The following is a 72,089-nucleotide window of genomic DNA, read 5'->3' on the forward strand; positions in this document are numbered from 1 at the left end:
AAAAATGGAAGTAAACAAAACTGCCATCCTATACTCAAGCAGGTATAACAACATGCACCAGTTTAATTCAAATGCATGTTCCATTTGACATTTGCTGTTCATTATTGGTTAAAAGAACATTATCCAATTTGTAAGCACAAAAAAAGAAGTAGGCTAATTTTTACAATATGCTTAAAAATTGTAATTGTATTGCAAAAACAAAAAGGACAAATTACTGACAGACATAAGCTAAAGACAATCCCAGCAGAAACATTACAAACAATAACAAGTGAAATAATTTTTAACAGTATGAGGATGCATATGCAAGCACAGAGGCAGAAATGTTCAGTGAAGACTGACATTACAAAGAGGTTATTTGAACATATTTCTATCTCTTCCGTCACTCTGTTCTCAGCATCCCTCCCTAATGAGGACCAGCAAAGAGGACAGTTTCTCTCTGGCTCAAAAATAGCCACTTATAGATAGCTCCTCTTTGAAAAGCTGTCAGACGGATCCACTGTAAATATAGCTTTCTCTTATCAAGCCCTCTTAAGTTATAAAAACACTCTTAACCTCCCAAAAGCTTCAGAATCCATTACAGCTAAGCTGATGTGTGATGTGATGGGCTGTGCTAACGGCGAGTGTTTACTTGTGGAAGCAATTAGCAGAGTTAGCCGTTCAAAGGCAACAAGACAGAGTTTATTTCACTCTGTCAAGGAAGTAAACAGTGTATTAGCGCAAATCCTCTCTCTTGCTCCAGATAGAAGTTTGTTAATTAAGAAGCTGGATGAAATATTTTATAAAATCAGGCTAGCATGAAGATGCAGATAAATTCACACAGTCGCAAAATTAAATGACTATAAACGACACCATATTGTGCAGTCATACAGCATATCTCTTAATTAACCAATACTAGACTGTATGAGGTATGTGACCATGGGCCCTCAATAATTTAGCTTAACCTTTTTTAATTGTTGAAAGTGTCCTTTTTAATGCCCAGATAAAGGGGCACTACACATTGATGGTGTAAGTGACTGGGACAAATTTTGCACAAGCTTAAAGGAATATTCTGGGATCAAAACAAGTTAAGCTATTGACAGCATTTGTCGCATAATATTGATTACCACAAAAATAATTTTGACTCGTCTGTCCTTTTCTTTGTTATTTTATTTCTATATGTATTAAAATTGGACATATACATATAAAATTGGATAAAGGTTAGTAAGTCGATTGTATCACACTAAAATCATGTTATCATGCATATTGTTTATGTCTTGTGGCTATACTTTTCAAATAGACAATATTTTAAAGTTTACATTTTGCCCCCATTCACTTCCATTGTAAGTGCCTCACTGTAACCCAGATTATTGCTATTTTTAAATAAAAGGAGGGGCAAGTGAAAATTAATTTGTGTGGTAGGCTAATCAATATTTTACAACAAATTATGTCGATTAAGGTTAATTTGTATTGAAACCTTTCTGGCTTTTAAAAAAAGTAATCCCAGGATTCACATTATTATGCAGTTTTATGACTTTTTAAAGATATTTTAAGTTATAGTACATGATAGTTATTAAGATATGCTGTATTCTCTACTATATTGTGTACAGTTATTACACAATATCTTCCAATACATTTCAGTTAAAATGCTCCATCTGCATATGAAAAGTGACTGAACATGTTTTGTTAGGCAACCTAAAAATATGCTTCAACTAAATTAAATGGTTTTAATCAAAATAACAAATTTGTTAAATATGACATAATCGAGCTGGCCACAGGTTACATCAATAGAAGTGATTTTTCTATTGGTATGGTAGAAATAGTTTAACTGAACTACACATTTTCACTTTTTAACAGGAGAGCAACTGCATGTAAAAACCTGCGTCCGAGTTTAAAGGCATAAATTACAATGTCACTTCCCTTATTTGATTATGTTTGCTAATTTTGTGACTGTGCCGACAATTACCTTGCAATATTACCTTTTTACTGAGTTACCTGGTTCACTGAGTAAGTAATGGTAATTTAACTTGGTCAAATTTTCTCGAGTAACTTATAATAAATTGATTCAATATGTGCGGCTGTAGAAAAAAAATGGAAGAAACTACAAACATATAGAAAATCAATTAAAAAAACAACTTTATACACTACATAACCCTGCCTTCGCTGTTAATGGGTCACAGAAAATTTTTAATATTGCAATAAGCTTTTTATTCAGTCTATATTCAGTTGCATCAATTACTTTCTCTTAATCTTTTATTTAATTATTAAATTTTTTGAAGAATTACTAACAGTCATCATTACTGCCAAATAGGTTACCTGTGAGAGTGGCCATAAATCTTATTAACATAAACTAAAAATGTCTCACTGCTTTTTTCTCTCTTTTTCTTTCAGAAGCAACCTGTCTCGAGTGTAGGCCATCTGTACATAGTTATCACTGTGCTCACACAGATGGCCGCCAAACGCTTTCAAAATTGCTCCGTCCGCACATCTAACCTTACAAAGCAAACTCATTAGCAGTAAATGCATTGCGATGAAGAAGCTGTTTGAATGTGTTTTTTTTTTCTTCTCTCGACTGAGGTCTAATGAGGAAAGAGAATGGGTGCCAGAGGTTGTTCCTGGAGCTCAAGGTTTACAGTCTTCTTTAAGACTCAAATAAAAAGTAGAGGCTACCTTCAGCCATGGCATCTGTCCCTGACCATAAGCTTTTTATGAGAAGCTTTGTAGGGCACAAGGTAGAGTGGGTAAGATCCTAAAGTGTGAGTGTTAAGGGTGTGTAAGAAGGCAGGGGGAGGTTAAAGGCCTGAATTCTGTTTTAGTAAATGCAAGGTCAATAAGAAGCCCAAAATATTGGCAAAGTGTGAAGCGGTTTGGCTATTCAGTCCACAGAATTGCATGGCAGGAAGAGCAAAATTTCTGTGATGAGTACAATGTTTTCAGTAGCCTTTCGGAGATTTTTTTATGTTTGTACTGTATTACATGAGTGGTTGTGAGTAAAGTTTTTGTCTATTTTTGGAAACGCTCTTTCACAGAGGAACTCAATTTACAGAAAGGAGGACAACTCCTTAGAAAGCTAATTAGCTAGCACGGTACATGGGCAAAAAGAAAACGTGAAGCAAGCCTACTGCCAAAAGTAATATTATTTTCATTATTTCTTTCATTATTTATTTATGGATGTGTTCATATAGAATAAAGACATTGGCAGCTCCGGCGGGTTCGGCCGGACTGTTATTTAACATGCACGCATGAACAGTTCCCCGACACAAAATAAAATTACAATGTTTGTTTTCCTGTCCAATTCAATTCAGCTTCTTCTTTATAGTTTCAGGGGTAAACAATCCAGTCTACAATTATTGAGGTTCTCATAAGTATGCTCAACAACACCATGCAGAAAAGAACAAAAAAATCTCTTAAACACACCTGGTTTACCAGTTTAGGCTTGTCTCCTTGTTTGGCCATGCTGGTTTTCAGCTGGTTAAGTTAGTGGGCCAGCAGATGTCCCAGTCTGACCATCTGAAAACCAGCAAACAGGCCAGCTAAGACTAGCCAACCAGTTTAGGAATTGTTTGTTGTTTTTGTTTTGGTTTTTTTGGCAGGGATTTACATTGGCATCAGGGCTGGACTGGGAAGAGAAATCGGCCTGGTATTTTACATGTCAACATGTCCTTTTCTGCATATCGCGGCACCGTTTTGTGGTCCGTTCTGCATAAAGCGGTGGCACTTTTTTGCTTATCGCAGCCCATTCGGCACGTTTCGCTCATTGCCCACTCGGTTCTCCCAATGGCTAGTCCGCCCCTGATCGGCCCTAAAGTGTGTCGGCCCACGGTGAAAATGCCCGGTATGCAAGATTACCATTCCAGCCCTGATTGGCATGATGCATGCCAAACAAAATACAGTACTACTAAGGTTCAATTTATGAACCAGTATTAGCATTACTGTTATGCAGAATCACAATGACCCTTTGTATAAGTTACAAACTGTGTTACACATTTTGTCTCACTGTAGTCAAGATTCTCACATGTTTTGGTCCAGAGAGCAGTCTAACCCAAAATGTGGCCATTTTAGTGGCTAACAAAATAAAAAAAGATCACCCCTGGCTTTCAATAGAGGCTTATTTCAAAAACATATTTCTTTTCCAGTTTTCAGCCAGATATTTCTGATAAAAGTATCTCAGAGGCTACAGGGAGTGCTGGTTATTCTCTTGACATATTCTTTTTCAGTTATTATATGAATTTTCCTCCTCTCACCACATTGAGAAAATTGAGAACGTATGGTGTGGAACTTTGTTCCCTCTTCTTTGAGAATCCATTTTGGGAGAGGGGGTGAAGGGTTGGGTGCTGTAGCAGGATAGATAAACACACAAAAATGGTCTCCGCATGTCAATTTGGTGTTTTTACATTGACCATAAGTGAGGCGTTCCTTCCTGCTCACGTCTCATGGAACAAGCCCCGCAGCCATGTGTAGGCAATCATGACGGATATGTTCTCTCGCCGCATTCCCCTTGTCGCGCTGCGCGAGGCTACGGCAAGGGGCAGGGTAAATGCTAACACGTTGCGGAGTTGGAAATCCTCATGAGCTTGTCTCATTAGCAGCTAATTGGAACGACTTTCCTCTGTCTTTTGTTCAATGTCGCATTTGTCTTTCTTCTCTTTTTTCCTCCACTGAACAGGGGGCAGATGGGGGTGGAGGATACATATTTCTGAGCCTTCAAGATTCAGCAGGGGATTGGGGCCAATATTACTGCAACATAAACACTGCTGTCCTGCGATTAACCTTAGTAAGTAACTGAGTGCAAAATTAAGCACTCAAACTGCACAACCAAATTATCTCTAGAGATGGAAGAGAGGACCTCTCCACTCTGCCATTGACTTTTCCCAACTGGGTAATGCTTAAGAAAACAATAACATAACCCAATGGTGAACCACTATTAAAGTTTCCATCTGAGCTTGACTGCAGGCTGAAATGGTCCATTGAATCTGTTGCATATATTGGCTTGGTTACCACTCAAAACAATCTTTAGAGACATTTAAAAAAATTGTGTAACCCTTGTATATAGTTATGTATGGGATCAGATTCAGAATTAAGAATCAAGTTGAAGGACAGTTCATATGTTAGTCTGGTTTGTGTTCATCTCATTATCGTAAATATGTACCCCAGTTGCTTTAAAACTAATGCAGTTACCCAGGATTTTACATGGTTACCTCATATAAGATGACTAATTGATTTTTCATACATTCAATTTCACAGTGCCAAAATCTTCTCGAACATAGATTGTTTTACCCCATAGTGTTCTATTTTTACTGACACAAAGTTACACATATCTTTCATATCATTTTGAAGACAAACGCATATTGGTCTTTAATTAAAAGGGAGATTTGTGGTCATATAAGTAATATAATGCAGAATCAATTTTTTTCTTTTAAAATAAAGAAGTTCAATGTAGTATGAAATCAATCAGTAACTTTCAGACCTTAAAACTTTCTCCCCAGTGCAATAAGACCATTTTTCAGAGTTTAGCTATTTAGAAAATGCTGACAGTTTACCACTCACATTTACATGTCAACGATGGCTGTTCCAGTGAAGTAATACAAAGGAAGCAGGTTAGGTACTATTATTCCTAAACACTAGAATAAATAACGATGAGTAAGATGTGGGAAAGTATACCAAACCTTGTGTTGTCCCAGGCAGTGTGTAACACCTTCTACTCTGCATATCCTTTTAAAAGATCCCAGTGTTAGGAAAGAGTGGCCAATTTTGTTTAGATTTAAATTAGTTTAGTTGTTTTCACAAGGTCCATGATCTTTTCAGTCTTGCAGTGAAGATTGTTTTGTGACCTGTCACAATGTATTACAGGCTTAGCAAAGAAGCTACTGAAAGATGTGGAGCAGTGAAATCTATTTTAGACTGACAGCAACCCACAACCCATGCGTAAGCATTGTTACTCATGCAAAGAGGGTGTTTATTTAGGTACTTAAGGTACAGCAGCAAAACAGGTGCAGAGAGTCAGAGAGAAAATAATAATAGGAGTCATTAAAAGAGGGCCTTGTGGAGGAAAAACTGAATAATATTTTAAAAAGAATTATGAAATTACCCCTTTAAATATGATCATTTTAGTGGATACCATCAACTCAATTTATCAATTAATTTCACTTAACAGTTGACCAGAATCATGTTCAGCAAGGGTGTTACACAAATGAGTTTCATTGACATCATCAGGACAATTGTTTTTGAGGTGATGCCCCAAATAGAGGAACCATGGCTATTATCTGTATGCCATGAGGTCAGTAACTAAATGTATTAGTTTTTAATAAATGTTAGCTTTCTAACAACAAAAAGAAAAGAGAGAGAACGTAAAGGAATAGTCCGGGTTCAATACAAGTTAAGCTCAATGTCAGCATTTGTGGCATAATGTTTGATTAGCACAAAAATTATTTAGACTCATCCCTCATTCTTTATAAAAATGCAAAGGTTACAGTGAAGCACTTACAATAGAAGTTAAAGGGGCCAAATTTTGGAGAATTTAAAGGCAGAAATGTGAAGCTTTTAATCTTATAAAAACATGTACATTAATTATTCTGTTAAAACACATGTATTATTTAAGTTGTAAGGTTGTTTAAATCGTCATATTAGGGTTTAAGGGTGAACACCATTAGTCGTCATAGCAACAAAGTTGTAAAATTGGATATAACTTTACACAAAAAAGGATAGTAAGTGATTTTATCACACTAAAATCATGTTAACATGCATATTGTTTACGTATTGTGGCTATCATATGGTGCAGTTGTGTTTATGTTTTCTATCTATCTATCTATCTATCTATCTATCTATCTATCTATCTATCTATCTATCTATCTATCTATCTATACTTTTGAAACAGTGAGTATTTTATCATTTACGGAATGGCCCCATTCACTTCCATTGTCAGTGACTCACTGAAACTCTAACTGCCTTCTTTTAATTTTTATTATTAATTAGGGAGGGACAAATCAAAATACATTTTTGTGGTGATCAACATTATGCCACAAATGCTGTCAATTGAGCTTAGCTTGTATTGAACCCAGAGTACTGTATGCCTCAGGTTGATGGAAAATATATAAAAAACCAAAGAGAAAACCAATGCAAAAAGAGAAAGAAATGAAACTAAAGGACAAGAAATGCACCTATGCCAAAGCCTTGCTGCCTTTTTCTATTAAAAAGGACAAGTTTGCAATCTAGGACCATATTTATGATAATTCCGAAGCCTTCTTAAGCTTCGGAGAGGGAAAGGTGGACCGGATGTACTCTAGGGGATGATGGGAATGTGGAGGTTGCACATGTCTGGCTTTTGCTTGCTACATCATAGGCTTTTGCTAAATTGGTACAGACAATGACCTCTCTAAGACCCGGCCATCGAAAAGGCCCTAACAAGGTATTAGCATGGTAATGCTTCTCTCAAAAGTGGTGCAGCTGCAAAAGGCATTTCCCGAACTAAGCCGCTATGACTTTTAGACCTTATGAGATCAGTCCATAGCTACTAGGGCCAGGAACCTTTCTCAACTTGATTGCACATGAAGTGTTTCCTAAAGATCCACTTTCAAAGCATTCCTTATTGTGCAATGCCTATAGTCTATGTGGGCCATATGGAAGCATAGATGTTCATAATGTGAAGTATATTAATAATGCTTGCCTGAGGCCAAAGACATGCATTAACATATGTGTCTTTACTACATTACCACAATCCTATTACAAATCATAAAATACCTACAGGCAACAAAAGCATTCTTCAAACAGTCAATGGAGTTCATCTGTGGCTACATCAATGAAAAACAGTATACATCATCACAGTTTTGCACTGATAGTATTATCCAGAAATGTAATTTGTTAATGCAGATATTACATTGCTTAGACTGATACTATTGAGGATTACGGTGATACCAATAAATATGGCAACACTGTCAACACATCATGATTAGTAGCAGGAATATGGAATGGACTTGTTTGTTCATGCATTGGTCATAAAATTTGATATGATCTTCAACAAAGCTACAACAATGTACAGTACAAAAACAGTCTACATAAACAAATAGGACACAAGCATTGATATGTTATCATGTTTTTATTGTGAATGTTTATATGGTGCCTTCCATACAGGGTGGAAAAAGCATGTGAATCCCTAAGCTAAGGACTTCTCCAGTGTTAAAGGTTTTTGCAAAACCAAAGGAGGGTCAACCAATTATTAAATCCAAGGGTTCACATTGTTTGTGTATGTTTTCTTTTCTAAGCAGATTGTGTTTGACTATTATTTTAACACATTTTATGACCACATTATGCAAACATCCAGGAAAATTAACTTTTTACTGCAATAGTATAACCTCCTTTAGTAACATTTTGTCTGCATAAAGTAACAGCAATGTGTTGACAGCTGCATCGTAGACAACTTTGTTGATATAACAGGATCGTTCTTTTTTTGTTGTGTTGCTTGCTTGCATTGAAGACAGTGAAAGAGTTTAGTAGTGTATGGTAATTCAGGACATTTTGAGTGTGTGTGTGTGTGTGTGTGTGTGTGTGTGTGTGTGTGTGTGTGTGTGTGTGTGTGTGTGTGTGTGTGTGTGTGTGTGTGTGTGTGTGTGTTGGAATATGTGGGCGGGAGTGTTTGTGCTGATTGTGTTGAGTGTGCATGGTGCCCATGAGGAGGCTCATCTGTTACAGTGCGTTTGCATGGCTTGTGCCACTGAGAGCGGATGACAGGGTGTCACAGCAGCAGACAATGATGGATGCGCCACATTCAGTAGGCAACTTGGGCAATTGGGCACATTAACAAGAGGCACCTGCTTTTCTCTCCGTACAAATCTATTAAAAGATAACAGCAATGGCAGATTCTGCTCAACTAGTAAATGATAACTCTGTTTGCACTGTGAGGAGAGGGATTCCTCTAGTCCAGTAGACTAAGGCCTAAATGGAAGCATTGCTGGTCAAACAGTGCCATCTAGTGTTTAAAGTGATAACTGCACCTCTCATAAAAGACTAACACAGAATTGTATTGTAGAGTATGTAATTCGACTTAAAAAATATGAAATAAGTAATAGACTGATATATCTGTTAAATCAGAAGATATTTTGTATGACTTTCTTTCTTCTGCTGAACATAAACAAAAATGTTTAGAAGGAAATCTCAGATTTGTAGGTCCATACAATGCAAGTGAATGCTTTCTAGAACACCAAAGTCCAAAAACACATAAAGGCAGCATAAAAGTCATTCATAAGACTCCAGTGATTTAATCCATGTCTTCAGAAGCGATATGATAGGTGTGGGCGAGAAACAGATCAATATTTAAGCCCTTTTTACTATAAATCTCCACTTTCACTTCCACATTCTTCTTCTTTTGTTTTTGGCAATTCACATTCTTTGTGCATATTGCCACCTACTGGGCAGGGTGAATTTTTGTATAGTAAAAAAGGACTAAAATATTGATCTGTTTCTCACCCAAACCTATCATATTGCTTCTGCAGGCATTGATTTAACCACTGGAGTTGTATGGATTAATGTTATTCTGCCTTTATTTGCTTTTTATACATTCAAAGTTCTGGCCACCACTTAATTTCTTTGAATGGACCTACAGAGCGGAGATATTCTTCTAAAAATCTTTGTGTTCAGCAGAAGAAAGAAAGTCATACACATCTTAGACGGCATGAGGGTGAGTAAATGATTAGAGAATTAAAAATGTTGAGTAAACAATCCCTTTAACATATGTCAGTTCCAAAATCTATCAACAGCCCTGTCAATGTATGATATAAAATTGGTTTACAAATATAATTGGTGAATTTAGAGCAAATACTGTTTTTAATGTCTTGTTTGACATACAATTCAATTGTATTAGCTTATATCCGATATGTATCTGCATTATTAGACATCAGAAGCTATATGAAATATCTAGAAAGATTGGTCTAACAGACAGACATAGATCATTTTACCATATGCTGTATAGAGTGCTTATTTAATCAGTCATATAAATGCATATATACACAATTTCATTGTGTTGTCTTCTCTACTTGCTTTGTGGTAGCGTGATTGTGGTCAGTTTGACGTTTTAATAATATAGTAATGTGTCACTTAAAAATGCTGATCATACAGATTCAGGAACATACAAGTGCATACTATTGTGTGTGATGCCTATGAAAGCATTTTTCTGGGTAAACAATACATGTCAAGCAAGATTCAACCTGCCTCAAGAGACAAGTGTGAGACTGATGTGACAATAGCCTTCAGGCAAATTTTAATGATAGATTGAGAATCATTATTCATCTGATGGTGATGTGAGTGGCCTTTCTTGTGGACATGTGTGGTCTGCGGTTGATGATTAGGTTGATTTTTTTCATTTTTTTTTTCACTATGAATCTGAAAAACTAGGCTAATGGGTTTCTGTAAGTGTACTCAATCCTCTGTGCCCCTTCTGTTAATATAGTGATTTGCTTGCTAGACAATCAGATTAAATAAAATGAATGAAACAAAAATAAAGAATAATCACAAAAGATGTGCTAAAATAAATGTTGTGTGATGGTTTTATCTGTAAATTAACAATTAGGCCTACTACTAGTAAAACTAGTAATGACAGGAGTCAATTAATTAGAAAATTGCAGAAGCTGAAGAAACATATTAAGAAAGGTAAAAATGTCATGCACACTGCCATAGCTTGAAAAGAAATCACATCAGGCCTGATGAAGTTACCTTTGACCTGTTGCCATTAAAAATTAAAGTTTTTGCTTTTTTATAATAAAAATAATACATTGTTACACTATTTAATTATTATTAATATTGTGTTAAATTGGCTAGCTAAATATTACAGTTATATGCATACATAGGCTTACATATTAAGTTTAATCACATTAACAATAATCACCACTCTCAAATCAGTATCATTACATCCAGAGAAAAAACAGATTTGTATGTGTTACAAATGTAAAGGAAACATTCTCAACATGCTATGTATGCTGTCTAATCAGAAGTTAAACTATATATTTCTGACATTAAACACGATTCATTCTCATTAAATCTAGTATTTCAGGGGTTTTTGGTGCTCTTTGCAGTCTTGATAAAGAGGATCACAGGTTTATCATCCACTGCTGCTTGTCTCTTAATTTTGGTCATCCTAAACAGAGTATAAAGATAATGTATTTCATATTAACACATTAAAGCAAAGCTACTGTATATTTTAACTGTGCAGAGCATAAACATTTAAGAGACTTTGTCAGGCATGAGGGCCAAAGCTAACTAGCATGGCACATACCTTTATGACTAGCAATTTGTCAAGGTGCTTAAGTGTCCCCTTAACAGAATTTACAGTCATTTGAAAAGTGACAATACACAAAAAATTACTACTTTTCACTTTCTGCTTCTTCGCAGCCCACTAAAACCCCATCATAAATCTAGCCTCATATCCAGGCAGATGGCTTGTGTTGTCAGCTATCACACACCAACAACGCTTTTTACTATCATTGTTTTGACAGAAATATGATGCAGAAACTGCAGTGTCACATCACTTACCACGGTTTAGCCCAATTCGCTTGACACCATTTTAATCAATCAAATTTGTCACTTTTTTATTGTAATGATCTTATGGTAGTGGCCCAGCATTAAGAGGATGTAGAGCGACTTATATATAGCTTGATTTATGGTAGTCTGCACAGATTTTGTACTGGGGCTCAGTCTTCAATCGGAACAGCATTTCTATCAAATGGACCGGTAAGTTACAGTATGTAATAATTCCTCTAGGCTAAATGGGAATGCCACTTCTCCCTCCAATACAGACTTACTTCTGTAATGAAAAATTAAAAGCCCGTAACACGTTCACACACAGATATCCAAGTGGCACAATTGTTTGTGACAAAAGCCTGCTGAAAGGCATATAACTAGATACTGGTGATGATAACCAAAAGTTATGAGCTAAGCTGTTTTGGATGAATTCCTCCTGATAAATGTCACAATATGTGCATTTCTTTATTAAATCTCATCACAATACTATCTTGCCTTCTATATCAAGAACATGGGAGTCAAAATGTCAGTTAGGTTACCCAACATCTCAGTTGGGTTTAAAAGAGAAAATTTTATGAAGATCACATTCATGGAAAAGCCAATACAGAACAAACATTCCCACACAGCTTTTAATTAACTTTGCTTCTGATGTCAAGTTCATTATTATTTTTAAGACCCATGTTTATTTCTAATTTGACCTTTATACTAATTAGAGTTTGACCCTGGGAACCCAACTCACTTTTTCCTTCATGCTCTCAGTCACAGCTAGACAAATTTATTATGCCTTTATTCCCAGGGAGAGGAACATTGGAATTTTCTAAAAGAGCAAACCAATAGGTAACCTATTACAAAACTTTACTCAATCAATAGCTAATTTCTCTGCATTGATTACTGCTCGGATGTTTAACGTGCACCCTCTGGCTAGTCTCAGCATGTGTGTGTGTGAGCAAGAGCGTAAGTGTGCGTGCGTCTGCTCCCGATTGGTTGTGTGAGTATTAAATTCATTGATTACATGAAGCGGACTAAAAATGCCAAACTGTTCATTAATCTAAATAAAGACTTCTCAAGACCTGAGCTGTCTCTTTTTGCTCTTGGCAAGGATATATATATATTTATACTTTTATAGAGAATGCACCCACTAAGAGTAATTTCCAGCCAAGGAAATATTTTAGAACTGAGCTTAACTAGAAGAATGTATATTCACTAAAGACATTTCCATAACTTTTATATGATGTTTTGAAATTTAACTCATTGCCATGACCTTTCCAGGTTTGGAAATCCCCCTTTTTTTCCCAAAAACTTTTATATTTCTAGGTTTTCCATAAAAATGGCTGCCCTGAAACATGCAAAAATAGCACATTTTGTGCAACTTAGATTCAATACATCTCAAGGTTTTACACTAATCCAAACATACTGTTTGCATATTTCATAATTAAGATTAATTATGATTGTCATTGTGCAGAGTACAGGTACAGAGCCAATGAAATGCAGTTTTTGGCATATCCCAACTTAGCTGGGGTCAGAGCACAGGGTCAGCCATGAAACAGCCCCCCTGGAGCAGATACGGTCAAGGGCCTTGCTCAAGGGCCCAACAGTGGTATCTTGACCATGCTGGGGCTTGAACCCCCAACCTTTCGGTCAGTAACCCAGAGCCTTAACCGCTGAGCTGCGTACATCAGTAAATATGATTTAGATTATCAACATCATACACTACTACTTTCATTGAATTAAAGAAATGAATTGTTTCAGAAACAATTTTGCCGACATCCTTGGACATGTTCTGATAGTTATATGTTATAACATAGTTATTACATAGTAAAATGCTATTACATCATTGAAGAGAAGGCAAAAACAGAAAGAAAACTCTACTGTTGTGTATTAGCCGCTGTATATACTTGGGTGTGTCCCATGTCATTAGGGGGAAAGTTTTTGTGCCTGAAACTGAACTTTACACTCAAAAACAATCTCCATTTAGAAAGAGCCTACTGGGTTTTACATCGTTGTGAGGTTGAGCAGTACAACTGACCTCTAAGCTATAGAACAGGGCTTGCAAAGTGTGGACCCAAATGCAGAGACACTAGACACAGTGGTTGAGATATAATTATTATTATTTAAAAAAAAAAAATCTATTATTATTATATAAGTCTTCTAAAGCAGTTTGCAAATGAGATTCAAGACTGAGCAGCAAGCAAACAAAAAAGGGGAACATACATGCCAACTTAAACATACCAACAAACAAGGACAAACTAAAAACTTGTGCAAACAGATGTTTCTTTTTTCTATTAAATTCTATTTATTCTATTAAACTTAACAGAACAACAATTAATGACCAAAAAAGTAAGACACAAGCTGACTGGCACCATCTAGTGGACAATATTCTGAACTGATCAAATGATTCGTCTTGCTGCCAGAAAGTATGCCAACTGCAGTAAATGATTGTGTTGGTGGCATCCAGTTATTTGAAAGAATGCAATAATGTGTTGGTTAAGTTAAATGTATAGCACAAACTGTAGGTGTGGGACACAGGGAAACACAAACATAATGTCCTGTCAGCCAGTCATTACTAAACACTGATAACCTGAAAAGGAACAGGCCAAAGACTTGAAAGGCTTAAAAATTAATGAGCTTACAAACTCATGTCATCCACCCCCATCTTTCAAGAGATTGGTTGTCAGTGGTGATCAGAAGATAATATGAGAGGATCTGTTTCCATATGTCTAGCTCTCTAAACATAGATTTGGATCAACTTTTGGACTATTTGAAAAATAATAATAATGATAATAATCGAGTACCGTAGGCACATATACTGTACACTATATGGATAAGACGTGTACAAAAGTGTGTATCGTCTGAAATGAATGTTTAAACATCTGAAAAAAATCTTTGAGTGGATTCTGACAACATCCCTCAGAGATCTGACCATTTTACATGGTTTATTGCAGATCATCAAACACAAATGCAGCTTCCAGATGAATAGATGTATTTTTCCAATAAATCAATAGGCACTTACGCTGTCACTTTAAATTTATCTAGTCTTCAGCTATATAGGAATATTCTGTTCCAAATTAGCCTTATTTTGCTTTGCAATATTTAAAACATATTCTTATAAAAAGACAGACCCCAATCGAGAAAATGTAATTTTGGAAGTAACCCCTGAGGAATTAACGATATCTGGAGCTCAGTCTGGTGACTCAATTTCTTAAAATGGAAATCAGCCTCTCTATCACCTCACATGCAATGGTTGGATCTTTGAAGCATCTTAAATTCCACTCTCAGAACTATTCACAAATGATCTCACCCCAACGCACATACATATTTTTTGCCAGAGGTCATGTCCATCATCAGGTTGATGCACATTTGGATAAACACAGCATTAGTCATTAGTAAGTGATTGGTAAGTGACCCTCTAATCCAGGTACCTCTCACCTAGACAACATATAGTTACATACAGTATGTTTAGTTTTTATGTATTTATTTATTTTTGAATGACAGAATCATTTTTATTAAAAGGTATACAAAAGGTTAATTTAATAATATGCACTTCTGTCACATAGTGCAACACCATTTGCATAGGCATATCTACTCTGCCAGTTTTTATGTTGTATAAAAATATAGAATGAATACAAAACAAAAAAATCATTTTATATGTTATAACTATGACATTGTGCATTAGTTGTTATGATTTACAAGCTCTTATACATTTTATTTAGTTGGTAGTAGCCTGTAAAAATTAATGTGTAAGGTTGAATGCAGTTGGTCAAAAGCATACCTCTGGTCTTTAGTGATCCAGGACTTCATTCCACCCCCTGTACCTTATCCATTTTTGGGAGTTCTGCCCACACATCTTTAGTATTCTTTAATCTCTCTCACTTATTAATAGTCTATTCAGCTAGACAGATAGACAGACAGACAGACAGACAGACAGACAGACAGACAGACAGCTAGATAGATAGATAGATAGATAGATAGATAGATAGATAGATAGATAGATAGATAGATAGATAGATAGATAGATAGATAGATAGATAGATAGATAGATAGATAGATAGATAGATAGATAGATACTACATAGAAGTAAATGATAGAAAGTGTAACACATGAACAGTATGATGTGACTATTGTCTGACATCGTGTACTTCTAAATTATTTCAGTTGTGCATCTATTTAGATTAAGGTGACCAGACGTCCCCATTTTCCGGGGACAGTCCCGGTTTTTGGTGGCCTGTCCCCGACTGGAGCTGTCCCTGGAAATGTATTCGTTTTTCCAGAGTGTGAAATATTACTATTCAAGAAAGCCCGAGCAGCGAAGCTTACTGTGTGCTCTTTATTTTGACCAACAGGGGGTGCTATAGCAGCTTCAATTCATTTATCTTCCTTTTCTTATTGCTTGGACGGTCCAGTTTTGCCATTCAGAACTGGACCAGGCAATTGAAGAGAATTATCGTCATTGTTTTAATCTTCAAAGTAAGGCACATACTAGCTATTTATGTTATCAAGTTATGTCGTTATGTATTTTATAACAAGTTCTGAATTTGGCACGGGACTGTATTGCACAGTGTAAAACATTCCTGAAAGTTTGGCCTTCATAATGAGGGAATTCCCGCACAGACCGCACAAAGAATTACACACTGGTGAAAAGAAGTCAAATTAATCCCCGCAGATGAACAAATAAAATCAATAATTTTATCTTTAATCAGTGTGTATTGTGCCCACCATCCACTCTCCCTCCCTCTCGCACTAGTAATATACACACTTACTAAAGGAAGCGCCTTCTCACATAGCCTATTTACTGTATTAACATATACCCAAAATTAATATGAAATCAATAGCATGGAAAAATAAAAATGTATAATAAAATAACTGCAAAGAAATGTAGAATACGTCAGTACATTACAGCATAGGGAACCTTACAGGGAAACAAGTGAGTGAAAAGGAGCACAACATAAGACTTGATCAAAATGAAGAAATGAAGAAAAACATGTCCATATAAGATATGCAAAAAGTTAGGTAAAAGAGCATTATAATTATTGTTATCATTATTATACAATATTTAATATTTTTGTGTCATATGATTTAGATGCTAAATGTTTACATTCTTCACGGTATGAAATGATGAAGATGCTCAAAGGGCAGGATCCCTGTGGAGTCAGCTGCAATAGTTCCTCATTGTACATGTTTGTTTAGTTCACGTTTATGCCACAATGTCATCTGTATAGCATAGAAAAGAATGAACTCATTGAAGATGAAACAGAAGAGCACCAACTATGATCAAATTTACCTCCATGTTTGAATTTCATTGAGCCAGGCTAGTATTCAATAGAGCATGATACACCACACTGTAAAACAATATTTCCATGATTTGTTAACTATATTTATGCCAGATCAACTTTGATTTACTAATTTGCTCACATAACCTAAGAATCTGTGTTTTTATTGAGTAAGCTAATGGCACAATGGCAATGCACTGATATAATTATAAATATCCCAATACTTGTTAGTTTACTAGACCTTTTTATTCAAATTATTAATTTTATACAATTATAAAATTATTTAATTTCATTTCAGAAATCTAGTCAGCTTAATTTAGATTCAATAAGTGCTTGAGAAAATAGTTAGGCCTGTGTATGTGTTATATGTAGCTCAATATCTTTTGCGTCTCATGAAATTTCAGTGCAAAAAATAAAATAAACACACACACACACACACACACACATATATATATATATATACATCTTAAAAACGCATTTTGAATCCATGGGGAAATAATATTCATATGATTTAATTTGTCTGTAGAGTGCAGACGTGTTAATGGGATTTTTATTTTGAAAAAGGTGGACGTGTTGTCGCCGTCATTTCTCATTGGTGAAGCCAACAAAAGTCTAGGAAGTGGCACGCCCTTCTTGCGTGATGTGTGTTGCAAAAGCATGAACTCTGTCCTGTTTCCTAACTCCTACGTCCTCCTGCGGGAACGGGGCTATCCTGCTCGATGTAGTTTCAGTCTCTGAATGTAAATAGAAAAATACGGAAAATGTCCGAAACCATCAAAGAGCTCAGTGTTCATTACGATCCTATCAATGAAACCAATACTTTCACTAGTGGTGATATTGTGGAGGGGCGAATTGTTTTGGAAGTGACCAAAGAAATAAAAGTGGACAGATTATTTGTGAAGATTACGGGGGATGCGAAGGTACACTGGACAGAAAATTCAGCCGAAGATGACAGCAGCCACAGCGACCATGAAAGATACTTTAAACTAAAGCAATACTTAATTCAAGACAGCTCTAAGAAAGGTAAACGTTACTGAAAGACAGATACGATATTTGCCCAGTATGAAATATGTTTGTAGGTGTGCACTCTTAAATAACAAATATGCAAATGCTAGTTAAATGTATAAACCAAAATAGGGACAGGGGGCATGATGTTGTAAACGGTAATAAGGAAAATAAGTTGATTTGTAATAACAATGCCTTTAAGAACTAAATATTGTCTGACTACTTTTCACTTCTTGTTTTCTTGTTTCATGTCTGCAGGACTCTTTTTATCGGAGAGACTTGAATGTGTTTGTCATGTAGTTTATATCTTAGATTTGCACTTTGTACTTTTCAAAATTAGCCTACATGAAACTTGAAAAGGGTGGCTACTGTACTGATAGTGGGAGTGCTGTAAAGGCGACAATGTATTTGTAATATTGCAATAACAAATGAATGTCCCTTGTGTTACTCAGATGGGCAAGTTGTTAAACCAGGAAGCCATGTTTTTCCATTTAGATTTCAACTACCTCAAAAGTGAGTAATATTAAACTATTACAGATTTGTCTTTAAAAAACACCTTTAATGTTTTTTGCTCTTATGTAAATGTGCAAACCATAAAGATTGCTTTTTTTTTAAACAATATTTGCTTTAAAATAACCATGTTATTTGCTGATTATTTGAGGATATTTGCATTAATAATGTTGTGCATTGGGCATAGGTATGCTTTTATGTATGTTTAATGGGTTTAGAAAAACACATGTCACCCATGTATTGTCAGTCTTTTGTCATAAACTAAAGATTTAGTTTGTCCATAATTTCAGAGCTCTGCCTCCAACTTTTCAAGGATGTCATGGCTATGTGAAGTACATCATAGAAGTTAAGCTGAAGAGGTCTTGGAAGATGACCAGTACTAAATCAAAGGAATTAATAATTGTGTTAAGAAATGAAGGGCTCAATGATCATTTACTGGTATGACTTCACAATAATTTTGCAATGTATCATAATATTTCTTAATATTGTATCAAATATACAATGTGATGAAGAGTATATGGAACCCCTCAAGCCCCTGGGATTGGCTATTTTAGCTACACCCACTACTAGCAGGTGCTTAAAATTAACCATACATCCATAATATATACTTAGATAAATATTATCAGTAGAATAGAGTCAAAAAGCGTCAGTGACTTTCAGTGTGGCACTTTCATAGGATGCCACCTGTAAAATGTTTGTGGTCTACATAAGGCCCAGACCTGAACCTCACTGAACACCTTTGGGATGAATTTGATTAACATTAATATACAGATTGCTGCAGTAATTTAAGATTAAATTCCTTGTACCACCTTCATAACTCAAATAATTTAATTTATTTGTTAAACAATTTGATTGTGACAGTACTACAGTTTTGTTTTGAAAACTTTGGTAGGTTTGGTCTTGGTGGAGGGTGTACTCACACTAGGCAATCTGTACCATGCCCAAGCACATTTGACCCACAAAGTCCAGTTCGTTTGACTTGTGTGATCGCTTTGTACCGTGCCCGGGCACACGCTGAACCATGCCTTGGCCCGCTTGAAGAGGTAGGCTCGGGCACGGTTCAGTTGGCTCAGGCATGGTACGCATCTAGTGTGATCACTAACCGTGACCGAGCACGGAACTCGAAACATGACGTGAGATGTGACTGGGCAAAGAGATCACTTTGGTCTATGGCATAGGTGCGGTGTTTACTGGAAATTTGGGCTGAGGAGAGAATATAAGAACAACTGGATACAATACACAAGAACTAGAGGTCGACCGATATAGGATATTTGGCGATACCGATAACTAAGTTAGGAAGACAAGCCGATAACAGATTAATCGGCCATTAGTTTTTAAAATTGATACTGAATGAAAAATCTCAGTATCAGTTTAGAATATCTTTACATTATTGTGTGGATCTAATTGGGAGTACTCTTTAATATGTAAAGAAACACAAACCTCTAACTACACATTATTTCACTATAAACGTATAGTTTATTAAGAAACTCTATTAATAACTAGTATACTGGGTAATGGAGCAGCAAAATTAACAGTAGTTCCAGTCTTGAAGTCTTCAGTAGAAAAGAAACTAGTGTTTTATTTTAGATTTTTCAAAAAAAATGTTTCAACTTGCATCTGGACTTTAAAGGATTCAGATCCATTTTTTGTTCAATTTAGTTGTAAGACATCAGTCCAATTTTCATTCACACAGTTATTTTTTGGAACCCATTCAACTTAAATATTGTTATAAATTGTAAACAAATACTAATTATGACAACAATAATAATAAATAATTATTAATATTATTATTGAAATGTAATTTTAAATACAACAGTAAAATATTTTTAACGCTTTTATTTTGACATTCCATCCAAACTCTCCAGGAAGTCCTGTATGTGTCTGTTTGTAGGCAAGTTCACAGTAGTTTAATTCGCTTGTTATACAAATTCTGGTAAAATGCAACCCAGGTGCCGTTCTAAATGCATATTATAACTGAACCGAACTATTGAGCATCTACGTCTGATGTTGTTCGTGAGTAGCGCTCAAATATTGCGCATCACGTGAAGGCTAAAAATAGCTGCGTGTGCGTAAACATAGCCACTCTGTTCACTGACATTTTATATATTTACTTATTAAACACAGCCTTTTGTGATTCAAAAAGCTATTGCACGCCTTCAAGTGACAGAACACTTCACTTCTGGTGATGGGGTCTTTAATGTGAAACTAGTGTTTGCAATGTCTTATGCTTTTTTTTAACGCTTTTATATGATTCAGTGATATTTTTGTTTGTATTTTGCGCTGTTACACTTGTTTAAATTCTCAAAGAAACTCGTCACACACACACCGAACACTTGATGATTATCTAATCAAAATGACAAAAATATGTATTACTGTGAGGATAAAATGTTGTATTATATTCTGATGCGTTTCTGGAGTGGTGGTGGTGTAGTGGTCTAAGCACATAACTGGTAATCTGGTAATCAGAAGGACGTTGGTTCAAGCCCCACAGCCAGCCACCACCATTGTGTCCTTGAGCAAGACACTTAACTCCAGATTGCTCCAGGGGGATTGTCCCTGTAATAAGTGCACTGTAAGTCGCTTTGGATAAAAGCGTCTGCCAAATGCATAAATGTAAATGTAAATGTTTCTGATTTGTTTATACATTTCTCTTGACTTGTTGAAGATATTTTACTAAAATCTCTCACTGCCTTTAAATATACAACTTAGCTGGCTAAAGCATAAACATGACTGAATATAAACTAATGCAAATAGAAGGTAATACATTTCATTTATACATTTGGGTAGGACACATTGTTCCAACCGCTTGATGATAGCTTTAATGTTAGCGTCCTCTCAGCCTGATCTGCAAACATACTGCTGTTCTCTATTAATGCAGCATCTATTCAAGAAATTAATTACTTTATAATGATATGACAACATGTATTGTATACATCCCTTTTAGTTGTTTTAAATCTGCATTGTTCAGCTCCGTGCAGTGTTCTGCTGCATTCAGTGTGCAGTCTCACGTTTCAAAACAACCATAACAGACATCAGTGATAGTTTTTATTTCGCCTCTAGAGGCCGCTCTCATACTGTATAATGAAAGTGTGCCCTTCCCAGCCACTCCAGTACTGGACACAATAGGGGGAAATTATCAGTGTGGATTCTTGCCGATAACCAATAGTTCCAGAAATCTTTATCAGTGCTGATCAATCGGCAAAACCGATATATCAGTCAACCTCTATTCACAACTATCTTCATGCTTGTGGATACCAAAGAATCATTGAGCAATGACGTGACATGCTGAAAAAACTGTGGGTTCAGTATCTGAAGGTACAGAATGCATTCCGTAAACCTGGCTGCTCCTCGGACTAAAAAGTTTCATTCCAGTGATACGATGCTTTCGACAATTATGCATGTGAGAGGGCTGTGTAAGTAACGTTACAATTATAGACTCCATTTTGCTCTGCTAACAAAAAGTCACATCATAATGACATAAGCGTGCTCAGACACGGAATGTTAAGTGCAATGGGAGTGCAGGCCAGTGAGGAGGGGGAAAATCTTGCTTGGGCATGGTGCAAGGCAACCGGGCCTAGTATGAGTATGTCCTAAATCTCCTTATACCACTGCTGCTATAGAGCATAGTAGGGGTGTGGAGCGAAGCCATTACATTGCGGTTTCTATAATGATCGACTCTTGCGCACCGGCTACCGCAAATAGGGGGAAATACCCCTGCTTGGTCACTATTTTTCCACTGAGAAAGCTGATCTTCAGAAAGCTGACAGCATCTCTGCTTGGGTGTGGCAACAGGTGATCACACATGCTCCGTTTTTCTCTCTCTCTCTCTCTCTCACACACACACACACATCCATCCTTGTTTATCCAATAACTTGTTCGAAACAGCACAAGTCATGATAATATTTCTGAAGTGACACTTTTGAATTACTAACAGAGGCTTGGACGCATCATTTTGTTTGAACCAGCAACGGCAGATTGTGATCCGTCGCATAAGAAAGTAGTTCCATACACAAATGTGTTTTTTTTATGACCGTACTCAGTTTTTCCGAATTTAAAAAAAAGGACTTGTTCATTAAACTGTTGGGTGTAAGCAATATCACACTTTCTATCATGCTATATGGCCCTAAATCAGCACTGCTGTGATTACCTAGGGCACTCTGCCTACTGCCTCGTGCCTGCGGCTGAATCACAGCTGTGCTGATTTTGGGCCATATCGCCTCTTGCTTGTTTGATGTTGCTTAAATATACTGTGTATATACACTCACCTAAAGGATTATTAGGAACACCTGTTCAATTTCTCATTAATGCAATTATCTAATCAACCAATCACATGGCAGTTGCTTCAATGCATTTAGGGGTGTGGTCCTGGTCAAGACAATCTCCTGAACTCCAAACTGAATGTCAGAATGGGAAAGAAAGGTGATTTAAGCAATTTTGAGCGTGGCATGGTTGTTGGTGCCAGACGGGTCGGTCTGAGTATTTCACAATCTGCTCAGTTACTGGGATTTTCACGCACAACCATTTCTAGGGTTTACAAAGAATGGTGTGAAAAGGGAAAAACATCCTGTATGCAGCAGTCCTGTGGGCGAAAATACCTAATTGATGCTAGAGGTCAGAGGAGAATGGGCCGACTGATTCAAGCTGATAGAAGAGCAACTTTGCCTGAAATAACCACTCGTTACAACCGAGGTATGCAGCAAAGCATTTGTGAAGCCACAACACACACAACCTTGAGGCGGATGGGCTACAACAGCAGAAGACCCCACCGGGTACCACTCATCTCCACTACAAATAGGAAAAAGAGGCTACAATTTGCAAGAGCTCACCAAAATTGGACTGTTGAAGACTGGAAAAATGTTGCCTGGTCTGATGAGTCTCAATTTCTGTTGAGACATTCAGATGGTAGAGTCAGAATTTGGCGTAAACAGAATGAGAACATGGATCCATCATGCCTTGTTACCACTGTGCAGGCTGCTGGTGGTGGTGTAATGGTGTGGGGGATGTTTTCTTGGCACACATTAGGCCCCTTAGTGCCAATTGGGCATCGTTTAAATGCCACGGCCTACCTGAGTTTCTGACCATGTCCATCCCTTTATGGCCACCATGTACCCATCCTCTGATGGCTACTTCCAGCAGGATAATGCACCATGTCACAAAGCTCGAATCATTTCAAATTGGTTTCTTGAACATGACAATGAGTTCACTGTACTAAAATGGCCCCTACAGTCACCAGATCTCAACCCAATATAGCATCTTTGGGATGTGGTGGAACGGGAGCTTCGTGCCCTGGATGTGCATCCCACAAATCTCCATCAACTGCAAGATGCTATCCTATCAATATGGACCAACATTTCTAAAGAATGCTTTCAGCACCTTGTTGAATCAATGTCACGTAGAATTAAGGCAGTTCTGAAGGCGAAAGGGGGTCAAACACAGTGGTGTTCCTAATAATCCTTTAGGTGAGTGTGTGTGTATATATATATATATATATATATACCGTAATTTCCGGACTATTGAGCGCACCTGACTATAAGCCGCACCCACTGATTTTTAAATAAAATATTATTTTGAACATAAATAAGCCGCACCTGTCTATAAGCGCAGGTGCCTACCGGTACATTGAAACAAATGAACTTTACTCAGGCTTGTAACAAAAATAAATAGGCTTTAACGAAACACGGTGTGGCAGCGGGGGCGTGGTCAAGCGCCCGTCCGGGAGAGAAAAGCAGTAAGGGCGCTTACACCTGAGCTAAATTATGTCTAACACCGGTGTCTAATTTCAGTAAGCATGGGGAGAGCGGTATAAAAAGGCAGCAGCCACAGAGCTGAGAGAGTGACACACGTCAGTCTAGTGTTGGCGCATAGAAGAATTGAGAAACTTTATAAAATTGATTGTAAACATTGCTGTGGCCATTAAAAGCCTTACCTGGAACATCAAGTGCCCTGCTGAAAACTGTCACACTGGTGCCCGTGTGAGTTTTCCCAAGAAGGACACGTGAAGCAGGGCACTTGAAACACACGGCTTGTAATAAAACATTTGCAGTAAACAGTAGCCTACCAAGAAAGTTATTGGTCACTATCTTCCTCGTCCTGTGCACTGAAACCACTGAAGTCATCTCCTTCGGTGTCGGAGTTGAATAGTCTCAGATTTAGTTGTCTTTTTGCACTGAGTCAATTCCTCACGCTGCTGTTTCCAACGTCTTATCATCGACTCATTAAGACCAAGCTCCCGTGCAGCAGCCAGATCAACCGCCTTCAACTTGAAAGCAGCATCATATGCGTTTCTCCATGTCTTTGCCATGGTAAGGGTGACAAAATTACTACCGTAAAAAAAAAAAAATTAAAAAAAAAAAAAATTACTACCGTAATCAGAATGATGGGAAGTTTGAGTGCGCTCGATTTAATCTAAACAGTAAACAAAAAAAGTTGTTCTGACCTTAACCCGTTCGGCAATTTCATTGGTCTAATGAAAGCTTCACGCCGCAAAAAACTCAGCACGTCACAGAATGTTTTTTTTTTTTATAAAATTTGAAAGCGGGAAAAATCCATATATTAGCCGCGTCATTGTATAAGCCGCGAGGTTCAAAGCGTGGGAAAAAAGTTGCGGCTTATAGTCCGGAAATTACGGTATATATATATATATATATATATATATATATATATATATATATATATATTATTATTATTATTTTTTTCTTCTTACAGCAACCACAATCTGGCACTAAATGCAAGAAGTTGAAACTTTTTGCCTCAGGAAAAGCATCAATAACTGCAACAACTGACAAAACTGGCTATATGCAAGGTGATGTTACATCATGATACAAACAAAGTTTAGCTCTTAAGTGCATCATTTAAAGCTAAGCACTGAAGACACTACAATCTCTGATTTCATTGTCATAATTTCTGTTTGGTTTTCATTATTGATAAATGATGTCCAAGTTCCATATTCTTATTTATGTTGCAGGTGAGACAATCAGAGTTTTTGCTGATATTGACAACTCTTCGTCTCGTGACGTCAAGCTGAAATACAGCCTCTCACAAAAACAGATTTTCATTGCTGGTAGCAGCACTAATCGTGGATCCAAATTAATTGTCAAAGAGACTAAGCACCTCATTCCATCTAGAGACAAGACAAAATTGATAATGGACCTGAAGCTCCCAACTGACATGGCTGTCTCCATCGAAAACTGTAGAATTATTAAAGTTCAGTACGAACTCAAGGTGAAAATTTTTCTTTCAATTTTGTATTGCCATACAGTATATCATTTTCAACTATATTTAAAATGTCTTTTACTTAAAGTTGTTGTAAGCAATTATGGAATGACATGCTGAAAATGTCTCCATTACCTGACAGATGCCACCGAATTGTAGTGTCCTAAATTATCTCATGTTCTGTGTTCTATTCATTGTGCTAGCGTCCAGCTATTTTAGCTCAATAGAATGTTTGGTGGGAACGGCCCCCAACATTGCTTACAGCACTTTTGTTGTAGTATTCTGCCTACAAGACTTCACCTCTAATAATGAAATAAATACAGTAGGGCAGACCAGGGCTAGTTGTCATACAAGCTTTATCTCAATTATGACTAAATTTGGAGTCAAAAGTCCAGTTGTACAAATTATGTTTTGTATGAACTGTATAGTTCAAACCCATCTTAAATTAGTATAATATTTGTAAATTCTAAAATCTAAAGTACATTTTCACTATTTTTCAAATATATCTTTAAAGGGTTGTTCATCCCAAACAAAATCCTGAATTTAAATACTGAAAAGATTTTTAGAAAAATATCTCAAGTAAATGATGTCAAGAACTTTGAAGTCCCAAAAAGCATATAAAGTAAAAATAATCCATATGACTCCAGTGGTTGAATCCATGTCTTCAGAAGTGATTTGATAGGTGTGAGTGAGAAACGGATCAATATTTAAGTACTTTCTTTACTATAAATTCTAATGTGAATCACCAAAAACACAGAGAAAGTGGATATTTATAGTAAAAAAGACTTGTATATTGATCTGTTTCTCACCCACACTCATCATCACTTCTGAAGATATGGATTAAATCACTGGAGGCAGCTATGGATTAGTTTTATTCTGCCATTAGATGCTTTTTAGCAGTTCTATCCACCATTCATTTGCTATGTATGGACCCACAGAGCTGAAATATTCTTTGTTCTTGTTCAGCAGAAGAAATATAGTCATACAATTCTGGGCTGCCATAAGGATGAGTAAATTATAAGATAATTTTCATTTTTGGGTGAACAATCCCTTTAAGATATGTAACTGAACATAATCAAACCACATTGGCATACATTAAGGCAAGGGTCAACTATATAATGATGGCAGATTTTTACCAAAACGTTTAAGCGTGTTTTTAGACAACGATATTCTTGCTATTAGTGCATGTTGTCACAAAAGGTCACTGTGTGTTCAATTAACTGTATATTTTCTGGTTAATGATGGTAGAAATGTTTAACAGTGTTTTTGTAGCCAAGATTTTAAAGTATGTGTCTTTGAAGAAATTGAATTTCAGAAATGAACCTAGAAATATTCACAGGAGAAAAAAGTATGACAACTAGCACAGGTCACCCCTATAAATAAATAATTAGATTTGGGTTTTTTCACTATTGTGACTTCCACACAAGTATCTGCAGTTTATCAGCTCACTTAAACTATTCTTTATATTATTTTTTTTGCAGATATATCTGGATGTGCCTTTTGCCTCAGATCCAGAAATCAAATTCCCTGTGGTTATTCTTCCAGCCGTCCAACAGTGTGCTCCGTGGCTAGGCCCACCTGGAGGATTCCAGCCATGTCCCCCACTTCAGCCTAACCTTGTCACCTATCCACCTGCTGATGCTGGTGTACTACCTCCTCCTCCACCAGCTACAGGGCTTTACCCCCCTCTGTACAACCCCACATACTCAGGGCCAGGGGTAATTGCTCCAAATGCCATGTCACCTGGTTTTCATCTGACTCCATCTGCACCACCTTTTGATCCAAATCAAAGCACTCAAGAGTTCTCTCCTAATGTGCCTCATTAGTCTTCTTTGCCAGCCAAACTTCTGAGTATCACTTATGCTGCTTCAATGATGACTCATTGGTTTTATGGACTTTATGCATGAATTCAAGCTCAGTGCTTATTATGGTGCCTTGTAAACATAACACTTTTCATTACAGGAAATGTATATTTGATTAGCTTTTCATTTCCATTTTTTTAATTATTATAGATTTTTCTTTTGTGCTATGTGTCTTTTCAGCTTTAAGTAAATTCAAAGCATGATAACTTGAACCAGGAACCCCTGTCCGTGTACACACATACAAAATAAAGTTTCTCTATATCTACAGAGGTGCTGAGAGGGATCAGCCCAGCCCAAGTTTACTTTTCTTTCCAGAACATTTGAACACAGCCTTCTAGCTAAACTAGATTTGCATTTCATTTTAAAGAAAAGTGTAAGATATTTCCAAAGCAACAGTGTAAACTGGCTCACCAATCAGCACATCCCATTTGTATAAACACAGGGGAACATTATCAATATAACAATTGATCAAAGGTTCTTATGTAGGCTACCTTTAACTGCACAACAAACAATAGGTCTGCTATAAATATAAACTGAAAAATTCCCTAAAGCAAAACCAAAACCATTCTATAGCCAGTCAAAAAAGTTCTGGAGAGAGAGAAAAATAGGTTTTTATGTCAACAGATTTGTAATTACCACTAGATGGTAGCACAATGCAACTATAACGCCATCTCACGTTTGTAGACGTGGGACAACCCAAGAGTTTTCGTAGCCACTGGGTGGTGCACAAGTATTCAAAGTGACAACGAACACGTACTGTAGTACAACTTTATTTCAAGGTCCTTTTGAAAGTTTTCGCAATGTAGTCCTGCTTTACAGAAGAAACAAACATAAACGTTTAAAGTCCTACATAGGATGTTGGCCTACAGCAGATGAACCTGCAAGTGATGTTATGTAAAACCAATCTCAAACTTTATAATAATGATCCTTTAGCATCTTCCTCTCTTTCTCATGTGCTTATATTTCAGTCTAAAGGCTTTTTATAACCTAGGCTACATGTTTACACATAAAATCAGAATCGGCTTTACTGCCAAGTATGCTTACACTTACAAGCAATTTGTCTTGGTGTCATAAGCTTCCAGTACACAACAATACAATACAGCAAGGAGATAATAATAAAAATGTATTATAAATAAATACATATTGAACAGAAAATAAAGTAGAATACACAAAAATATATATATATATATATATATATATATATATATATATATATATATATATATATATATATATATATGTAGTGCAAATACAAATCTGTTATATACAGTTAGATGTGTTGGATAAATATAAAAAGACTAAACTGTGTATTGTACATAGTTATTCCTCAAAGGGGCAGTTTTAACTGTTCTGAGGGAAAAAACTGTTCTTGTGCCTGATGGTTCTGGTGCTATATACATGTTTGTTTAGCTCACTTGTATGCCACAATGTCATCTGTATAGCATAGAAAAGAATGAACTCATTGAAGATGAAACAGAAGAGCACCAACTATGATCAAATTTACCTCCATGTTTGAATTTCATTGAGCCAGGCTAGTATTCAGTAGAGCATGATACACCACACTGTAAAACAATATTTCCATGATTTGTTAACTATATTTATGCCAGATCAACTTTGATTTACTAATTTGCTCACATAACCTAAGAATCTGTGTTTTTATTGAGTAAACCTTTGGCACAATGGCAATGCACTGATATAATTATAAATATTCCAATACTTGTTAGTTTACTAGACCTTTTTATTCAAATTATTAATTTTATACAATTATAAAATTATTTAATGTTTTTCATTTCAGAAATCTAGTCAGCTTAATTTAGATTCAATAAGTGCTTGAGAAAATAGTTAGGCCTGTGTATTGTATGTGTTATATGTAGCTCAATATGTGTTTGACAGCCAGTTGTGTCTCATGAAATTTCAGTGCAAAAATAAAATAAACACACACACACACACATATATATATATACATCTTAAAAACACATTTTGAATCCATGGGGAAATAATATTCATATGATTTAATTTGTCTGTAGAGTGCAGACGTGTTAATGGGATTTTTATTTTGAAAAAGGTGGACGTGTTGTCGCCGTCATTTCTCATTGGTGAAGCCAACAAAAGTCTAGGAAGTGGCACTCCCTTCTTGCGTTATGTGTGTTGCAAAAGCATGAACTCTGTCCTGTTTCCTAACTCCTACGTCCTCCTGCGGGAACGGGGCTATCCTGCTCGATGTAGTTTCAGTCTCTGAATGTAAATAGAAAAATACGGAAAATGTCCGAAACCATCAAAGAGCTCAGTGTTCATTACGATCCTATCAATGAAACCAATACTTTCACTAGTGGTGATATTGTGGAGGGGCGAATTGTTTTGGAAGTGACCAAAGAAATAAAAGTGGACAGATTATTTGTGAAGATTACGGGGGATGCGAAGGTACACTGGACAGAAAATTCAGGCGATGACGAAAGAAGCTACAGCGACCATGAAAGATACTTTAAACTAAAGCAATACTTAATTCAAGACAGCTCTAAGAAAGGTAAACGTTACTGAAAGACAGATACGATATTTGCCCAGTATGAAATATGTTTGTAGGTGTGCACTCTTAAATAACAAATATGCAAATGCTAGTTAAATGTTTAAAACCAAAATAGGGACAGGGGGCATGATGTTGTAAACGGTAATAAGGAAAATAAGTTGATTTGTAATAACAATGTATTTAAAAACTAAATATTGTCTGACTACTTTTCACTTCTTGTTTTCTTGTTTCATGTCTGCAGGACAAGAAGAAAAGGATACCACTCTTTTTATCGGAGAGACTTGTATGTGTTTTTCATGTAGTTTATATCTTAGATTTGCACTTTGAACTTTTCTAAATTACATGAAACTTGAAAAGGGTGGCTACTGTACTGAGAGTGCTGTAAACATGACAATGTTGCAATATTTGTAATATTGCAATAACAAATGAATGTCCCTTGTGTTACTCAGATGGGCAAGTTGTTAAACCAGGAAGTCACGTTTTTCCATTTAGATTTCAACTACCTCAAAAGTGAGTAATATTAAACTATTACATATTTGTCTTTAAAAAAACACCTTTAATGTTTTTTGCTCTTATGTAAATGTGCAAACCATAAAGATTGCTTTTTTTAAACAATATTTGCTTTAAAATAACCATGTTATTTGCTGATTATTTGAGAAAATTTGCATTAATAATGTTGTGCATTGGGCATAGCTATGCTTTTATGTATGTTTAATGGGTTTAGAAAAACACATGTCACCCATGTATTGTCAGTCTTTTGTCATAAACTAAAGATTTAGTTTGTCCATAATTTCAGAGCTCTGCCTCCAACTTTTCAAGGATGTCATGGCTATGTGAAGTACATCATAGAAGTTAAGCTGAAGAGGTCTTGGAAGATGACCAGTACTAAATCAAAGGAATTAATAATTGTGTTAAGAAATGAAGGGCTCAATGATCATTTACTGGTATGACTTCACAATAATTTTGCAATGTATCATAATATTTCTTAATATTGTATCAAATATACAATGTGATGAAGAGTATATGGAACCCCTCAAGCCCCTGGGATTGGCTATTTTAGCTACACCCACTACTAGCAGGTGCTTAAAATTAACCATACATCCATAATATATACTTAGATAAATATTATCAGTAGAATAGAGTCAAAAAGCGTCAGTGACTTTCAGTGTGGCACTTTCATAGGATGCCACCTGTAAAATGTTTGCGGTCTACATAAGGCCCAGACCTGAACCTCACTGAACACCTTTGGGATGAATTTGATTAACATTAATATACAGATTTCTGCAGTAATTTAAGATTAAATTCCTTGTACTACCTTCAGAACTCAAATAATGTCATTTCTTTGTTAAACAATTTGATTGTGACAGTACTACAGTTTTGTCTTGAAAACCTTTGGAATAAATTTAAGGTGTTATGGATATTTAATGGATATGACAAGTTGGTAGGTTTGGTCTTGGTGGAGGGTTTACTCACACTAGGCAATCTGTACCATGCTCAAGCACATTTGACCCACACAGTCCAGTTCCGTTGACTTGTGTGATCGCTTTGTACTGTGCCCGGGCACACGCTGAACCATGCCTTGGCCCGCTTGAAGAGGTAGGCTCGGGCACGATTCAGTTGGCTCAGGCATGGTACGCATCTAGTGTGATCACTAACCGTGACCGAGCACGGAACTCGAAACATGACGTGAGATGTGACTGGGCAAAGAGATCACTTTGGTCTATGGCATATGTGCGGTGTTTACTGGAAATTTGGGCTGACGAGAGAATATAAGAACAACTGGATACAATACACAAGAACTAGAGGTCGACCGATATAGGATTTTGGCGATACCGATAACTAAGTTGGGAAGACAAGCCGATAACCGATTAATTGGCCATTAGTTTTTAAAATTGATACTGAATGAAAAAAACATAATTTAAAGTAGGAATGCACCGATACCACTTCTTCTCTTCCATTTCGATACCGAAAATCTCAGTATCAGTTTAGAATATCTTTACATTATTGTGTGGATCTAATTGGGAGTACTCTTTAATATGTAAAGAAACACAAACCTCTAACTACACATTATTTCACTATAAACGTATAGTTTATTAAGAAACTCTTTATTAATAACTAGTATACTGGGTAATGGAGCAGCAAAATTAACAGTAGTTCCAGTCTTGAAGTCTTCAGTAGAAAATAAACTAGTGTTTTATTTTAGATTTAAAAAACAAAATAATAATTTCAACTTACATCTGGACTTTAAAGGATTCAGATCCATTTTTTTGTTCAATTTAGTTGTAAGACATCAGTCCAATTTTCATTCACACAGTTATTTTTTGGAACCCATTCAACTTAAATATTGTTATAAATTGTAAACAAATACTAATGATGACAACAATAATAATAAATAATTATTAATATTATTATTGAAATGTAATTTTAAATACAACAGTAAAATATTTTTAACGCTTTTATTTTGACATTCCATCCAAACTCTCCAGGAAGTCCTGTATGTGTCTGTTTGTAGGCAAGTTCACAGTAGTTTAATTCGCTTGTTATACAAATTCTGGTAAAATGCAACCCAGGTGCCGTTCTAAATGCATATTATAACTGAACCGAACTATTGAGCATCTACGTCTGATGTTGTTCGTGAGTAGCGCTCAAATATTGCGCATCACGTGAAGGCTAAAAATAGCTGCCTGTGCGTAAACATAGCCACTCCGTTTACTGACATTTTATATATTTACTTATTAAACACAGCCTTTTGTGATTCAAAAACTATTGCACGTCTTCAAGTGACAGAACACTTCACTTCTGGTGATGGGGTCTTTAATGTGAAACTAGGGCAAACTAGTGAATTGCAATGTCTTATGCTTTTTTTTTAACGCTTCTATACGATTCAGTGATATTTTTGTTTGTATTTTACGCTGTTACACTCGTTTAAATTCTCAAAGAAACTCGTCACACACACACCGAACACTTGATGATTATCTAATCAAAATGACAAAACCAGGTATTACTGTGAGGATAAAATGTTTTTATTAAAATCAGATGCGTTTCGTATTTGTTTTAAGTTTATCTTGGCTGGTTGAAGGTCTTTTACTAAAATCTCTCACTGCCTTTAAATATACAACTTAGCTGGTTAAAGCATGAACATGACTGAATATAAACTAATGCAAATAGAAGGTAATACATTTTATTTAAATACATTTGGGTAGGACTTACGTTTGTTTTGTCACATTGTTCTAACCGCTTGATGATAGCTTTAATGTTAGCGTCCTCTCAGCCTGATCTGCAAACATACTGCTGTTCTCTATTAATGCAGCATCTATTCAAGAAATTAATTACTTTATAATGATATGACAACATGTATTGTATACATTCCTTTTAGTTGTTTTAAATCTGCATTGTTCAGCTCCGTGCAGTCTCACGTTTCAAAACAACCATTACAGGCATCAGTGATAGTTTTTATTTCGCCTCTAGAGGCCGCTCTCATACTGTATAATGAAAGTGTGCCCTTCCCAGCCACTCCAGTACTGGACACAATAGGGGGAAATTATCAGTGTGGATTCTTGCCGATAACCAATAGTTCCACAAATCTTTATCGGTGCTGATCAATCGGCAAAACCGATATATCAGTCAACCTCTATTCACAACTATCTTCATGCTTGTGGATACCAAAGAATCATTGAGCAATGACGTGACATGCTGAAAAAACTGCGGGTTCAGTATCTGAAGGTACGGAATGCATTCCGTAAACCTGGCTGCTCCTCGGACTAAAATTTGCATTCCAGTGATACGATGCTTTTGACAATTATGCATGTGAGAGGGCTGTGTAAGTAACGTTACAATTATAGACTCCATTTTGCTCTGCGAGAGAAAAGTCACATCATAATGACATAAGCGTGCTCGGACACGGAATGTTAAGTGCAATGGGAGTGCAGGCCAGTGGGGAGGGGAGAAAATCATGCTTGGGCATGGTACAAGGCAACCTGGCCTAGTATGAGTATGTCCTAAATCTCCTTATACCACTGCTGCTATAGAGCATAGTAGGGGTGTGGAGCGAAGCCATTACATTGCGGTTTTTATAATGATCGACTCTTGCGCACCGGCTACCGCGAAATAGGGAGAAATACCCCTGCCTGGACACTATTTTTCCACTGAGAAAGCTGATCTTCAGAAAGCTGACAGCATCTCTGCCTGGGTGTGGCAACAGGTGATCGCACATGCTCTGTTTTTCTCTCTCTCTCTCTCTCTCACACACACACACACACATCCATCCTTGTTTATCCAATAACTTGTTCGAAACAGCACAAGTCATGATAATATTTCTGAAGTGACACTTTTGAATTACTAACAGAGGCTTGGATGCATTATTTTGTTTGAACCAGCAACGGCAGATTGTGATCCGTCGCATAAGAAAGTAGTTCCATACACAAATGTGTTTTTTTTATGACCATACTCAGTTTTTCCGAATTTTAAAAAAAGTACTTGTTCATTAAACTGTTGGGTGTAAGCAGTATCACACTTGCTATCATGCTATATGGCCCTAAATCAGCACTGCTGTGATTACCTAGGGCACTCTGCCTACTGCCTCGTGCCTGCGGCTGAATCACAGCTGTGCTGATTTTGGGCCATATCGCACTCTTGCTTGTTTGATGTTGCTTATATATATATTTTCTTCTTACAGCAACCACAATCTGGCACTAAAGACAAGAAGCTGAAACTTTTTGCCTCAGGAAAAGCATCAATAACGGCAACAACTGACAAAACTGGCTATATGCAAGGTGATGTTACATCATGATACAAACAAAGTTTAGCTCTTAAGTGCATCATTTAAAGCTAAGCACTGAAGACACTACAATCTCTGATTTCATTGTCATTATTTCTGTTTGGTTTTCATTATTGATAAATGATGTCCAAGTTCCATATTCTTATTTATGTTGCAGGTGAGACAATCAGAGTTTTTGCTGATATTGACAACTCTTCGTCTCGTGACGTCAAGCTAAAATACAGCCTCTCGCAAGAACAGATTTTCATTGCTGGTAGCAGCACTAATCGTGGATCCAAATTAATTGTCAAAGAGACTAAGCACCTCATTCCATCTAGAGACAAGACACAATTGATAATGGACCTGAAGCTCCCAACTGACATGGCTGTCTCCATCGAAAACTGTAGAATTATTAAAGTTCAGTACGAACTCAAGGTGAAAATTTTTCTTTCAATTTTGTATTGCCATACAGTATATCATTTTCAACTATATTTAAAATGTCTTTTACTTAAAGTTGTTGTAAGCAATTATGGAATGACATGCTGAAAATGTCTCCATTACCTGACAGATGCCACCGAATTGTAGTGTCCTAAATTATCTCATGTTCTGTGTTCTATTCATTGTGCTGCGTCCAGCTATTTTAGCTCAATAGAATGTTTGGTGGGAACGGCCCCCAACATTGCTTACAGCACTTTTGTTGTAGTATTCTGCCTACAAGACTTCACCTCTAATAATGAAATAAATACAGTAGGGCAGACCAGGGCTAGTTGTCATACAAGCTATATCTCAATTATGACTAAATTTGGAGTCAAAAGTCCAGTTGTACAAATTATGTTTTGTATGAACTGTATAGTTCAAACCCATCTTAAATTAGTATAATATTTGTAAATTCTAAAATCTAAAGTACATTTTCACTATTTTTCAAATATATCTTTAAAGGGTTGTTCATCCCAAAAAAAATCCTGAATTTAAATACTGAAAAGATTTTTAGAAAAATATCTCAAGTAAATGATGTCAAGAACTTTGAAGTCCCAAAAAGCATATAAAGTAAAAATAATCCATATGATTCCAGTGGTTGAATCCATGTCTTCAGAAGTGATTTGATAGGTGTGAGTGAGAAACAGATCAATATTTAAGTACTTTCTTTACTATAAATGATCCTCCCTGCCCAGTAGGTGACGAAATACAAAAATAATGTGAATCACTAAAAACAAAGAGAAAGTGGATATGTATAGTAAAAAAGGACTTGTATATTGATCTGTTTCTCACCCACACCCATCATATTGCTTCTGAAGATATGGATTAAATCACTGGTGGCGGCTATGGATTAGTTTTATTCTGCCATTAGATGCTTTTTAGCAGTTCTATCCACCATTCATTTGCTATGTATGGACCCACAGAGCTGAAATATTCTGAAATATAGTCATACAATTCTGGGCTGCCATAAGGATGAGTAAATTATGAGAGAATTTTCATTTTTGGGTGAACAATCCCTTTAAGATATGTAACTGAACATAATCAAACCACACTGGCATAAATTAAGCCAAGGGTCAACTATATAATGATGGCAGATTTTTACCAAAACGTTTTAGGACAAAGATATTCTTGCTATTATTGCATGTTGTCACAAAAGGTCACTGTGTGTTCAATTAACTGTATATTTTCTGGTTAATGATGGTAGAAATGTTTAACAGTGTTTTTGTAGTCAAGATTTTAAGGTATGTGGCTTTGCAGAAATTGAATTTCAGAAATTGAATTTTTTTCACTATTGTGACTTGCAGTTTATCAGCTCACTTAAACTATTCTTTATATTATTTTTTTTGCAGATATATCTGGATGTGCCTTTTGCCTCAGATCCAGAAATCAAATTCCCTGTGGTTATTCTTCCAGCCGTCCAACAGTGTGCTCCGTGGCTAGGCCCACCTGGAGGATTCCAGCCATATCCCCCACTTCAGCCTAACCTTGTCACCTATCCACCTGCTGATGCTGGTGTACTACCTCCTCCTCCACCAGCTACAGGGCTTTACCCCCCTCTGTACAACCCCACATACTCAGGGCCAGGGGTAATTGCTCCAAATGCCATGTCACCTGGTTTTCATCTGACTCCATCTGCACCACCTTTTGATCCAAATCAAAGCACTCAAGAGTTCTCTCCTAATGTGCCTCATTAGTCTTCTTTGCCAGCCAAACTTCTGAGTATCACTTATGCTGCTTCAATGATGACTCATTGGTTTTATGGACTTTATGCATGAATTCAAGCTCAGTGCTTATTATGGTGCCTTGTAAACATAACACTTTTCATTACAGGAAATGTATATTTTATTATCTTTTCATTTCCTTTTTTTTAAATTATTATAGATTTTTCTTTTGTGCTATGTGTCTTTTCAGCTTTAAGTAAATTCAAAGCATGATAACTTGAACCAGGAACCCCTGTCCGTGTACACGCATACAAAATAAAGTTTCTCTATATCTACAGAGGTGCTGAGAGGGATCAGCCCAGCCCAAGTTTACTTTTCTTTCCAGAACATTTGAACACAGCCTTCTAGCTAAACTAGATTTGCATTTCATTTTAAAGAAAAGTGTAAGATATTTCCAAAGCAACAGTGTAAACTGGCTCACCAATCAGCACATCCCATTTGTATAAACACAGGGGAACATTATCAATATAACAATTGATCAAAGGTTCTTATGTAGGCTACCTTTAACTGCACAACAAACAATAGGTCTGCTATAAATATAAACTGAAAAATTCCCTAAAGCAAAACCAAAACCATTCTATAGCCAGTCAAAAAAGTTCTGGAGAGAGAGAAAAATAGGTTTTTATGTCAACAGATTTGTAATTACCACTAGATGGTAGCACAATGCAACTATAACGCCATCTCACGTTTGTAGACGTGGGACAACCCAAGAGTTTTCGTAGCCACTGGGTGGTGCACAAGTATTCAAAGTGACAACGAACACGTACTGTAGTACAACTTTATTTCAAGGTCCTTTTGAAACTTTTCGCAATGTAGTCCTGCTTTACAGAAGAAACAAACATAAACGTTTAAAGTCCTACATAGGATGTTGGCCTACAGCAGATGAACCTGCAAGTGATGTTATGTAAAACCAATCTCAAACTTTATAATAATGATCCTTTAGCATCTTCCTCTCTTTCTCATCTGCTTATATTTCAGTCTAAAGGCTTTTTATAACCTAGGCTACATGTTTACACACAAAATCAGAATCGGCTTTACTGCCAAGTATGCTTACACTTACAAGCAATTTGTCTTGGTGTCATAAGCTTCCAGTACACAACAATACAATACAGCAAGGAGATAATAATAAAAATGTATTATAAATAAATACATATTGAACAGAAAATAAAGTATATATAGAATACACAAAAATTATATATATATGTAGTGCAAATACAAATCTGTTATATACAGTTAGATGTGTTGGATAAATATAAAAAGACTAAACTGTGTATTGTACATAGTTATTCCTCAAAGGGGCAGTTTTAACTGTTCTGAGGGAAAAAACTGTTCTTGTGCCTGATGGTTCTGGTGCTCTGTAGCATCGTCCAGTAGGCAACAGTTCAAAAAGGTAATGGGCTGGGTGAGTGGGGTCCAGAGTGATTTTTTTCCTGCCTTTTTCCTCATTCTGGAAGTGTATAGTTCTTGAAGGGGGGTGCAACCAGTAATCCTCTCAGCAGTCTGAACTGTCATTTGTAGTCTTCTGATATACGAGACTCGATGACTGCTGAGTAGAACTGTATTAGCAGTGCCTGTGGCAGGTTGAACTTCCTCAGCTGGCAAAGGAAGTACAAACTGTGCTGGGCCTTTTTTTACAATGGAGTCAATGTGGCTCTCCCATTTCATGTCCTGTGAGATTGTAGTGCCCAGGAACCTGAATGACTCCACTGCTGCCACAGTGCTGTTTAGAATGGTGAGAGGGGTCAATGTTGGGGTATTCCTCCTTAAGTCCACAATCATCTCCACCGTTTTAAGTGTGTTCAGCTCCAGGTTTTGACTGCACCAGACGGCCAGCTGTTCAACTTCCCTTCTGTATGCCGACTCTTCATCATCCTGGATGAGGCTGATGACAGTAGTGTCATCTGCAAACTTCAGGAGATTGACAGAGGGGGTCCTTGGTGGTGCAGTCATTTGAATACAGGAAGACAAGTGGTTGGGAGAGCACACATCCCTGGGGGTAATCTGTGTTTGAAGTGAATTTCCCCTGTCTCACTATTGCTGCCTGTCTGTCAGAAAGCTGGTATATAGATGTATTGCTTTGTGTATATGTAGTGCATGCTTGGATTAGTGAAATGAAAGGTGTTTATTGCAGCGCTATTACTTCTTTATAGACCCCAGAGGTAAAAACTGTCCCAAATAAGCATTTTTATGCTCCATTAATTTCTGCAAAAAGCACATTAATAGTGATGTTGTGCATTCCTAGAAGAACCCAGGCCCTAATTCAAACAAACAAGCCTATGTTACTCTGTAACCAAACTGTTAAAACATTCATGTGAAACTCTACCTAAAAGTGTGAAAAAATTACTAGACTTCCACGTATTCTTTTAAAACATTGCTCAGCTGTTCGGTATTATTTGGACCATGAACTGGTCAAAGAACTGCACAAAAAGCGGAAGAAGGGGGACGGGTAGAAGTGATGCGCATGCGCAATATCTTGTTTTTCACAAGAGCAGCGCTTAAAGAGAGTCGGCAGGAGAAATATCGCTGTCTTTCATTGCAGACCATCAAGCCTTCAGCCGAGACGCGATGACAGCATCCGTTGCTGTTGTTCAGCTCTCGCACCTCCATGACACTACCCAGTGTTAAGTCTTGCTTTTTTCACAAGAGATTATTTTCCTAGACTTTGCAGAGTGTGTGTTGGGTTTTGTTTTTCTACAGAACTTTGTACATTTTATTTTCTTGCCACCATGGTGCTAGGAAAGATAAAGAGCTTCATTGTAAGCTACGACTGTCTAAATGACAGCAATATCCCTGTTTTCTCTAGCGGGGACACCGTCTCAGGAAGAGTTATTATCGATGTCACCGGCGAGATTCGCGTGAAGTCCCTTAAAATTCACGCCAAAGGATTTGCGAAAGTTCGTTGGACAGAATCGCGAAATGCTGGATCCAACACTGCCTACACGCAAAATTATACAGACGAAGTGGAATATCTGAATCATAGAGACATCCTTATTGGCCATGAACGAGGTAAGCGTGCAGATCAAATATGTCGATTTTGAAGAACATTAAATGTACTGTTAGGATGGATGCTCCATGGTCCAGGATGACATAGGCTACTTTGGATGCTGCACTGTACTTGTTGACCAGTCGACCTGGAGATAGCCCACTACTGTGTGTAATGTGTAGGCATATAGCTTTATTTTATTTTTCGTTGTATGTATGTATTCATTTGTTAGATTTAATTAGCTTGGTGATAAATCCATATTATGCATCACTGCCATACATATGGAACATTACATGACAGCCTCAATAGGGCATTACAAAGTAACGATTTGGCAACACACAAAAATGATCCCTTTAGATATTTTTTGTATGTCTACACATAAACAGTCTTTTCAAGAATCAGTGAAGTAGCTCGAATGAACGGTGGGAATACTTTTCTCATCTACAGCCTTGTTTAAAAAAAACACACACTATTCGAATATTTAAGTAAAATAAACTGAGACATCCATATATTTTCTATAATAAACGCGTAAAATAAATAAATAATGATAATTATTTGATAATAATGATGACTAGTATTTCGGCATAGTGTCTTAAGTTTCCACCCATTGTTAGAAGCGGTTCAATCCTGTTTTGATGCAGTGTCTAGCAGTGCTTGTCTCTGATTGGTGGACGCGTCAACGTGTCTTCAATGACATCATGCTTTTGCGGAAAGTGAGGAAAAACATCTGCAACTTTGCACACATATTTGACTTAATACACTATTTTTGACCAGATATAGATGCATTACGTAGTCCAGTATTCCAAATAAGTTCCCTTCAAACGGAAAAGACAACATCATTACATTAATATTCTTGCATACAATGTTAATACATCCAAACAAACTGTGTAATGCCTTGTTCATAATCTGTCGGCTTTCTTGGTCTGGAAGTTTTTGTTGGTCTGTTGCTATGAAATAGCTTTTGGAGAAGCTAGTCAATATTTGTCTTATGTTGAAACTCTGTGTACAAATCAAGTAGTGCATGTTATGACTATGTTAATTGCATGCGCATTGTAATTTCAAAGACAATCGTTCCTCTGTAAAATCAAATCTGATATGTGTAATTATGATGTACATTTGCTGCTTTTGGTTACAATAAAGAAATCGATTATGGAAATTTGTCGTTTTTTGTCGTTTGTGATTGCTGGTGTCTCCTTTTTTGTCATGTTTCCCTCACGTGTAATATTGAATGGGAGAATACTCATATAGTGCACGCCGCAGTACACGCAAAGATTCAAGCGCGCGCGCTCACTGAATGCTTAATTCGCGAGCCACACCGGCACATGGAGGCAGCTGGCTCCGGTTTAGGCCGGTCTTCTCTTGCTGGAGTCTGCCTTTGATTGACAGCTCCGATCGTGCTTGTGTACCACAATGGTGTGCTGAGCCGCCGAAACAGATACCTTCCCGGTGTTTTTTAGTACCACATTATCCTTATGTTTCAAGTGGACTGCAGTGCATTTTAAGAGCATTTTCCCATCCTGAAGACTAATACAGAACCTGAACATACTCAAATACACCTGCGCATGAAGTGCAATGTGATTAAACATGTACAATGCAAATGTGAATTACAAATATAATAATGATATAGTGGAGTTTATGAAAGAGATTGCATTAGATCATTTATTAAACAAGAAGATACCTTAATGCTTTACCAGGTAAGGTATATTTGGAATATTGTTCTCTTCTGTTTCAGATGATGATAACTCTGAGGAGGGACTCACCACTATTCATTCAGGAAGACATGAGTATGCATTCAGCTTTGAGCTTCCACAAACGTGAGTGTCATTGTGATTATGGCACCAAACCAAATCATTATTCACCTGTAGGTTTCTTTCACACTTATTGTATCTCCTTTTTCCACATGCAGACCTCTGGCTACCTCGTTCGAAGGAAAGCATGGCAGTGTGCGCTACTGGGTAAAGGCTGAGCTACACAGGCCGTGGCTTCTGCCCATGAAGACCAAGAAAGAGTTTACAGTCTTTGAACACATCGACATCAACACTCCTCTCCTGCTGGTGAGTGCTTGCATTCAGTGCAATGTTGTAGAATACTCAAGGTTCATGTAGGGCTGGGCGATTCATTTTATTTTATTTTCAATTACGATTTAGGCTTTCAAATATTATGAAAACAAAATAATCGAGATAAAATGAATATTTTGCCACATTCCGTTTTGCAATGAAACATCCCGGCATTATATCTTTAAAGCATCCTTTATTAAAGTTTAGATAATAAGGAAGCGGGTTATGAATATAAACTCCGAAACTGGCTCTGTGCAATCAGCGCCATGTCTGTGAGTTGCGTGAAGTGAGCAGGGAAGAGATTGAATCTTCTCCTGGCTGATGCACTCTCTGGCGCTGGGATGCTCATCACTCACGCGCAAAAAACAACCTGCTATATTTGTGATAGCCTTGGCCTGTGTCACTTATTAGAAAGTTCATATTCTTATTCTGCTGTTGAAAGTAAACAAGAGCACGTCATTTTATAATTCGCTAGTGATCTATTAACAGCTGTGCCCTGTTTTATTGACAGGCGGCGTATGTGTGTGTGTGCTAAACATGCACATGTGTTCCGAAAATGCTGTTGCTAATGCGCACCTGAACGGCTAAATACATTAAAAAATTTCACCAAAAATGCCCATATTAGTGAGGTATTCATGTAAACACAGAGAGTGATGTCTAAAGTGAATGTAAACAGCTGAGAAAATAGCAGATTTGTATTAAAATGTCAGCTAATATTTGTATAAATGTAAGCTAATAGACCTTCTGCCGTCACTTGTGTCATTATAATAATCAAAAAGCCATAACAAGAAAATGAGAAAACACTCACTGCTCTTGACTGCGTAAATTTAGTGGCTTTAAAAACTATTAATATGTTCGAATTATACAGTAAAGACCAGCAGTAGTTTTATGTTGCATTTCATTCTGAATATTTACTTGAATACTTGAAAATGCTGTTAAATGTTTTTAAAGCTGTCAAAAAAGCACTGAACTTTCTTCATTTGTATTTTTAGTTCTGTTATTTTTAATCTATTTCTATTAATTGCTGATATTGTTAATTTATTACTGACTGTTGTCTAGTCTTGTATAATTACTTAAGAACTTAAAATCATTCTTACATAATTAACATATTAGTTTGTGTTATTATTTGTTGTGGTTTTGAAGCTGGTACTGAGAATCATCAAATTTCACTACCGATTACTGACATTTTGGTATTGTGATAATGTATAGCCTTTATTGTACATGGTAGATCTTGCTGCAATAACATGATGAAAAAGTAGCTCTCATTCCATATAAGTGTGAGCACCCCTGCTGTAAATGATGGTGATGGAGGCTTTACTATATTTGACTACCATACATAACGTAATATAATTATCATATGACAATAGCCTCCTCCCCTTTCCCAGTTCAGTGTACATTTCAAGTTTAAGGATATTCACTGTTAAAAAGACAAGTTTTTTAAAAAGTTCAATAAATGTATGGTGTTTCCAAAGTCAACGAGTAATCGTGTTAAATAATCATGATCTCAACATTGACCAAAATTATCATGATTATTATTTTTGCCATAATCAAGCAGCCCTAGGTTCTTGTATTTAAGAGTCTTGTTTTTCACCTTCCCACAGTCTCCACAGGCAGGCACTAAAGAAAAAACACTATGCTGCTGGTTTTGCACCTCAGGTCCAATCTCCTTAAGTGCCAAAATTGAACGGAAGGGTTATACTCCAGGTAACAATCTTTGGACCTTGACATTGTATGTATTTTTTGTACTCATATACTTACCGTTACATCAAGTGAACTTTTTGTTTGTTTACACAGGAGAGTCCATTCAGATCTTTGCTGAGATTGAAAACTGTTCCTCACGAATGGTCGTGCCAAAGGCTGCCATCTACCAAACACAGACCTTCTATGCCAAAGGGAAGATGAAGGAGATCAAGCAATTGGTGGCAAACATCCGGGGAGAGTCGCTTTCTTCTGGCAAGACGGAGACATGGAATGGAAAGATGTTGAAAATTCCCCCTGTGTCACCCTCCATACTAGACTGCAGTATCATCAGAGTGGAGTACTCACTCATGGTAAGTTGTGTGCTTTTATAATTTTATATTTTGGTTTTATATTTTTGTATTGTTTATTATATTATTTAAATATATATTATACTTTTTTAAATGTCACTAGCTTTTTGTATTTCGTTTTGTGTTTTGGTTTTTAATGTCAGTTTTGTTTTAGTTAGTTTTAATGGTGCATAAATAGTTTTTATTTCCTTTGTTTAAAAAAGTATTACATATATATATATGTATATTGGTTTTTTTTTAAACAAAAGGAAATGAAAAGAAATATAACAAAATATTATCTGCAACACTTTGTAATAAGGTTGTATTTGTTAACATGTGTTAACTACATTAGTTAACATGAACTATCAATGATCAAAACTTACAGCACTAATGAATGCTTTTCATTATTCAAATTCCAACATATAATAGCATATGTTTAGAAGTTTGTGTAGAACATTATTTAATGCATTATGAACAACCATTAACTACAATTAACAATTGTACATTTATAAATTAACACTGACCAATATTTAAAAATGCTATATAATTATTATTCTTTGTTAATTGAAGATAGCTAATACATTTGTTTATGTTTGCATAAAGGACCTCATTGTAAAGTGTTATCAATATTGTTTGCCTGTGATGGCACTTGATCAGAAACTACTCATGGCCAAATAATACCAAAAGATAAAAATGTTATTTGTCAAATTCACAATGACATTATACTGCAGCACTTACTGGCATAAACAGAATGTGCTATAAAATGTGCCTTTGGTGATACATTCAGCAGTAACTACTCTGACATCTCTGCAGCATTTATGAGGAGCATATTTTGGTGTCACCCAAAGCCCCTCCCCCAGATGTTTGAGCCTCTAAATCATCCAACAGTTACTGAAACCATGAAAACAAAAGTAATTTCCTCCACAATCCTATTTAGATTTTGTTTGTGTTGTAGGGCACATTTGTAGTTTCAGTTTATTTTTATTTTTTTATTTTAGATAACATAATATTTTTTTCACTGCTAGTTTTCATTTAAGTAATTGTTTTCATTAACAATAATAACCTTGCTTCTAATGCAAGAATTTGTAAGACCGCAAAACCGTTCAAATGTGTTCAATGCTGTTGAAGGATCGGTTCCTTGAAACTCGTCTTGCTCTTCAAAAAATGCAGCATTATGACGATAACTAGATTATTCCAACTGCTGTCAGCACAGACTGCTAAGAAGATCAGCCAAAAATATCTGATGAAATTCAGGCTAATAAGTGTCAATGACCTATTAAGCCCACAAACCAATCTTGTCAGTGCTTTGCTTGTGAAATGGTCGGCTCCCATAATGGTTACCCTCATATCTGAATATGAGCTCCATATTAGATATATCAGTAGCATCATTGCTAATTAATGTGTTTAATGTGTGGATATAATGTTAATATGCTGTGAGCACTTCTATAATGCAATTTAATCTTTAGTTATTTGCTATTTGGCTGAAGCTCTTTATCTAAAGTGAATTAAGTATTGACCCAGTATGACTGATTTTTATCTGCAGGTATATGTGGACATCCCAGGAGCCATGAACCTGTCTATCAACCTGCCCCTGGTGATTGGCACCATCCCCCTCCACTCCTTTGGTAGCCGTACCTCCTCTGTCAGCAGCCAGTGCAGCATGACCATGAGTTGGTTAGGCATGGCCCTCCCCGAGAGGCCTGAAGGTAAAGAACTTTACATAATACTGCCTGGTATTCTGCTAGGTTGTCAGTTATTACCATTTGTTTTGATGAATCTTAAGATGTTTCAGTTTATCCCAAGAAATGGTGGGTGAAATAATTTTACCCCCTTGTGTTGTCTCAAACTTGTATGACTTTCTTACTTATGTGGAACACAAAATGAGATGTTAGGTAGAAGACAGCTTCAGTCACCATTCACTTACATTATTTGGAGAAAAGATGCAATAAAAGTGATTGATTACTTAGGATGTGAGTCCCTAACATTCTGCCTAAAAAGTAACAAGTAAGAAAGTCATATTGGGTTGAAACACAAGTGAGTAAAGGATGACAGAATTTTTATTTTTAGCTGAACAACCCCTTAGAGACTAGAGTCTGTGTATATGAAGATCATGTGATGCCCTCTGAATCAGATTATAGAGGAAGCAGATACTAGAGGAGAGCTGAGTGGTTAGACATTTAGAGTTTGTATGAAAAACGTGTTGCTTAGTATTCTTTTAAATTAAACACCCGGAGAGGAAGTTGAGTTCAGCAGATTACACTGTGTGCTCAAAAAGAACCAGATAATGTGATTGGCACAGTAACAATGTTAACATAAAATTTTTTGGTTTGCAGCTCCTCCAGCCTATGCGGAGGTAGTCACAGAAGAACAGCGGCAAAGCTGTCTGGAAGTGCCCACAGGACGGGAGAACTTTGATGGCCCTCTGTTTGCCTACATCCAGGAATTTCGATTCCGGCCCCCTCCGCCCTACTCTGAGGTAAGATTTTAGTGTTAAAGCTGAGATGCGTAGTTTTTAAATACAGAGATAAATGTAAGTAAGCCATTTGTAGGTTAATTTCCTCAAAAACTGTAAACACTGTGATTGGTTTTATGTGACCCATCCATACCGATACAATAACATTGACTCAACCAATGGCGTGAGTTAGGGGTGGGACTATCTGTTTGCCGAAATGTTGCATTTTCAGAACGCTGTTTGAAAACGAACGTTTATTTTTGCAATTCCATTCGGTGCCACTAGTGGTGAAAACAATTACACACTTCAGATTTAATGAATATAAAATTGACAGTAGTGCCATGATACATGCATTACATTTTGTGGATGATTATTTTTGGTATATGTGAATATAGCTTGTATATTTCAAATAAGTGTCTAACTCCAGCTGTGTCTTTGTCTTTCCCTTTTTGTCAGATTGATCAACATCCAGACCAAGCCACATCAACCATGGAGCAGAGACTCAACATCTGCCCATCACGCTGAGAAATGAACGGCACGAGTCCAAAGCAGTTGGGCTTCAGGAGCTTTCGTATTTGTTTATCTCCTAGTGACAGTGATTGTTCACTATGCTTTCACCACTGAGAGAAAACAAACATGTATGGGGAAAATCCAGAAGTAAGAGTGTGGGAAGTCACTCAAATTACTCCATGCCCAACCCAGAGTCACGGTCACAAAGGCTTGTCTGTGTTGAAGCCCAAACGATGGGCACACCCCCGTCGGACTAAGCTGGCAGTGCTTCTTCTTCATACGAGTTACTTTGCTCATGCTTTTCTGTAAAGATTGACAAAGAACTTGCAGACCTTTTCAGATACTTGAAGAGAGATGCAAGAAAACACTACAGCCATAGCCATTCACTTTGAAGAAATGTATCTGTTTTGACTTTTGCACATTTCTGTTTTCTTTGATTGAGATGTGTGACTCAGTTTTAAAATCACAGTTTCATCCTCTTGCTATGTTGGACTAAGCTAATAATGTAGTCTCGCTTTATCCGCACAAAGAGAACAGATTCGGATGAAAACAGACTGAAAGGACTGACGTAATGTACTTATCTCATTTAAGCTCTTTTTCATTGATTGTGTTTCCTTGCAGACACACGCAGTAATCTGTGCTTGGTAACATGCTGTCTAAAAGCTCTTTGCAATGTTGCCTCGTAACCCAAGTGTGGCTTTTGTTTTATTTTCTCCTGTTCACAAGGACTTTATTTTAGATTTTAAGTGTAGAATGCCTTTAAGCCGAACATCATAGTTTGCTTGGTTTTAAAATTGTTGCACATGTTTCTTGGTAGAGAAGCAACTGTCCAGCTCTAGCCACTCATGTGTGTGCACAAGAGTGGAGAGATAAAACAGGGTGGGGCCCAGGCAGGCTACCCTCAAATGGCCTGAAGAGTCTTTTGCCTTTCTGTTTGTAGTGCATAGCAGTGCAGGTCTCTCTGGGGAAAAAAGCACTCAGTCTCAGGTGATCGTCTCAATTGCCAAATGATGAAAACAAAAAATGGTGTAGAGTATGTTTCTATTGCACTTTTAAAGTTGAAGGAATTAGACTAAGGAGGAAAATCAGATTCAATATTGAAATTATATAAAGAGAAGAGATATGCATTAAGATGCATGGCAGCTTTCAAAGACTTGATGGAATTCCCTTTTTGTCCTGCTGCGCTTACAGACTCAATTTGACATAATGTTTCTACAGACCAGTGAAGCTAGGTATAACAGAGTACCTGAATGAGAAATTGAAAAGGCTTTAAAGAAAGAAGAGGATTTTGGCTCAAGTCCTATCCAGAGATATATGTATCCAGTTGAAATGAGTCATACATTTGTTTTAAAAACTCATTCAACTACTAAGGTAGTCTAGGCTCAGCACCTGCTTGGCCATCAAAAGAACTTGAAACTGTAAAATCTGCTTATATCTGGTTGAGATCTGGAGAAAGTTTGACATTCAACCATTTACCAAAATAGATTCAGCAATGTTTGACTTTTAGAGTTTGTCAGATCGTGTGTTTGCGTGTGTATATGCGTAAAGTAAGGGTGTTGATGGAGCACTGCTTTGGGCATAAACAAAGTGAAGTGGTCTTAACATAGTTGCCTTGATTAAGAACTGTCCTTAACTTGCTTTATCATCTAAGTTAGCCTGACTAATCTTCAGCCTATTGTCATTTAGTCTTAGTACTATTTAGTTAAAAAGGACAAAAAGGGAAAACAAAAAGTCATTCAAAGCGAGCGTTGATCATTTGACATGCCACTTTGATTTTAATGGGTTTTAATTCTCTTCAAATATGGGTTCTTGTAATTATTATGGGCATTTAGTGTTTGTTTGCCAGACAAACAAATTACTCTATTATGGGAACAATAGCTGTAGCGCACCTCTAGAGAAATGGGTAGTCCATGAACTGAAGAGATAATTAAACGAAGAAGAAAATTACCTGCTTTCTTTACTATTTTATAGTTTGAAATTGAACCAATTGATGACAGGATAAGCTTAAAGTGTTAAAGCTAAACTCTTGACTCTGTCAGGAAAGACCTGTTGTGGGAATATGGTATGTTTTTTAAATCAAGTGCAATATTTCTTGTTTGAGTTCATTTTGTCTCAGTTTTATACTTTGTCTTATTTCATTGCCATTTATTTCAGAGATCGTTATTAATTTATGTTCATGTTGGTTTTAACGTTTGTCTTAGTTCTTCCTTGGAAATAAATAAACCTCTCAGAAATAATATAATTTGTTGTGTTTTATTTCTGGTCTATTTTGACAGCAAAGCAGAACTAATATGATAATTATATTTGACCTCTGTATTATCTAAACTGTAAACCATAATTATTGATTAGGTTAATTATAGATTATTTCTTTCTTCCTTTATTTATATCTTTCTTTCTTTGCTTAACTAGTGCTTTAGGGTCCAGATCAGATAAAGATGAGGTTAAACCACTTTAAGGTGTTGGACTTCAAGACGCCAGCATGGTTTATAAGTTCTGACCTTATGACCTCAGCTTATCGATTTTAACTGGGGACAAAATTGACCTAGGGGTCAAGTGAGGTCACAAACTTTGGCTGACAGGGTGGGTTGGAAATGTATATGACGTAAGGTTCATGTTAGAACTGGTCAGAAACACAAAATTTTTTGGCTCAGGAAATTTAAAGGGACAGCAGAATAAAAGTATAACTCCAGTGGTTAAATCCAGATCTTCTAGTAATGCTGGATGACGTTTGTCTTTTTACCATGTTTTCTGCTTGCCAGATTTATTTATTTTTTATGTTGTGCGTGAAAATCCCAGGAGATAAGCAGTTACAGAAATACTCAAACCAGCTCATCTGGCACCAACAATCATGCCACGTTCCAAATCACTGAGCTCATATTTTTTCCCCATTCTGATGGCTGATGTGAACATTAACTGAAGCTCCTGATACATATCTGCATGATTTTATGCACTGCACTGCTCATGCTACCAAACGATTGGCTGATTAGATATTCCCATGGATGATTGTTGGTGCCAGATGGGCTGGTTTGAGTATTTCTGTAACTGCTGATCTCCTGGGATTTTCACACACAACAGTGTGCCAATGGTGCCAAAAACTAAAAAATAAGATCCAGTGAGTGGCAGCTCTGTGGACGGAAATGCCATGTTGATGAGAGAGGTCAACAGAGAATGGCCAGACTGGTTTGAACTGACAAAGTCTACGGTAACTCAGATAACCCCTCTGTACAATTGTGGTGACAACAATAGCACTCAGAATGCTATTGTGAGATGCGGGATGGCATTGTTTGGCAGCACAAGGGGGACCTACACAATATTAGGCAGATGGTTTTAATGTTGTGGCTGATCTTTGTATGTGAAAATCAACAAGCAAGAAAGCATATAATACTCAAAGAGTCTGTGCGTGTACATGAGCATGTGTGTGTTTGTGTGTGCGTGCGCATTCGTGTGTGTGGTGATGTTGGATGGATGAATGGATGTTGGATGCAGTTCAGGGTAGGATGAAGTTGAAAAAGAAAGCAAGTAATTATCAAAAGACTACATTCTAAAAAATGTATAGATCACAAATGTACACAAGGAATTTAAAGTTAACAATTTATTTCCAATGCCATACAAAAGAAGGAAAAAATGTATTGGCTGCATATATATAAAAATAACAAGTCTGGGTTGGTGTGGATTTTGATGCCAGTTTTTACTAACTACCAATGTAGTCGTGAGTTCAGAACCCAACTTATTTATTTTCCATGTTGCTGAATGTGCCATTATGTACTGATCCTACTTTGGCATCTTTGGCACAGCTGCATGTAGTTTCTTTTTCCACTAAACTGCAGTGAAATCAGAAACAAGTGACAAAGCCTCCCCATGTCAGTAAATAATGCAATAAAGTTGGCTTGACGTTGGACGTTCTTGATTCACAAATAGTTGCACATTTAGGGACCGTCTCTAAAGATACAGCAACATTGGAGCATACAAATCCAAAACATTTACAATCATGTCCATAACATAGAGTATCAAATCAAATCAAATCAAATCACTTTATTGTCACACTACCATGTACACAAGTGCAACAGTAGGTGAAATTCTTGTGTGCAGTTCCAAGCAACATAGCAGTCATGACAGTGACGAGACATATACCAATTACAATAAACAACATACTTACACAAAACAATTTACAAATCAAATGTACACATACTTACACAACACAATAATTATATACAAATGTACAGTAAACAATACACACAATATACAATACACAATATACAATACAATAAGTAGGAGTATATGAAATATATATATATGAAGTAGTATATTGAGGAGAATATGTTGACAGTCCAGTGTGAGATTATAGATTAATAAAGTGCAGTGCTAATTATTGATCGTGATAGATCAAGTGTTCAACAGTCTGACTGCTTGGGGAAAGAAGCTGTCATGTAGTCGGTTGGTGCGGGTACTGATGCTGCGATACCGCCTGCCTGATGGTAGCAGTGAGAGCAGCCCATGACACGGGTGGCTGGAGTCTCTGATGATCCTCCGAGCTTTTTTCACACACCGCCTAGTGTATATGTCCTGGAGGGAGGGAAGCTCACCTCCGATGATGTTTCTGGCAGTTCGCCCCACCCTTTGCAGGGCTTTGCCGTTGTGGGCGGTGCTATTGCCGTACCAGGCAGTGATGCAGCCAGTCAGGATGCTCTCTACAGTGCTGGTGTAGAACCGTGTGAGGATGTGTTGGTTCATTCCAAACTTCCTCAGCCGTCTCAGGAAGAAGAGGTGCTGGTGAGCCTTCTTCTCAACGGCCTCAGTGTGGACGGACCATGTGAGTCCTTCAGTGATGTGGACACCGAGGAACTTAAAACTGCTTACTCTCTCTACCGGTGCTCCATTGATGGTGATGGGGCCGTGTTCTCCGTCTTTCCTCCTGAAATACAGTATACAACTTTAGTAACATTTGAATTGTGCATGCAGGTGTCAGCAAAAATGCACACCTTTTAAATTTTTGATATAATATAAAATGTCCAGTTATATGTAAGCATTTCTATATTCATCAGTACTGTAATAGGCCTTGGTGTCGGATCTGGATTTTATTTAGTGGAAAAGCAAATCAAGTTGGGTTCTGAACTCACGACTACATTGGTACAGCTAGTAAAAACATGCATCAAACATCCACACCAACCCAGCCTTGTTTATTTATTTATTTTTAAGATATGCAGCCAATAACCTACAAACAAGGAAGTCTTAAATAATGCCTAAACTAAATTAATCTGACTCGATACATGTGTTAAAGAACTATGATTATGACCTTCTCGGACAACACACTGCTTCCTAGAGCTGGCAGAAAATACTTAAAACAGACACAAGCAGCATATCTATCAACCACAAATAATATAATATTAAGCAGCAGCCGTTGGAGTTGTATTTGATTGATGTCACCTCCCCTCTTTGAATGATTGGCTAAAGGAGGAGCTGTCGATCAAGAAGTAGTGGACCAATAGGGATGCAAAACTCCCCCTGATTTACATTGAACTCTATTCACAAGTTTTTGAAAATCAAGTGCAGAACTTGGAAAGAAAAGCAAAGAAAAATACAGCGTATGTGTACAATGTTTTTTAAAATATGAGTAAAATTGTCAGATTTAATATAACCTATATAAAACTATAATATAACCAAGGAAAACATGATTTTGTTTGTAATTCTGATAACTTTGCTTTATAATTTTTTTGCAGCATATTTTAAATGTGTTTATATATTTTTGATTCATGCTTGTTATTTTTTTTTTTATCTGTGCTTATTATTTTGATCAGCGCTTTTTATTTATTTTTGCGCTTATACTTTTTTAAATCTGCACTTACTATTTTTTGATTCACGCCTATTATTTAGTGTGGCAGGGCGGAGGGCGGGGCCGGGTCATGATTATACACACATGGTCCCTTATCAGGCTAATCAAGCCTCCGAAAGGGATAAAGGCCGACTGTGGAGGATTGTGCGGGAGAGAGGGATAGTTTACGGACATGTCCGTCATATGTGTGTTTGTTGTCTTTTAAGTTTATCATTAAAAATATTATTTATATTGACAAGCCGGTTCTTGCCTCCTCCTTTCATTGACTGCTTTACATTTACATTCAAGCTTATTTTTGGATCCGTGACCGCAATACATTTGGCGGGATTTTGTTCCCATACACTGCACTCGTGATATGACGTCTCACCACTACACATAGAGGTTTTTGCCGAGTGTCTGGTGCACAGAAGTTCAGCCTGAATAGTGCAGACTGTTTGCATCACAGAGAGCCGAAAAAATTCACCTGTTTGTCAGTGTTGTCAAAAGTGCTTTGTACAACAGGGGTGGCCAGGCTTCAATCAGGGGTGACCACCATTGACCACCAGGTGACTATGCCCCTGACGTGAGCATGCGTGTGTGTGTGCGTGTGTGTGTGCGTGTGTGTGTGTATGTGTGTATGTGTGTGTGCACAGGTTCTAGGCCAATATTTTTGCAAGCACACATGCACATATGTGAACATGAACATGATGAACATGCTCCCGAACAATACATTTTTCTATTATTTTTGATCTCCCCCATTAATTTCCCCCCATTTTTGACCAGGAACCACACAAGTGTGACTTTGTGCCATTTTGTACAAAATAAAAGTATTTAAAAACAGACTTCCTGGTTAAACATTAAAGCACACTTGTGTGATAAATAGTACAGAATGTTTTCATATTTTATTTAACATTGCCAAAATTATTCACAAATAATGCTTTTTTTTCACTCAAAAACAGAGGTGCATAAGCTCAGGTCAATGAGGCCTACGATCAATAAGTTCCAAGAAGAAATACAAAACCTGTGCTAATTGAAAGAAAGCAAGTTGGCAAAAATATTGAATCCAATATTTGGTGATAATATTGCATAATGAGAGATTAACAAGCAATTTTTATAGGCCGATCATGACCGGGAACACCAAAAGTGTAACAAGGTGATAACCTTGTGTGAGCAAATTCAGTAAGTTTTAGTCTAATATAGGATAACATTAACTAGGCATTTTCAGGCAAAAGAAAATCCTCTTCTGGTCAATATGACTGGACCACAAAATGAGGGTTAAGGTATCTATTGTAGTTTACCACTTTAAAATCTGTTTGGATACATCTCTGCAAACTTTGAACACATAGAGGCAAAACTATTTAGTCATTCTTCTTTAGAGAATTTTTCAACCTTAGTCAAACGACCTGGTGACTGTTAATGGACAGCCTTCTTTGAGTTGTTTAAAGATTTCAATGGAATTTAGGTCAGCGTTATGACTAGGCCATTCACCCTTCTGTCTGTCTGCTTCTGTTAGTGTGCTCAAGGCAAATATCATGTTCAAATGTGATAATTATTTACAACCCCAATTCCCAATTATGTTGGGACAGTATAACAAATTTGAATAAAACAAAAAGGAGTGATTTGTAAATAACATTCAGCCTTTGCTATAATGAAAGCACTACAACTACACATTATATGATGTTTTATCTTGTGAATTTCATAGTATTATTATTTTGTTTTTAATGTACAGTAATTAAAAATCAGTTGATTGCAACACACTCCAAACATTTTGAGACAGGGGCAATTTAAGACTAATAACAATTTGATGAGTTTAAATAACAAGGTGATGTGAAACAGATGTTACACAGGCAATTGTGTCATAGTATTGTATACTGTATAAGGAGCCTCCAAATCAGCCTAGTCCTTCAAGAGCAAGGGTTGTTCAAGACTTGTCAATTTGCCATCAGCAAACAATCCAACACTTTGAGAACAATGTTCCCCAAAGATAAATTGGAAGGATTTGGGGCATTTCACCCTCTACAGTGCACAATATAGTTAAAAGATTAAAGGAATCTGGTCAAATCTCGGTGCATAAAGGGCAGTATGAAAACCACTTCTGAATGCGTGTGATCTCCGATTCCTCAGACATCACTGTCTTAAAAAAACGGCATTCATCTGCAATGGATATCATGAACATGGGCTTGGGATAACTTTAGTAAACCTTTGTTAGTCAACACCACACGCTGCTGCATCCACAGACTTTACTATGCAAAGACTTTACCATGCAAAGCAAAAGCCCTACATCAACACTGCCGACTTCTCTGGTCACAGTCTCATCTTAGATGGAAAGTAGAACAGTGTAACTGTGTTTCCCCTTCTGTCACTCACTCGACATTGTGTCGATATAGTGAGACTAGGGGGTCGCTCTTGAGAGCCCCAAACACCTCCAAACTTTGAGAAAAGTTGATAATTGGTGAGTGGAATTTGCATGCCACTCCCCCGGATATACGGGTATAAAAGGAGCTGGAATGCGGCCACTAATTCCGATTTTTTTCTTCGGAGCTGAGTGGTTGTGTGTCAACGAGCTGAATCTCACTACCGGTCCATTCACCTCTAAATGATGAAGCGCATGCTGTTGGATATACTGCGCATTCCAGCAGCATTCTCTCCATCTGCACGATCAGTGCAGAGTATGCCCCTGGGTGCTTCAACAATGCTTAGAGTGTATGTATTCAAGACAAGAAAGTATATTTTTTCTATTAGAGCAAAACACATTGACATGAATGTATTTTTAAAGATGTGCCTTTTTACAGATGCCTTTCTGTCTTTGTGTAGTTCAAGTCAAGTCAAGTCAATTTTATTTGTATAGCGCCTTTCACAACACTCATCGTTTCAAAGCAGCTTTACAGAATATTAGCATTAACAGACGATAAGAACTGTAATGTCTATAAAGTCGATTAATCATCATTGTGTAATTTAGATAAAATACGAATTTTAATAGTGTTTATAAATAATTAAATGATAATTGTATTAATAACTCCAGTGAGCAAGCTGTAGGTGACTGTGGCAAGGAACACAAAACTCCATAAGATGTAGATTAATGGAGAAAAATAACCTTGGGAGAAACCAGACTCACTGTGGGGGCCAGTTCCCCTCTGGCTAACATTATGAATGTAATGTAAATATTAATTATGTATAGGTAAAATCATGGTTTAAAATTATTAAACTAAGTGATAAGGGTCATTGATTAAACATAGATTGTGTTTGAACTGTAAGATTAATGACCAAAGTCTTTGAAGTCCATCTTGATTAATTGCAGAAGTTCACAGATGCAATTGTCCTTGTTAATTGGCTGATGAAGGCTTTTGTTGGCAATAGTTAGTCTATGCATTCCATTTCAAGATCGTAGTCCATCAATAGCCCGAGGTGATTCAGGTTGGAGTTGGCACCAGTTCATCCTCTGAAGTCCATCATAATAGACTGAAGTGATGTTAGGCTGGCACCGGCTGCATTTAGTCATCATCATTCAGCAACACGTAGCAGTGGAGTCCAACACGAAGCAGGAATGGAGCTGGATCCAGCCGGTTCTGGTGACCTCAGGATAGGAGTCCCGAGGTTGAGACATGGAAATAAATAAAAGAATATTAGCATAGATGCCATTACATTTATTGCAGAGTTAGAGATCATGCTCAATGTTACAGCTCCTTTTATACCCATATGTCCGGGGGAGTGGCATGCAAATTACACTCACCAATTCTCATTGGCCTTTTCTCAAAGATTGGAGGTGTTTGGGGCTCCCAAGAGCGACATAATCAAGCTTGAAAGAAAAGACTACTAGTCTCATGTACCTTTCTTTTCTACATCAAGCCTTAAAAAAAGAGAACAAACATGCATATTTATAAATATCTTTTTACAATCACATGTAAACCAATATTCAATTTAAATTAAAGGAATATGCATAGTTCCCTCATTTGCTTAAAAAAATAAAAAAAATAAAACATGTTTACTTATTGGCCCCATTCACCTCCATTGTAAGTGCCTCATAGTAATCCTACAAGATGTAAACAATATGCATTGGTAACATGATTTTAGTCTGATAAAATCACTTTCTAACCTTTTCTGTGTAAAGTTATATCCAATTTTACAACTTTGTTGCCATGACAACATTACAGCATAAACCATTAAATGATTAACCAACTATTAAAAATACTTGAATATTACTTTTGTAAAATTATAAGCATCACATTTCTGCCTTTAAACCCAAAACAAATTGGCCTTATTCACTTCCATTGTAAGTGTCTCACTTTAATTTCTACTTGTGCTGTGTTGATATTTTTTACCTAATTTGATATTCCCAGTCAAAAATAACCAGCCTATAAAAAATGCTTATAAATCTCTCATTATGCTATATTATCAAAAAATATTTGATTAAATATTTTGGCTAACTTGTTTTCTTTCAATTGGAACAGATTTTGTATTTCTTTTTGGAACTTATTGATCATAAGCCTCATTGACCTGAGCTTATGCACCTCTGTTTTGGAATAAAAAAGCATTATTTGTGGATGATTTTGGCAATATTAATGGTGCAGTCGTAAGATTCAGAAACCGTTGTTATTAATGACATCCGTGGCCATTACGTGAACTGCAGCCAGCTACCTGTTTCTCATGCTCGCACTCATGCACACACTCCATAGGGACATGAGCATCGTCCAAAACAATGACGTAATGTACAAAGACACTGAATGTGATTCACCGGCATCATGCTGACAGATGAGGTAGCATAATTAAAATTACACAGTTATGACTGTTTTTCTACAAATTTTGAGACTGTATATTATATTTGACTCTCCAGTGTTGGAACAGGGCTAAAATAAATTGTGAATATAGGTCTGACTATGCAAACTGTAGTTTGAAGTAATAACTTTTCTTTGTATGATACGTTAACTGCATTTATACGATAGCATAAGTCGGCGTTTGGTAGTTAGCCAGCTTTATCAATAGCTGTTAGCTAAATTTGGTGGATGATGACAGTAGCTGTACATAAAATGACATTGTAAATATGTTGACACAATTCAGCATTGATGTGATTCCATCACAACTGTCATTTTGATATATCGATGTGCTAATGTTTTAAAATAATAGAATGCATTCTGTATAACCAAGTTACATTACACTAATATATGGGAACATTGTCAGGCATTCATTTCATATGTTATTTTAGTATATCTTGCTGGATAATTACAGTTTAACAATGTTTATGACAGTTACTGTGCAGGCAAGATCAAATTTGCTGAAATTAACGGAACAATCTTTATGGCACTATATTTCACATGCTTTGTGTTATGAATGGAGGCAGCGAAGCAGATGAGGAGATGCGGATCCAAAAGCAGTTTAAACTTTATTAGAAAAATAAACAAGGCGGGTACACAAAACACGGGAACAAAGGAAAAACCCTCAATGGGGAAATAAAACATAAAACCAGAAAACATGGGCAGGGAACACATACCAGGCTAACAACAACATTCAACGAACGACAAGGAGTGAACAAAAAGCAGGGCTTAAATACACAGTGAGTGATGACTGAATAAGACACAGGTGAGAACAAAATGGCAGTGATGATGGCAGGTGGATTCTGGGAAGTGTAGTTCTTTAACAATGACAAGTGAACACAAAGGCTAACAAAGAGACTAAGGGGCTACACAAGGGAAAAAAGTGAAAACTAAGGAATGCAAAGGTGACAAAAATGGCAGACAAAGGGCAACAGTGAAACAAGACAAGGAATTCCTAACATATCCCCCCTCAAGGATCGGATTCCAGACGATCACAGTAACAAAAAACAAAGCATGTCCATGACTGGGGGGGGGGGAGCTTGAGGTGGGCAGACAGACCAAGGGGGCAACAACGGGCAGACAGGCAGTCCAGGGGGCAACGAGAGGCAGACAGGCAGTCCAGGGGGCACAGAAGGCAGGCAGGAAGTCCAAGGGGGCACAGAGGGCAGGCAGGAAGTCCAAGGGGGCAACGAGGGGCAGATAGGAAGTTCAAGGGGGCACAAAGGGCAAGGACAGCTTCAGGTGTTCTGGGAGCTGGCCACCGGGCAAGGACAGGTTTGGGGAACCTGGGAGGAGGCCACTGGACAGGGACAGGGACTGGGTCAGGGGGCCTGGGAAGAGGCCACAGGACGAGAACAGGGTCAGGAGGCCTGGGAGGAGGCCACAGGATGGGAACAGGGTCAGGAGGCCTGGGAGGAGGCCACAGGACAGGGACCGGGTCAGGAGGCCTGGGAGGAGGCCACAGGACAGGGACCGGGTCAGGAGGCCTGGGAGGAGGCCACAGGACAGGGACCGGGTCAGGAGGCCTGGGAGGAGGCCACAGGACAGGGACCGGGTCAGGAGGCCTGGGAGGAGGCCACAGGACAGGGACCGGGTCAGGAGGCCAGAGAGGCGGAGCTCTGGAAAGCTCGGGAGGCTCGGGAGGCGGAGCTCTGGAAAGCTCGGGAGGCGGAGCTCTGGAAAGCTCGGGAGGCGGAGCTCTGGAAAGCTCGGGAGGCGGAGCTCTGGAAAGCTCGGGAAGCTCGGAAGGCGGAGCTCTGGAAAGCTCAGGAGGCGGCGCTCTGGAAAGCTTGGGAGGCTCGGAAGGCGGAGCTCTGGAAAGCTCGGGAGGCTCGGAAGGCGGAGCTCTAGGAAGCTCGGGAGGCGGAGCTCTGGAAAGCTCGGGAGGCGGAGCTCTGGAAAGCTCTGGAGGCGGAGCTCTGGAAAGCTCGGGAGGCAGAGCTCTGGAAAGCTCGGGAGGCAGAGCTCTGGAAAGCTCGGGAGGCAGAGCTCTGGAAAGCTCAGGAAGCTCGGAAGGCAGAGCTCTGGAAAGCTCAGGAAGCTCGGAAGGCAGAGCTCTGGAAAGCTCAGGAGGCGGAGCTCTGGAAAGCTCAGGAGGCGGAGCTCTGGAAAGCTCAGGAGGCGGAGCTCTGGAAAGCTCAGGAGGCGGAGCTCTGGAAAGCTCAGGAGGCGGAGCTCGGAAGGCGGAGCTCTCGGAAGGTCGGAAGGCGGAGCTCTCGGAAGCTCGGAAGGCGGAGCTCTCGGGAGGCTCGAGGGGCGCAGGCTTTAGGACGGGCATGACCATTGGCGCTGGCTTTTGGTCAGTCCTGGCTATTGGCATTGGCCCGGGAACGGTCGAGGCTACAGGCGCTGGCTCAGGGACGGTCGAGGCGACAGGCGCTGGCTCAGGGACGGTCGAGGCGACAGGCGCTGGCTCAGGGACGGTCGAGGCGACAGGCGCTGGCTCAGGGACGGTCGAGGCGACAGGCGCTGGCTCACTGACCTCTGAGGCGACAGGCGCTGGCTCACTGACCTCTGAGGCGACAGGCGCTGGCTCACTGACCTCTGAGGCGACAGGCGCTGGCTCACTGACCTCTGAGGCGACAGGCGCTGGCTCACTGACCTCTGAGGCGACAGGCACTGGCTCACTGACTGTGGTATGCGCTGGCTTGGGTTCGCTGACCGTGGCTGACGAGGGCTCTGGCTCGCTGGCCGTGGCAGGCGTGGGCTCTGGCTCGCTGGCCGTGGCAGGCGTGGGCTCTGGCTCGCTGGCCGTGGCAGGCGTGGGCTCTGGCTCGCTGGCGTGGCAGGCGTGGGCTCTGGCTCGCTGGCCGTGGCAGGCGTGGGCTCTGGCTCGCTGGCCGTGGCAGGCGTGGGCTCTGGCTCGCTGGCCGTGGCAGGCGTGGGCTCTGGCTCGCTGGCCGTGGCAGGCGGAGACTGGGGAGCAGAAGCCTTTCCTCTTCTCCTCCTCCGCCGGGCAGACGAAGTGGACCGTGCAAGCTCACTGACCAAGGCAGGTGTGAAGGGACGAACCACGGGCGAGTGGAGGGTTATTACTGTGGGAGGAGTGGCAGTTCTCCTCGATGGCGCCCACAGTTAACGGCGACGCGCAGACCAGCAGAGTCTCCTCGATGAACTCGTGGAGCGTCCAGCCGCGCGTCGTCGGTGGTAACCGCTCCTGGAGCGCACAATTCAGGTTAGCCCGGAAAAACGCCACTAGGGCGGAGTCAAGGAAGTCGGTGGCACTCGCAATCGCGAGGAAATCGTGGATGTGGTCCTCCACCGGACGGTTTCCCTGCATGAGGCTGAGCAGACGGCAGCTTGCTCGTAAAACCGCTGGATCCATGTTGGGTCGTTCGTTCTGTTATGAATGGAGGCAGCGAAGCAGACGAGGAGATGCGGATCCAAAAGCAGTTTAAACTTTATTACAAAAATAAACAAGGCGGGTACACAAAACACGGGAACAAAGGAAAAACCCTCAATGGGGAAATAAAACATAAAACTAGAAAACACGGGCAGGGAACACATACCAGGCTAACAACAACATTCAACGAACGACAAGGAGTGAACAAAAAGCAGGGCTTAAATACACAGTGAGTGATGACTGAATAAGACACAGGTGAGAACAAAATGGCAGTGATGATGGCAGGTGGATTCTGGGAAGTGTAGTTCTTTAACAATGACAAGTGAACACGAAGGCTAACAAAGAGACTAAGGGGCTACACAAGGGACAAAAGTGAAAACTAAGGAATGCAAAGGTGACAAAAATGGCAGACAAAGGGCAATAGTGAAACAAGACAAGGAATTCCTAACACTTTGCAGTTATGGAAGCTTACCTGTCCAATAAGAAGAATGCCAATTCAGCATCGGTTTTGATCCCTAAAACCGAACGAATGTCCCTACAGGAATCAATTGCCCTGTGATGTTCGCTCTAGTTTTTGCTCGACTACGATCACGTTTCCGATTAGCCAGATGGGATCCAGTAGATAAATGTTTTTTTGGCTTACTCTGAGTTTGTGTAGGAGTCTGTGTTGTGCTGGGAGCCGGACGATTCCATCTCTAAGATAATGTTACCTAGTGTTTCACACTTTTGTTGTCGCTGTTGAATAAGGGAAGAGAAGTAATTAGGCAAGGCTCTCATGAGCGCGCATAAATGTCACATCCTTTGGATTTTCCTGGCAAAAGCGACCCGCTCCCTTCGCATGAAAATCAGTCTACAGGCTTTCATAGGCAACCTAGGAAGTCCAGGAAGGTCTAATTTTTTAAGTTGCGTTACGAGCCGTTCACACATAAAGGCAAATATTACTTGAAAATTGTTACATATTGCACCTTTATATAAAAATTTAAACATTTGTCACTATTTTTCACACTAGTGATTTTCCTAATTATTAGTATTGTCCCCAGTCAAAAATGACAAGCAATTAATGGGGGAGATAAAAAATAAGACAAAAATTGCACAAACACATGGGCACGCACATACAAACACACACACACACACATGCACGCACACACATATACACACACACACACACACACACACATATTGGTGTGGCTATCCTTATGAGGACTCTCCATAGGCATAATTATTTTTATACTGTATGTACTATAAATTCTATCCCCTAACCATTACCCAACCCCTAAATCTAACCCTCACAAAAATCTTTCTGCAATTTTACACTTTCAAAAAAACATTGTTTAGTATATTTTTTAACCGATTTGAATTATGGGGACACCAGAAATGTCCTCATAAACCACATTTATAGCAAAATACCCTTGTAAATACCAGTTTGCAACCTAAAAATTGTCCTTGTAAATCACCCAAACTTACATATTCACACAAACACAAACACAAAAACACACACACCAGAACTGTCTTTTCCCCACAGTGACCCCTCTCCAATATAATCTTTCTTTGATTATCTTTCTTTCATCAAGCATTATATTTCAAATGTGCAGAGCACACATTTGCAAGGCACATGCAAAAAAGCTATTGTCAGTCATGTGCATGAGGTTCAAAACCACCAGGTGTTCATTGATTTGGTTTGTTGTTGATAGAAATTATAAAAGAAATATGAACAGAGTTGGTATTTTTGTTCCATGAAATGTGAAACTTTATGACAGTGTTAATGTGTAAATTAGGCCAGTTTTCTTTGTAACAGTGTTCAGATTTTAAAGTGTTACTTTGTGCCCCTTTTCTGAAAATAAAAACATTTCCAAATAAAAGTTGTGTTTTTTGTTGTCTTTCCCATTCATTTTCAATGGTGATCTTTGACCGGGAACACCACAATTTAATTGATTCTATTGGAGAGCGGTCACTGAGGGCAAAGACAGTTCTGGTGTTTGTGTGAGTGTGTGTGCATGCGTGAATTCGTGTGTGCGCATGTGTGTGTGCATGTGTGTGTGTGTGTGTGGTAATGTTGGATGGATGAATGGGTGTTGGATGCAGTTCAGGGTAGGATAAAGTTCATCTTTGTGAAAAAGAAAGTATGTAATACTCAAAAGAGTTTGTGCCTGTACTTGAATATGTGTGTACAATGCATTCGGAATGTATTCACAGCACTTTACTTTTTCCACATTTTGTTATGTTACAGCCTTATTCTAAAAATATTCATTATTTTCCTCAAAATTCTACAAACAATACCCCATAATGAGAACATGAAAGAAGTTTGTTTGAAATCTTTGCAAATGTATTAAATATAAAAATAAAAAAAAAATCACATGTACAGAAGTATTTCCAGCCTTTGCCATGACACTCAAAATTGAGCTCAGGTGCATCCTGTTTCATCTGATCATCCTTGAGATGTTTCTATAACTTGATTGGAGTCCACCTGTGGTAAATTCAGTTGATTGGACATGATTTGGAAAGGCACACACCTGTCCATATAAGATCCCACAGTTAACATGCATGTCAGAGCACAAACTGAGCCATGAAGTCCAAGGAATTGTCTGTAGACCTCCGAGACAGGATTGTATCTAGGCACAGATCTGGGGAAGGGTACAGAAACATTTCTGCAGCATTGATGGTCCCAATGAGCACATTGGCCTCCATCATCTGTAAATGGATGAAGTTTGGATCCACCTGAACTCTTCCTAGAGCTGGCCGCCCAGCCAAAATGAGCGATCGGGGGAGAAGGGCCTTAGTCAGGGAGGTGACTAAGGGAGGCCAATACCATCCCTACAGTGAAGCATGGTGGTGGCAGCATCATGCTGCGGGAATGTTTTTCAGCAGGAGGAACTGGGAGTCAGGATCGAGGGAAAGATGAATGCAGCAATGTACAGAGACATCCTTGATGAGAACTCTGGACCTCAGACTGGGGCGAAGGTTCATCTTCCAACAGGACAACGACCCTAAGCACACAGCCAAGATAACAAAGGAGTGGCTACGGGACAACTCTGTGAATGTCCTTGAGTGGCCCAGCCAGAGCCCAGACTTGAACCTGATTGAACATCTCTGGAGAGATCTGAAAATTGCTGTGCACTGACACTCCCCATCCAACCTGATGGAATTTGAGAGGTCCTGCAAAGAGGAATGGGATAAACTGCCCAAAAATAGGTATGCCAAGGTTGTAGCATCATACACAAAAAGACTTGAGGCTGTAATTGGTGCCAAAGGTGCTGCAACAAAGTATTGAGTAAAGGCTGTGAATACTTATGTACATGTGATTTTTTTAATTTTTTATTTTTTTATTTTTAATAAATTTCCAAAGATTTTGGAATAAGGCTGTAAAATAACAAAATGTGGAAAAAGTGAAGCGCTGTGATTACTTTCTGGATCCACTGTATGTGTGTTAGTGCATGTGAGTGTGTGTGTATGTGTGTGCGTGTGTGTATGTGCACATGCACATATGTGAACATGAACATGATGAACATACTCCTGAACACTACATTTTTCTATTATTTTTGATCTCCCCCATTCATTTCCAAAGGCTGGTCATTTTTGACCAGGAACAAGTGTGACTTTGTGCTTTTATGTTCAAAATAAAAGTATTTCAAAACAGACTTCCTGGTTAAACAATAAAGCACATTAGTGTGATAAATAGTACAGAATGTTTTCATATTGTATTTAATATTGCCAAAATTATCCACAAATAATGCTTTTGTCACTCGAAAACAGAGGTGCATAAGCTCAGGTCAATGAGGCCTATGATCAATAAGTTCCAGAAAGAAATACTAAACCTAATACTAAAGTGCTTATTGAAAGAAAACAAGTTGGCAAAAATATCTAATCCAATATTTGGTGATAATATAGCATAATGATATTTATAAGCAATTTTTATACGCCTGTCATTTTTGACCAGGAAAACCAATCCTAGTATGTGAAAATGTATTACACTTAGGGCGTACTCACACTAGGCATGGTTGCCTTGTACCATGCCCAAGCACGATTGTCCCCCCTCGAGCACGAAGATAGTGGTGAATTTTACCAAATCTCTCGTAGTTCTTGTGAGTTGTATCCAGTTATTCCTGTATACTCTAGTCTGCCCAAATTTCCAGTAAACACGGCACATCTGCCGTTGACCAAAGTGATCCCTTTGCCCAGTCGCATCATTGATGTCATGTTTCAAGTTCTGTGCTCTCACGCTTAGCGATCACACTAGATGTGTAAGCCAACTGAATTGTGCCCGAGCCCATCTCTTCAAGCTGGCCAAGGCACGGTTCAGCATACCATGCCCAAACACAGTACGGAGCGATTACGCTAGTCAAACAAACTGGACTTTGGGGGTTAAACATGCTCGGGCATGGTACAGATTGCCTAGACGTGTCAGTACACCCTTATTCGTGTTTTATATCTAGGGTCTCTGAGACACCATACATAACTATATGTCAATTTTTAGTGGAGAAGGCAAGTTATCAAGTTGAATTACATTTATAAAAACTTCTTATAAGATTAAGAAAGTTATGTTTTAACCTAATATTTCAATGTCATGTATGTTTTTTTTGAGATTGAAAAGGGGCCAATGGGTTTCTCAGACCTCAACCAGAACATGAGGGATACACTGCCCAGTTTTCATCCTGAATTTCAGTCATAGTGAATATATAAGCTACCATAAAAGCAAACATTCACACCCATCTGTGACCATGGCAACAAAGCAAACACAACTATCAAAGAAACAGCTGCAAGCTCTGAGGACTATTGACATGGAAAGGACAGTTACTTTAGCCTGTTTTGCAGCAGTGCCATGGATAAGGAAGAGAGAACTTGATAGTATGAGATTTGAGGTTCCTTGGTTTACTAAAGGGGGCTAGTATATACTGCACAGCATTACTTACACAGGGGGGCTGTCCACACTTCAACAACAGGAGCAAAGGTTCAAGTTCCTGACAGATAAGTGCAGCGTCATTACTTGAAATAGTGTCAGGATAGCATTTATTTCTGCAAAATTGCAGTAAAAGTCAACCCATTAAACAGATTATGTGTTTTACACCTCTTATTACAGATTCAGGCCTTTTAAAGCTGCATTATGGCAGTGAAGTTATTCTGCTTAGTTATGCCAGTGGATATATTCTGCCTAATAAAAGGTATTTACAAGTCTTTGTGGGATTGATTTTTCCTGGGATTAGCTCTGGAAGTTTATTTGCAGACAGGTCTGAAACTGTAAAAAAAAAAAACATTTATTTCCACCTCTTTCATTCAACCACCGCAGACAGTTTCCATTCTAACTTTCATTCTGTGAGACTATTGAGCTCTTGAAAAGTATAAGATTTGAAAACAGAGGAGCACCTGTGTCACATGCATTATTGTATATGACTAAGCAGATGCTAAGTAAGTGTAGGACAAGTGTAAATGTACACTAAGACATACTGCATGCAATGCAGGGACATTTATATCTGTCCTGCATTCCATCATTCTCACACTGGCTGGGGTCCATTTCATAATTTGCTATATGGATACAGTGTTGTGCTGTACGAAGGGATGACAATTCACACTATGGCACACATACAGCTGTCACTGCGGCACTAAGATTAATGGAACACTAAATGGGGATTGTGACTGCAGAGGTTTGAGGCAACATCTATAGGCCTGTAGATATGAAAAAGTCTGGCAGAGTTTACATATAAAATCATTCAGCAAATGCTAAATGAATATGGTCATTGACTCATATCATGTTAATGGACTTAACATAAAGATTTGATGTTAAAATTATATGAACGTATAAGGGAAAGTGTACAAAGGTTACTCAGCAAGTTATTATCTTTAAAAATACAAAAAGGAAATAGTATATTGATAATAAAATATCTTAAAAAGTTTTCTTTAAATCAACCTACCTTGTACATGGTACAGAACAATATAGACTATTTAATGGTGTACTCTGTAATGTTTTGTTTAAGTCATTGTGGCAGGGCGGAGGGCGGGGCCGGGTCGTGATCTTACACACCCGGTCCGGTATTAGGATAATTAAGCCTCTGAGAGGGATAAAGGTCGACTGCAGAGGATCGTGCGGGAGAGAGAGATAGTTTACGGACATGTCCGTCATATGTGTGCTTGTCTTTTGTTTAAGTTGTTAATTAAAATGTGATTTATATCGTCAAGCCCAGCCGCCTGGAAGAGGACGATGGCCGCCGACCGCGAGGGGAGAAGGGACTCCTAACCAACCGCCTGGAGCGGTCAGGGCTGCTGCCAGGGGCGCAGGAGTCACCTACTGGCCGCTGAAACGCGGCAGGGTTTGAGGGTGGAGGAGTGGACGAGGAACAAGCTGCGGCGTATCGGAGAACTGGCGAGTAAGATTTTTTTTTTATCTCTCTCTCACTGCCGCTCTGCGTTGGCCTTTTCCCTCTCTTTTAAATGTTACAGTGTTTTTTGGGGGGGGGGTATTAAGCTGTTACAGGAAGTACCCCCCCAGTTTAATTATTTCTGTTTCCCTCCCCTTGTCCAGGTAGACGGTGATGACCTGCCGGCAGACGTGGCTTAGGGCACGCCCTCCCCCAGGGAAAGGGGGGGGGGGGGTGTACGTCATGCTTGGGGCTCCCCAGCCTGAGAGAACGAGGGAGGAATGTGGCAGGGCGGAGGGCGGGGCCGGGTTGTGATCTTACACACCCGGGCCCGTATTAGGCTAATTAAGCCTCTGAGAGGGATAAAGGTCGACAGCAGAGAATCGTGCGGGAGAGAGAGATGTCTGTCATATGTGTGTTTGTCTTTTGTTTAAGTTGTTAATTAAAATATTCTTTATATCCGCAAGCCGGTTCTCGCCTCCTCCTTTCCATTGAATACATTACAGTCATCTTGGACTTGGAATTTCAAAGAAATGTAATATTCACAGTCAGCTATGATTGATTTAATCAAGAGTGAAATGTTCAATAACAGGGCAGTTACTAAGATTAAGCGAGAAATTGTAATGCCCATCAGTCAACAGATGTAGAAAGGATGTCCTGCCTTACAGAGAAAAAGCCAATCACATTTTAGATACAGGCATCACCTGTCAATAAACAAAAAAATTTGCATGTGCATATACATTATTTAGCATTGTCTGAGGTAAAGGAGCACAATTTATGATTCCAGTATTGTCAGATTTCATTGCTGATTTAAAATATATTCTTTGATTGTACTGCTTGACCTACAGTTTTGGAGATTTTGATGTTTCCCCATTCAAGTAGATTCAAGCTGCACTTTCATGACTGGAAATAACCTCCCAAGAGTGTTCCAAAGATGGCCAACAGTCGACTGACTTGCTAGAAAGACTTTGGTAATATTCAGCTGGTCATGTGTTCCTAACATGGCAGCCCCCATGAGGGGACGTCTCCATGTAGAATAAAATAGCTTTTATAATGTTACTGACATGATTGTGAGTTTTCATCGCATGTGAGTAGTCATGATTTTACACATTTATTTCAAAATTAAGTAAAACTTTTTTTTAATGAACAAAAAATAACTGAGTACACCTTTAAACTTGACCTTATCACTATTAAAGTGTGTATTTTTTGGATGTTAAATACTTTCTTGTATTCCAGTATGATATGCAGACACAACCATAAGTAAGCCAAAAGTGTAACACTCTGACTCAAAACATTGCTCTATTTATTTGAGAATCAAGACCAGTTCAACAAAGCAACATCGGTTCAACCAATGGAATGAGTTTCTGGCAAATGGCAGACAGAGACAAGGTTCAGGAAACCTGTTTGAAAACAGTAATTATTATTGCACTTGAATTTGGTGATGCTAGTGGTGCAGAAATCAAACAATTAATAGCATATTCCAAATAATAGCAGGACTCTGCTGTGTATTATGTAACATTTATATAAATCTCTAAGAATACATCACACCAAATATAGCAAGAGCTGCTCTTTTATAAGGTTAAGTGAGTTCCCTCTCCCTCTGCAAGTGGAGGGAGTGATATTTTTCACCCTTCTCTTTCCGGCACCAACCAGTTTCCTTTTTGAGGCAACAGGCTGACTAAAATACCCTCTGATTCTCCTCTGCCCCTGAGTCATGATGAGCCTTGACCCCTCCTGCAGCTCAGAGCTGCAAAACAGCAGGTGCGGCAGGAGCCCAAAGCTCTCAGATCTCCCCCCTCTACCACCTTAACACATATACATATACACAGACACTCACATTTCAGGGAGGTGTTGTGCCTCAGGGTCCTCTTACATGCCTATTAAACGTTGCTCTGTAAGCTGCTGTCTCATGGAGGTCTGTAAAAGTAAAATGCAGTATGCAGTGTGCCCTTTTCAAAAATCTTGTGCTAAAAATTTGCTGATTCATTTTAGCTGCAGTACTGAGAATGGCAAATATTAGGCAGATGTTGCCAGGGTGAAATTACTCACGCAAACCACTAACCCAGTTTCCTCTGCAGAATCGTACCACTTCTGCTGAACATCGTTCCACTGTGCAGCGGAGAAAAGTATAAGTACAGTAAGCCACGAAGAGTGTAAACACTGTGGCTCTGTCACGTTTTTGAAAGATGGCTCTGTTTTTTGAGGGGTTTGACACTGTCAAAATTGGCTCATCTATTGAGGTGAGTTTGGGGCGACCAATGGGGGGAGTATTTGGGAATGTCTGTAAAAACACACGCACAAAAAAGCAATGTTTGTAAGGTGCTATGTCTAAAACAATAGCCTCAAATATAAGAAAAAAATGCTTGCACTGTTACTTTTTGCTCCCCCCCAAAAAATAAATGTTTAATACATAGCCATATGGTAACCACGTATTGACCCACACTCCTATGGCTATTGAGTTCTTCAGAGCAAAAGTGTTTTTTTTGGAGCAGAAAGTAAGTGTGGGAGTGTTTGGTAAACCTGTTTGGAAACAATCAATTTAGCAATTTATTCCATTTTATTTTTTATTTTAAATTTTTGGTGCAACTAGTGGCACAAAAATTACACACTTTGTCTTTATATTATACACTTTTGTGTTTTCTAGTTTCACCTAAGCACTCCAAAAACTCTTTGCGAATCTGTGGGAATTAAATATCTGTGAGATCTTTTGCAAACAATGTTGTGCAGCAACTGATTTATATTCCATATAAAAATCTCATTAGATTCCCCTTTTAATCTCATTAGAGTCATTATGGGAAAACAAAGTATGCAAATGGAGAAGATTCTTACAAGCTTAGCATCATTTGATTATACTGTTACTTACAGGTGTAGCAGAAGTACCTTCAAAGTTGAAGCCATGACTCTCTCTTAGAGATAGAGCAATATATCGGTTTTACTGTTGAATCGCGCTGATAGTTTCAGATATTCAATTTTTTTTTTATTATTAGTAGTAGTATTATTCCTATGTGTTCCACTGCGGACAGTGCTGGAGGATTCTACAGTATAAAAGTGGCCTTTAGAGTTCAAATAAAAACAATCCCTGATACCTCATGAGGATTTTCTGTATCTAAATTAGAGTTCCCATATTGTTTCTGGCTTGTTTATAGTTAAAAGTCCTGTGTTGTGCACCAAAATATTTTCTGATTATTATTGAGATTTTGGTTGAACAATAAACTACATCTTTTGAATTTTATTTGTTTTGGACTAATGTAGCTTCAATACCTGTGTCCATCATAGTAATGAAAGACAAAACCATTTTTTTACATTCTGTAAACTGATTTTAAAAACTCTGTCGATTAATCGGTTATCGGCCTTTTCGACCACCTTTGTCAAATGTTTCGGCAAAATCCACTATCGGTCGACCTCCACTCTCTTTATTATCTGTCGTGTATATATAACATATAGACCAAATTAACAGACATAAGGAGCTCTCTTGGGTGTAATGAATTGATTATGAAGTTCCAATCCTTTAGAGAAGAATGTGTTCCCTAATCAAAAGCTGCACTTAATGCTGCGTTTGATTCAGCGCTTTGGGAACGTCTTTTAGGAGTGACCAGCTGTGAATATGTGTGCAACTTGTCAATAAAATTGACTAGAATTTATTGCCTCTGTTGGTGACATCATCAGAATGCGCCAGTACTGGGGCTATAAATAGATGTCTCACAGGTGCATCGTCAGGTCTTTTGTCTTCAGACCACTCTGTGATGTGTTGTGCTTCTCAAGCCTCTCAAACACTGTATTTTCCTCTGATAGGAGTTAGATTTGTCAGGCAGTGTGCAGAAATCTTTTTCTTCTTTTCTTCTTTCTTCTATCACTTAAGTGTGAAAGACAAAGAGAAAATGAGTGATAAACAAAGCAAACGGTGTGTTTCCCTGTTTACTCCATATGGCTGAATCGGACACACACCAGTTTTGTTTTGTTTGTTTGGGGGAAGAGCACGCTGCTCTTGCGTTGGAGCGAGGTGGGTGTAAGCATAGTGAGCTCCTCACAGTGAAGATGCTGCGCACTCATCTCGCTTATTTCCAAGAGCCAGCCCTCACCATTTCAACGAGGGGCTCACGTAAGAGATCCCCAAACGTTCAAAATTAGAAGATAGATTTCTGTCTGGTGGCTGGGGAAAGGGAACTCAAAATTAGTCTCCCCCTTCTTTGATGACTTCCATGACGAGTTGACTCGTTCATGGGGTAAACATTATAATTCTCGTATCTTTGTGCCCTCGACGTCGACATATTCGACAAATCTGGGTGCTAAGGATCGGGGGTATATGGTGATGCCACAGGTAGAAGAGACGCTCGCGAGCTATCTCTCGCCTGGTTCGGCATCATCATTAAAAGGACCAACTCTCCCCACAAAGCCTTGTAGGACTACCTCAATGCGTGTGGGGAAGGCTTATCAGGCAGCAGGTCAGACTGGTGCTGCCCTACACACCATGGCGGTATTACAGGCATACCAGGCTATTGTGGGGAGTACTATTGACAAGGAAGCATTCTTAGAGCTTCGTCGAGCCACAGATTTATCTCTCTGTGTGACCAAGCAGACGGCTCATGCTATTGGACTTTCAATGGCTGCTTTGGTCAGCATGGAGAGGCATCTGTGGATAAACCTTTTAGGCATTAAGGATAAGGACAAAATGTTCCTTCTTTATACCCGATCTCACTTTCTGGCCTATTCGGTGACTCTATGAATATGGTCATTACCAGGTTTCAGGAGGTAAAAAGAAACAAGGAAGCCTTTGTACAATTCCTTCCTCGCCGCACTCAGAGTGAGGGGCTGCTGGCCACCCAGCCTCCCCCCGGTCCATCTAAAATGGAGGTCCAAAACAGAGTGTGGTGAGTCGCGCTCCCCCTCGCAAATTTTGGGTTTTCCGTTGCCTCCTGTTGTCATCCAGGATGCAGGACA

The 72,089-nt window shown here is 38.2% G+C and overlaps 2 protein-coding genes and 1 long non-coding RNA gene across 3 annotated transcripts; all 3 read left to right on the forward strand.

The window, feature by feature from the left end:
* Window positions 1-17,400: 17,400 nt before the first annotated feature.
* Window positions 17,401-27,861, forward strand: LOC127629987 (arrestin domain-containing protein 3-like). Its single transcript, XM_052107344.1, has 6 exons — window positions 17,401-17,771; window positions 18,206-18,266; window positions 18,554-18,701; window positions 24,969-25,065; window positions 25,228-25,484; window positions 26,957-27,861. The coding sequence occupies exons 1-6, from the start codon at window positions 17,510-17,512 to the stop codon at window positions 27,299-27,301; spliced, it is 1,170 nt and encodes a 389-aa protein (XP_051963304.1). The 5' UTR covers window positions 17,401-17,509; the 3' UTR covers window positions 27,302-27,861.
* Window positions 27,862-29,490: 1,629 nt separating this feature from the next.
* Window positions 29,491-49,071, forward strand: LOC127624417 (uncharacterized). The gene is made up of 15 exons (XM_052099239.1): window positions 29,491-29,861; window positions 30,103-30,144; window positions 30,311-30,371; window positions 30,658-30,805; window positions 34,537-34,633; window positions 34,796-35,052; window positions 36,444-36,776; window positions 39,431-39,821; window positions 41,531-41,612; window positions 41,705-41,852; window positions 43,457-43,559; window positions 43,650-43,906; window positions 45,426-45,588; window positions 46,216-46,358; window positions 46,791-49,071. Exons 1-15 carry the CDS (start codon window positions 29,600-29,602, stop codon window positions 46,857-46,859), a joined length of 2,556 nt encoding a protein of 851 aa, XP_051955199.1. The 5' UTR covers window positions 29,491-29,599; the 3' UTR covers window positions 46,860-49,071.
* A 16,496-nt stretch (window positions 49,072-65,567) lies between these two features.
* On the forward strand, window positions 65,568-67,611 carry LOC127629993 (uncharacterized). Its single transcript, XR_007968816.1, has 3 exons — window positions 65,568-65,960; window positions 66,973-67,160; window positions 67,316-67,611. It is a non-coding gene; the product is annotated as an uncharacterized LOC127629993 (long non-coding RNA).
* Window positions 67,612-72,089: the final 4,478 nt, after the last annotated feature.

The sequence above is a fragment of the Xyrauchen texanus genome, chromosome 3, assembly GCF_025860055.1.
Source record: "Xyrauchen texanus isolate HMW12.3.18 chromosome 3, RBS_HiC_50CHRs, whole genome shotgun sequence".
NCBI lineage: Eukaryota > Metazoa > Chordata > Actinopteri > Cypriniformes > Catostomidae > Xyrauchen > Xyrauchen texanus.

Excerpts from the sequence above, each read along its gene's own strand:
- LOC127629987 (XM_052107344.1), top strand. The coding sequence starts at position 17,510 with ATGTCCGAAACCATCAAAGAGCTCAGTGTTCATTACGATCCTATCAAT. Across the intron at positions 17,772-18,205 it reads TCAAGACAGCTCTAAGAAAG|ATGGGCAAGTTGTTAAACCA; the intron begins GTAAACGTTACT and ends TGTGTTACTCAG. Across the intron at positions 18,702-24,968 it reads GGCTCAATGATCATTTACTG|CAACCACAATCTGGCACTAA; the intron begins GTATGACTTCAC and ends TTCTTCTTACAG.
- LOC127624417 (XM_052099239.1), top strand. The coding sequence starts at position 29,600 with ATGTCCGAAACCATCAAAGAGCTCAGTGTTCATTACGATCCTATCAAT. Across the intron at positions 36,777-39,430 it reads CTCAAGAGTTCTCTCCTAAT|CCAGTGTTAAGTCTTGCTTT; the intron begins GTGCCTCATTAG and ends CCATGACACTAC. Across the intron at positions 39,822-41,530 it reads CCTTATTGGCCATGAACGAG|ATGATGATAACTCTGAGGAG; the intron begins GTAAGCGTGCAG and ends CTTCTGTTTCAG.